We start from the raw sequence: 72,089 nt of genomic DNA, 5'->3' as shown, positions 1-72,089 counted from the left end.
AAACTGACCCCATTTAAACGTTCTACATCAAATGTTAGAAAGATGGTCCTAAATTTCAGCTAAAACTTGGTTTTGCATTTGTACTTTTTCAGGTTTTTATTCCTTCAGAAACAGTCTATGAATAAATATGGGCCCACAGGGTTTCAGGAAGAATTGTTTCCGACAGTACATTCAGTGCATGTTTGTATTTATTCTCCACTCGTGCAAAATTCTAAAAGACTTAAAACAGTCGAGAGATTTAAAGACCTTCACAACCCTGCTCCACCCACCAAACAGATGTTTTTACTTCTTGTTCCTGCTGCTTAGGACTAAACTGGCTGGGCGTAACTGACATCTTTCTCATTCTTTATTGCATTTGTTAAGGCAGGACCGCTTACACCTTATTCATCTTTAGGTAGGTTGAGTTTGTCGACTTTCGTCTAACCTCCTCGAGCTTCACACTGAGTGGACATCATATTAACCAAAATAGTATAAGATACCTGTGAGACTGTGCGGGAAATTAAAAGCTGAAGTGCATTCCAAATTGTCAGACTTACAATGGTCAGCTAAAAAGTATCAAAATCAAAGCAGCACATCCAGATTTATTCTTTAATCCACACATTTTCCCAATCAGAAATCTGGTGGCTGCATTACACGCAACTCAACCACCGACAGTTTGGTTTGAATTTTGGTTGTATTATTTTTCAGATGAACCGCCAGAAAACCAATAAGAAGGAGCAACGTCATTGAATGAGACCTTAATAACTTGTGGAAAAAAATGATTGAGATGCATTACATGAGAGACGTTGAATAAAAGTCTATAGAGCGAGAGCCTGTTTGGAGCCAACCTCTAGTGGTCCTCGGTGGTATTGCAGCTTACTTCTGCATTGGCTTCATTTTCCAGACCAGTGAACTATGTCCACTTTTAAATGCAGTCTATGGGAGCATTCTGACTAATGCTAACTCAAGTGACATCACATGAGGCAATTTATCAGACTTTGCAGCTGTCTGGAAAAACAAACTTAGCGCTGATTCTAATGGTTTTATTTTCATTTCATATTTGTGACAAACTCTGTGGTGCAGCTACAGCCAAGGAGGAGTTAGCTTCATTTAGCTTAAAATGTGGAGCCAGGGGAAACTTTCCACTTCATGATTAATAGACAGCCACGAGAATGGTGTTAATGTTTTTATCCATCACTCAGAAAGAACATGAATTCACTTTTTTCCCAAAAATGGCAAACTGCTCCTTGAATGAGGACTAAAAATACTAAACCAAAGATACTTTTTGGCCTTGTATTTCCAGGATTATTTGACATGTTATTCCTTCATGGTTTGAACTCTCTCGCTCTCTCTCTATATATATAGCTTGAATGTATTCCCTTTGTGCTTCTGACCTACCCCTGGGTGCAGTGTCATGGTCAATAAACTGCTCCTGTCAGAAGCACTTTGCTGAGTTGCTGCAGAGGTCCCGCTCTCTGAACCCCTCCCCGGCAGAAAACGACCTCTTTCTAAATGAGTGGCCTCACAGTGGAAGAGCAAACTCAGAGGGTAGCTGGAGGGGTCCCAATTTGTTGTGATGATGCACCCAGCCTCCCTCCATCAGCTCCCCTGCCTCAGGTCCAGTACAGTCATCCTTAGCCAGTAAAGGATCACAGGTTTGTTGCTATATTTATATAGACTGTGTATCCAGATGTCCATTTTAAATAAAACAACAAATGTCTCAGCTTGTAAAGAAAACACGGCTTCTGAAATGTGTAATTGGATCTTAAGAGCTTTTCTCAGAAGATGTGCACACATTGACAGATTTGACTGTGTGATCAGGCGGTGATGACCCTGGTCGGGTTCAGCAGCAACAGCAAGAAGTCAGACATCAGTGTCGGGAACGAGTCAAAAACTCCAAAACCCGTAAAAGCTGACGTTTTTTTTGCTTGATCATCATTGATTCTTGGGTAAATCGGACGTAAAAAACATTTTATTTACAAGTACAAACATGATGTTGCCCCTACAGAGGCACATCTGAAAATCCTGTTGTTATCCATGACTAAAATGGCTCTGACACTACCACTAAATGGATTTGTTTGAAATGATGCTTCTCCCCCTTTTGTTGTGTTGCCTGTAATTTTGTGCCATTAGTTCTTTTATTTCCTGCATTTTCTTTTGTTGCTGTTGTGAATTAAATATTTTCGCAACTAACAACAAAAGAACAGAGAAAACCTCAAACTCCTTTTTCTTTATTCCACAAACACTAAGAGCAGCTTTAGCATGGGAAGCTTCTGGATTAGGTTACTAGCTGTAAATGTGCATCAAATATTTTCTTAAATATCTGTTTATCTAGAATCGGGTCATTGAGGCAGCAAGCTATACTGGATTACTATCCCAAAAACAGCTGAACAAAGTCTGGACTTCAACGTTTCCCCGTCAATCATTGGATTTCTTTGGTAGCGCCGTGTTCTGTTGAAGCACAATGAACAAAAATGAAATAAACCTGTTTGCACTTGCAGGCTTTCAAACATACTTGCGTACTTGGCCGACGAGCAATGTTTAGCACTGCAAACCCTAAACTGAAAGATCCTAAACTGTCAGAACATCCAACTATTTTTCTTCTTTAAATTCTCTTTTTTGCCAGTTACTCCCCTCTTGCATGTTCTCAGTATTGTTCATCATACATTAATACAAAGTACTCTCCGAGCTAACTGAGTTGCTGTCAGTTTGTAACCAGGTCTATTACTAAGTGACTACTAAGTGGACTCCACAGCTCTCTATTCCCTCAAAGGTCAACACTGTTTCAGGCAGTTTGCTACAGGCCAACAGCACACGCTCTTGTTTTAAATCTCACTGAAGTTGAATTTGACAAAAAGATGAATGTGGACTTGCTACCTTTGTCAGTAAGTCTACGAATCTCTGCTGTTCCTTTGGAATGAATGGATTGATTTTGTTGGGAAACTTCAGCACTATACATAAAAAAAAGTGAGAGAAGTGTGAAGAATGGAAAATAAAGTTTGAGAGAGAAGTCTAAACTCTCTGTCTCCTGTATCATCTGTTTACACCTGGCTAATTGCTGCAGGAAGTGTCAATGAACGTTTGTCTCTGAGAGTTACAGAAGTTGTACCTTCTCCTCCAGGCAAGCTGTAATATGATTTAGATTGGTTGGATTTAGCCCTTCAATCTCCAAAAAGTGAGAAGTGCATAATGTAACTGAAACATTTATTTGTCTTTTCCTGAAGAGACGTGCCGTGTTGCTGAATGGGTGACGAGCTCCCAGTCACCTCACCTACCCTGTGAAGCCCGCTTCCCATCGCATCGTGCAGGACAGGGTCCCCCAGCAGAGTAGCAGGGATGTACCAGGAAGTGGCTTTTCTGGCCGGCGGCACCGACCACCAGTTCACCCCCTTCCACTTCAACCATGTGGAGAACCCGCAAGAGGTCACATCTGAGAAGGGTTTGTTCTACAAGCGAGCCCAGCTGCTGCTCCAGCCGCAGCCCCGCCAGCAGGATGGAGACCAGATCGGCCTGGCTGACGGAGCGGCCATTATCAACGTAGGGGGCCTCAAGTACCACATCCCCTGGTCCACGCTGGAGGAGTTCCCCCTGACGCGACTGGGCAAGCTGCGCAGCTGCAGCAACGAAGCCGAGATCATGGACGTGTGTGACGACTACGACGACAGCCGAAATGAGTATTTCTTCGACCGGAGTCCGTCTGCTTTCCGCATCATTGTGACTTTCTTAGCGGCGGGGAAGCTGAGGCTCCTGAGGGAGATGTGCGCCTTGTCCTTCCAGGAGGAGCTGCTGTACTGGGGCGTGGAGGAGAACAACCTGGAATGGTGCTGCCTCAGGAAGCTGCGACTCCGCCAGGAGGAGTACAAGGAGCAGCAGAGGCTGGACGAGGAGGATACCGAGCTCAACTCGCCACAGTCCTGCGAGGAGAGCCAGCAGCTTTCGGAAGTAGCAGAGGAGACTGTTAGTGGGGGCTGCATGCGGAAGCTGAGGGACATGGTGGAGAACCCTCACTCCGGCATCCCGGGGAAGATCTTCGCCTGCCTGTCAGTGATATTTGTAGCCATCACTACTGTGACGCTGTGTGTCAGCACCATGCCTGACCTCAGAGAGGAGGAAGAGAGGGTGAGTTGTCTCCAGTAATAACTTTATTCCCAGCCTTTCATAGTCACATATTTAAATTACCCAAAAAGTCCAAACTGATTTCCGGTTACCCGGATTTCTTCTCTGGAATGACGTCTTTTGAGTTATTGGATTTTTATTCGACAAAAGCATTTTGAAACCACGATTAAAGAAAAAGATGGCCTCTGAATTTTACCAGATAAAACAGGATCCAATTTCAACTTTCACAAGTAGTGAAGCAGACAGTAATCATGAATTGAGTCCCACAGAGTTACTTTTTTATGTATCATTGGCAAATATAAATGGCCTCAGTGGCATCTAACTGTTGAATCAAAATTAAAGCCATGATATGCTAAAACAGATTGTCATGAGGAGCACCATATTTATGGCTTTACACACCACCACACATAACTCTGAAGGAAAACCCGATCTCAGGATTTCTCTTTTGCTGTCAGTACAGCCTCAGGGTTGTGTGCCTTACAGCAGCTACAGTAGAATTCAGGTTATGTTGATGCAGCAGCCCACATACCGAGTCTTTCTGGGCTTTATTGTAAATCATCGTGACATAGACAGAGGCGAAGGCTCAGGGACAACCAGGCTTTCTCTCCCTTCACTTGAATACCAGATTATTGAGCGGCTCCACTCACTTGTTTCTGCATGCGTTCCTTCACAGCAATGAGACCCATGTTCTCCCATGTATGCGATAAGTGACGGCATATGCCGTTGATTCGACTTGACCTGCTTCCAAAAATGAATATGAAATAAGATTAAGTGAATATGAAATAAGATTAAATGAATATGAAATAAGATTAAGTGAATATGAAATAAGATTAAATGAATATGAAATAAGCTCATTATTATGTAACATCATGATTATGCAAATTGTAGCCATGAAGTCTTTATCCGTACAGTTAAAGCTTGTTTACCCGAACCTTATCGGGACCGGCTGACCAGTAAACACAGTGGGAGCTGGAAATGGAAATACTTTCTTTTATATCGTCTGTCGTGTTCGCTGTGAGGATTCATTTAAGGAGATTGATTTTAACTGCTATGTCGACTTTGCTTGGCATTTCTTTTGCACTTTGATGTCATAATCCAGATTCTGCGCATACGCTAAAATAAACACGAGGAAAAATATTAGCTCTGGAGGACAAACTGGAAATGGTAGTTCAGGAAATACGCACATTGCCGGTCTTTCTGAGAGCTACACAAAAAGATCAACGTATAGTTTGTGTGTTAATTGAGCTGGAGTCAGGCACGGTTAGCCGAGCTTAGCATATACATGTGGACTGCTTGTTGCGGGATGAACCTTGTTTTACCCAAAGTAAAGAAAAAAGACGCTAAATGTTGATGTGATGTAAATTTTAGATTTTCCATCATGTAAAAGTTTTGTTCTTGTGCAGTTTTTATGCTAACAAGACACAATGACTGTGAGCAGTCTGTTGTAACACAACAAACAACTACTTTCAGTAAAACTCAGCTATTACCTGGTCATAACATTTCTAGAAGCTATTTTGTTCTTCATGATATTGCTACTTTTAATAATATCAATACTCATTGAAATACTGTTTTTATGTAGGCTATAACGCAAATAAACTCACTCAAGCTCTTCTAAATTAAATAAAATAGACTTCTATTGGAAAAAGAATGATTGGTTGTTAGAAACGTGGATTTACAACTCATAATTCTGTGCTAAAGCTAGCTAATATGTCAATTCAATTCCATTTTATTTTTACACATTTATAGCTAAATTATAACATACCATACATTATTATAGAGAGAAACCTAGCCATCCTGCAGCACTTAACGATATTGTGGAGTAAAAATGGCCTTTTAACAGGAAGTATCTGAAGTCATGGCCTCCAATCTGGGCCAGCCTTATTTCCTGGCAAGCTTCAGTAACTCAATGCAGTCTCACATTTTGCAGTTCTGTCATCTGTCTTTTTGAAAAAAAAAAAAAAAAAAAATACAGCACAACTACAGCAAAACTAATACAGCACTTGCAATACATTTAATAAAATAAAATAAAACAAAGCTAAATGATTACTTTTCAAGCTCAGAAAAAATTGACAGCCCGTTTGAAGAAATTACATTCGCAGCACTTGCGTCAGTTTTTCTTGTTTTTTTCCATATTGATGAAGCTGCCTACATCTTCCACAGTATTCACTCCTCTCTGCTCTGCTGTTATTACAGACATGTTTGAACTAGTTGCAACTTTTTGACTCAATTATGGACTCACCTCTTCAAATTGGTTCACGTTGCAAATGTATGTGACTTATAAGAAAATGTGTTGGTATTTAAAAAAAAAAAGATGCAACTCTAAACATACTGTTGAGAAAGGCGCTAAGTATTCCAAGAGTTTATGTTTGGTTATCACTGCAGCTATAAATGTTAATGGTATTTTGAACGAGGTTCTCGTATGTAGGTACCTGAATCCAGAAGTTCTGGTTTCACTTTTACTTGCTATGGACCAAAACCAAGACTCCATGAACCGACGATTGGCTCTATGGTAACCCACAATGCAACAGTCAATGCTCTGTGCTGCCTTCCAGGCAAATACATAAACTATTGTTGATCCAGAAATAGTGCCGCTGAGTGATGTTCTGTTTGTGTATGTATTTGATTAAAGAAGGAACATCGTCCTAATTGGGGAGCTTCAGAAATGGGCATACACTTTGGAGAGAGTCTGTGTTTATGCTCTACTTAATGCACAGACATGAGATTGGCAGTGAACTCTTCATGTCGCTTTCAAAGAGAAAGGATGAAAATGTATTTCCCAAATTGTGGAACCTTTAATTGCAGTGAACCCTGAAGAATACGCCCAAACTTGAACCTGCAAGGTAGAAATTTCTTAACAACATGACGATCTTCATAACTTCCGTCTCTGGTCTCTGATTAGGTCTGAAAGTGAAAGCAGAGCACATCCACTTGTTACTGCATTTAGCTTTCATCTGGCAGGAAGAGAAATATTGCCCCCTCTGGCTTTTGTTCCCACGAACTACACATGTTGTCACAGTCCATGACACGTGGAGCAAAAAAGCATATTAAAGCTGACAATGTCTTCCTCCGGAGCCTTTTCATGTCCGCCTTTGCTTGGGAGGCTTCAGAAAGCCTGGGAGAACAGGCTGCGGGGCATCTTTGTATCGCTCTAATTCACCTCTCGAATGGCATCAACAAACCAGAATATGATTAGAGAGGAGCCTCGAAGTTTCTCCCCTTGTCAGAGATATGTCTTCATCAGTGAGGCTGTGGAGGAAGTATACAGACCCAAGTGTCCAAGCTTCAAAGAGAAAATCAGTCAGGAAAACAGCGCGGGTGAAAGCCGAACAAAGACTCGCTCAAACATATTCTTATCTTCAATTAAGTGTCGTCTATCATTAGGCCTACAATCAGCGGCTTTAATTAAATGAATCAGGATAGAAATGGGCACGATTAAGGACACGTTTTAGGCTCTGGACAGCTGAAAACTGTTATTGTGGCACCAATTAACTACCCAGAGATTCCTGAAACGTCTCGCTCCCTCGCTGTGAGAACTGTGGTGGTTCATTAGGAGTGAGAACCTAATTACCTAAAACACAAGGTTTTATGGTGGCCATATCCTTCAAGGAAAACCTACCTTATCAAAATGAAGGGAGGCAAACCACAGTGGACTACTTTACATATTCTCAACAGCCAGAAACACAACAGAGACAAAATTAAAAAAACAAGTGCCTAAAAGTTTGTTAATGTGAGGTGACATGCTGCAAATTCTTTGCCCGAGAAGTATTGTGAATGCACTTTTGTTTACAGCTTTTGGCAAGGATGTAATTGGGCAGTGTGCACATACTGTAAATTAAAAATGAGATGCAAAAAAAAAATCCTAACAAAGGTTCAGAAAGAAAAATGAAGCTGCGATCTACAAAAGGTATTTTTATGTTTTTATTATTCAAGCAATAAACCAATTTTGACAGCAAATCTCTTGCACTGCAATCGAAAATATAGTTTGTTAGTAAAAATATATGAACCAAGAATAAAATTATTTGGAGAACAAATTTGCTATTACAGTTTTGTTAGTTTTAGTTACAGAATTCAGAATTTTGCTGATGAAACTAGACTCTTTTTGGGTGACAAAAGGTTTTTGTTCCAAATCAATACTTTTTGGTTGCAAGTCATAAACTTTTATTTGCAACTCCAAAAAATTATGTTTGCGAAATGAAAACTTTTGTTTGCAAAGCAAAAACTTTAAGTTGTGTGTTGAGTTTGATGTAATAGGCGGGACCTACGCTCATAGAGGAGATTTGTATTGGTGCATTTGACCAAGTCTGGATTTGCAATCAAAACTTTTTTTTAACACAAAAAGAGTCTAGTTTCATCAGCAAAATTCTTCATTCTGTGACCAAAACTAACAAATTTGTTTGCAAACCATATCATTTTATTCCCAGTTCATATACATTGATTTATAAACTTGAGTTTTGATTGCTGTGTGAGAAGTTTACTTTCAAATCTGTTTTCCAGGCTCTGAAAACATATGCATGATTTCGGCTTCACCTCCCGCATTGTCTTCATTTATACTGATGTCAACCAAAGCACTTGTGCAGCTGATCACTTCATTGAAATCCAGCTCAACTTGGTGAATTGCTTTTTCTAATTTCCACATCTCTTTCAGTCGAGTCCACCCACTTATCCGCCTCCATCACTAAGTGTCCTAATATTCATTGGTGTTGATAGTTAGCCATTCACATCTGCACAGATCCTCCATATGCTAATTACACTAATTAAATGATGATTTCCTAAGATACCTATTTCCACATTGTAATATATTGTGTATTTGCTATATATAATGTTTTGAGACTTATGTTATTGCCCCAGGGTTGGCAGAATGAAGAAGGCAAACCACCAGATACACTGCTTTAATGCTGGGCCTGTCTAAACCTACACTAGCGTGTTAGCTGTTACTTGATACCACATTTATCATTCAAAAGCTTTTTATCTGATCAGCGCTATTGCTCTGGACACTGAATTATATTATATATAAATTTTATATAGAGATATATATATTAATGTTATCCTAATTTAAACTGCCAGTAAGTGATATTTTGGCCACTTGGGGCTCTAACACTAACCTTCAAGATACAAAGCAGCATTATCACTCAACTGGAGTGTTGTTCCAGGCCACCTATCATATATAAATCCATTATTCACTCTCCTTTTAGCTTTGTTTTGGTAACCATCAACCCCAAAAGGAAATAGCTTCAGCTGCTAAAAGCGCCACAAGCTCATTTTGGGCAGTTAAACAGTGAGCAACCTTGTCACACATCTAACAAACATAAATCAAAATTATCATTTATTTTGGAGTTGGCTTCCCTTCAGCTCGTTTTGGTCTTCACTAACTCTTAAAGCCAAGCTGTGAGCTGCTAAATGCTACAATGTGTTCCTCACTTTGTCTTTCATCTCTTTGGTGCAGGTTTTAGATAGTTGGCTCTTCGGCTGTTTAAAGCTTCATTACTTTCACTAGATACTTGTTCACTTTGATTATTGAGCATCATTTTGTGCTGGAGACACTAGAGTTGTTGTTGCTGAGCAGGTTTTAAGAGCTTTTTAACTGAAAACAGCGTCCTGCTGCAGGTGAAAACGATGGTGGGAGTGAACTAGAACACTAAATTTACAGGCTGTGAAGCCAAAACAACCTAAAAGATGTTAAGATGCTCACTAGAGTTCAGGCTAAAGCTCTTTACAAACAGGCAAAGGGAGGAATAAACAACATGAATTCCTACTCGCCAATAAATATTTCACATCAAAACTATTTATACCATTAACAATGCAATTTTACAACAATTACTTGTTCAAAAAAGGTTCAAATAGATTCGTGCCAGCTCATTCTTAAAGAAAAATTGTGGATTCAAAAAGCCAAAAATACTTTTTTAAAAGGTACTGCCATAAGTGGAAATCTTCAATATTACAAGAGACATACATTCGTTTTTCTTTTAAACTGACACTGACATGCTTTAATTCTGCTTTAATATGAATCATAGTGCACATCAGTCCATCGTCAACAGACGGATAGGCAGACGATCTGAGAAAGAAAGAGTTTTGTTTGGGAACATTTTAGGTTCAGACCTGATGACACAGGTGAGCTCTGCTCCATAAATGTTGTGGAGGTGGCCGCAAATTTTTCTTCATGTGTGCTTCAGGTGCAGCATCCGAATGAACATTCACAACAGCAGAAACTAGGAAAGACATCGGTTGTGGCTCTTTTCTTTGCGAAGAGAGCTCAGAAAAATTCACCCTCGCTCCTTTGCCTCACAATAGTAGCAGTCTGTCTGAAGGTACTCATGACAAAAACAACAGTTTAAATGAATATGGTAACAGCCTAGGTGACATGTCAGTTTTGACTTTTGTAAATGTCGTTGTGTTCATTCGAGTTGTCATTCTATTGTTGTATTGTTGTAGTTAATGAGATTTCCAAGCATCATTAAGCACGTCATGACTCCGAAAACTGCGCTGTGATTGGTGGAGGGAAGTGTTGTGGTTTTTCAGTGAGCTATTTGTAAGAGGGGAAGTAGTCCTTGTGTTGGCCCACAGTAGACGGTGTCATTCAAAATAAAATTCCTGCAAACCAGGCACTGTTTGGGAATTTTGTAAGGCGAAATGCTACAATATATCGAAATGCGAATTAGTCGCACAAAAAAAAAAAATCGAGCCAGTTGACAATTCTTTCCACGACTCCTTTCACATACAACTTGTCATGAAATCCATTGTTAACATAACAAGGTTTCATTTTGGCAGTTTTAACAACTCTCAGCTTGGATTGACTGGTGAAAATTCAATCGTAACCCAAAGCATTTCAGCATTTTCATTCGCAGTAAATTAAGTCATGTTCCACTGCTAAGCGGGAGGGTAATACAACCCAAACCCAGGAAGCTGCCTTGCACTCGGTCACTTGAGCCGGAGCAGAGAGTTTGGCAGAAACTAGAAGTTTTTAAGGAGCTGTCTGCAATGGAAAGCACTTAGCCCAGCTGTTTAATCTAATCTGGCTCTTAGAGAAACATTCAGTGGCTGAGAGACTTTTCTCTCCCTCCCTGTCTCTTTCTCACATACCAGCAAAAATACAAAAGAAGCCATATTGTATTTCAGATTTCATGGTCCCTCGTCCACGCTCTCTGAACGAATAGGGGATTAAACATCTCAAGTGCTTTGTCGATTTCTTCCCTCAGAATTGCTTACTCTGTTTGCATAAGCATCTTTTAAAACTGTGTTCTTGTCCCATTTATCTCCTGCGAGAGTCTCGGCTATGGCTCTAACCTCTCAGTGACTCTGCTCCTGCCTCACATCCCTACACACTCCATTGTGATGTAAATCCCAGCCACTTTAAAGTACACCCCTACCACAGTCATACATCATCACAGGAACGCAGGGCAAAGGCTGTAGGAAAACAGGGATAGTTTTGTCTTGAGTCTTTTGTCTTGTCTTTGCTGAAAATAGGAGCTGCGCATCACTCATTCCTGCTGACTGTGAGGTAGACGTACTGCTGTTCATGCTTGGATAAATGTACCATCCGTCATAGCATTGGCGAATTGTGTTTCTCACCCAGTGTTTGGTGAATAATTCCAGTTGAGTAGTGGAGTGATTTCGTTCCTACTTCTGTTACAGTGGGAATATTGTCATGTTTTATGCAAGAACTTCCTTCTCTACAATAGTTTCAGAGTGCACAGAAATAGGATAAGCACTAACATAGAGTATTTATATGGAAACATAATTTTGCCGTACAGTAAATATTAGCAGACTACCCATACGAACAACCAGGCAATTGATGTCAATTAAAATCTTTTCAGTGAAAGCACAGTAACATCAGCTTACCTTTATTTTTCAAATGTATTTAACAATTAAGCTTCTTAATGTTGAGTATAAAAATCTGTGTAGTGAAAAATCCAACATCCTGAAATCCCCCCAAAACTATTGGGCTCCTGTAAGAGGTGCAATCAAAACGTTGCGAGACTGTTCCTGTTTCCCTCCAAACGTAGAGCAGCACAGTAGTGCCCATGGAACAGGCCGAAGCAATAACTTAAGTGAGTTGAGATTTGTCATTTCACTGGCAAGTTGGCGGGTGGCGATCAACGATTGTGTCATTGTGGGTGAGAAATTTGAGAGTTGTCAACCCAATGATATTTGTGCCACAGTTCAGGTAGTTTGCGCTGAATGTTTTCCCTCAGATGCTGTTAGGTTGTACGTTACAGTAGAACTCTGTGTTGACAGTCTGACCCAGTGGGATAAATCCACAGAGCACAACCCCACGAGAAGAAAAACAGGTTGCGATCCTGACCTGAAGCGCCTTAAGTCTTGAACAGTGACGTTCTGCCCCTCTTGAAATGTGAATTCCCCTCGATACATCTTTCCAGTTGTATTGCCTCATCGCTGTAGGCTTTCAGAAGCTCTTTAATGGTCTTTGTAGCTAATTTACAAAGTTTGACACAAAATTGTATGTGTACTCTGCAGAACTTCCAGGTCCATGATAAAAAATGGTGACATTTAGTCCTCTCACCAAGACTCACTATCCAACTCTACAGCCTTTAACAGTTTTTAGCTCATAGTTTTGGTTCTCTGGGCCACTGTATGATTGAGTCCATTGGCTCTCATCAGATTTGAAGCTGTTGTTTTATTGTGTATATTAAAACAAATTACATTTTAATAACTTTTCAAGGAAAGTTGTGTTAGTGGAAAAGACAGGCTAGCAAGGTTATCGAAAAGTAGGCTTTTGACTTCTTTGGCTGTTTCTTTCTGGCCCTTGCCCTGCAAGTTATAACGGCTTTGGGAATCTCTCAGTTTCTTCACCTGCACCTTAAAAACTCTTTAATGCAGTATTAAGTAGCTTAATAATTAATAAAGGGTTTGGATAGCCAGGAATAACATGGGATTTGAGGTTCTCCTTTAGTTTTTAGCTATGCACCAATAATGTAATTTAAATGTGAGTTGATGTATAGCAACGACAAATGTCACAACAAAGACCGAGTTTGAGGCCTTGCAAGTTAAAAAAAATAAATAAGAAAGACCAGTAGCTCCCTTCACAAAAGCAACAGCAAGAGACATTCAAGTCTACTACTGCCACAGGTAGTTGCCTGCCCCACATCTTTATTCAAGTAGTGGCCTGTCAATGAGATTTAACATTTTTATTTAGAACCAACAAAAGCAGAGTGAAAGAAGATTAAATAATATATCTGTCCTGCCCTTTGGTTACTTACTGCAATAGAAAAGCTCCAGCTGTGCTCGCTCTAATTGTTCCTCCCTGCGGAGCTGCAAGTACACCCAGCTGAAAAGCCTCTCAAAACTTGAAGAGGGAACACCATTGACTAAGTATTCGGAAAATGCTTCTCTTGTTACCACAGAAGCATTTGCATTAGTAAACATTTTCAGCTAGAGTAGTCTTGTCTGCCATTGACTTATAAAGTGTGATTTTAACATATTATAAAGATTTTTTTTTCTGGTGTAACCACAAAGGAAGCACTGTGTGGAAAAGATGAAGGATATTGACTAATTGAATGATAATTTTCAGGTGATATGAGGGTACAGTGGTGCCAAAATCTAATCAAAACATTTAGAGGATTTCGAGTCCCAGGCGATTGAGCTTTTAACTCGTGTCCAAATGTTGCAAATAAACTCTGCCTGTGTGTGTTGAAACAATTGTATAAGAGTAATGTGGAACAATAAAATGGCTCAATCACAACAAAGTATAAACACTGTAAAGAACCAAAACCATCAGTCACAATGGTGTATTTTACCATGTAGGAGAAAGAGAGTGAGCAAACATGCGTTAGATAACATCCATCAATATTGTTAGTTAGGTTAGATTAGATAATGCTGCAATGGTAATTTGGCTCATCAAGGAGGCAGAGAACAGCATATAAATAAATAAATAAATAAATAGGAAGGCTGTCTTTACACTGTCAGCCTTTACAATGCCTATAAGAAGTATTCACCCCCCTTGGATGTTTCACCCTTTTGTTGCTTTTATACATGAAATCATGATCAATATAATTTGGCTTTTTTTGACAAGAATTTGCAAAAAAACCCCTCTTTAATATCAAAGTGAAAACAGATTTTTACAAAATAATGTCAATTAATTAAAATATATAAAGGTAAAGTAAATGATTGCATAAATATTCACCCCCTTCAAGTCAGTATTTAGTAGATGCACCTTTGGCTGCAATCACAGCACTGAGTCTGTGTGGATATGTCTCAATCAGGCTGGCACATCTGGACACTGCAATTTTTCTCCATTCTTCCTTGCAAAACAGCTAAAACTCTGTCAGGTTGCTCGGGGATCGGGCGTGAACAGCTCTTTTCAAGTCCAGCCACAAATTCTCAATTGGATTGAGATCTGGGCTTTGACTTGGCCGCTCCAGAACATTCATCTTGTTGTCTTTGAACCATTTCTGTGTAGCTTTTGCTGGGGGTCGTTGTCTTGCTGGAAAATAAATCTTCTCCCAAGTCGTAGTTCTCTTGCGGACTGAGTCAGATTATCCTCCAGGATTTGGTGATATTTTTCTGCATTCCTGTTCCCCTCTACCTTTACAAGCCTTCCAGGGCCTGCTGCTGAGAAGCATCCCCAGAGCATGATGCTGCCACCACCACGCTTCACGGTGGAGATGGTGTGTTTGTGGTGATGTGCAGTGTTTGATGTTTGCCAAACTTAGCATCTAGTCTGATGGCCAAAAAGCAAAATTTTTGTCTCATCAGACCAAAGAACCTTCTTCCAATTGACCTTGGAGTCTCCCACATGCCTTTGGGCAAATTCCAGGTGAGATTTCATATGAGCTTTTTTCAACAGTGGCTTTCTCTTTGCTACTCTCCCATACAGCTTCGACTGGTGAAGAACCCGGGCAACAGTTGTTGTATGTACAGTCTCTCCCATCTGAGCCACTGAAGCTTTCACCTCCTCCAGAGTGGTCGTAGGTGTCTTGGCGGCCTCCCTCACCAGTCTTCTCCTTGCCCGGTCACTCAGTTTGTGAGGATGGTCAGCTCTAGGCAGATTTAAACAAGTGCCATACTCCTTCCATTTCTTAATGATGGATTTAACTGAACTCTGTGGGATGTCCAGTGAGTTGGAAATCTTTCTGTAGCCATCTCCTGACTTATACTTTCAATGATCTTTTCTCTGAATTGTTTGGAGTGTTCTTTTGTCTTCATGTTGCAATTGTAGCAGGAATACTGATGAACCAGAGACTGGACCTCCCAGACAGGTGTTTTTATACTATAATCACTTGACACACATCAACTGCACTCAGGTGATCTCCATTTCACTAATTGTGACACTGCTGGCATCAACTAGCTGGACCTCTGTTGAATTAGGTCAGTCACTTTAAAGGGGGTGAATATTTATGCAAACACTTATTTTACACTATATATTTTTAATTAATTCACATTAGTTTGTAAAAATCTGTTTTCACTTTGACATGAAAGAAGCTTTTTTTGCAAATTCTTGTCAAAAAAAGCCAAATTATATTCACCATGATTTCATGTATAAAAGCAACAAAAGGGTGAAACATCCAAGGGGGTGAATACTTTTTATAGGCATTGTAAAGGCTGACAGTGTAAAGACAGCCTTCCTATTGGTCCAGGTTGAAGTGGACGGCCAGCTATTCAGCTACACCATTACCAGATGTACAAACAGAAAAATGCACTCATGTTCCGTCTGTGTAAATAAGCATTGCAGGCTATCAGCAGTAGTTACAGATAACATGGAAGTGTGCACTTAGTGGCTTTCACATGGGGAAAAACACCGACGTATTCTGAAAGCGGCTAAAATGTGTGTATTACAGGTCGAAAGGATTAAAATATTTTTGCCCAGCAAAAAACAGAAAGGGAAAGCACACGCCATATTGTTCGCCTGCCCTCCCTGAATAACCAGCTGTAATAAATACATATTGACGTGCAGCAAAATGGCTTGGGTCGAGGCCAATGCTCTGCGTGTGAGTTATTGCAGTGTTTTCAGACTATTGAAAAATAAATAAAATTGTGGCGTTGGTGGGTTGGACCTTGTCTTCTGGGCAAAGACGATGATTATTCAAATCTTTAAATAGTTCCAGGAAAAGTAATCAGGGTTCTGTTATTATTGGTTTGAGCTGAATAATGCGTACACTCTCAAACACATAAGCACTGAGGTAATTAACCAAGCCGTAAGCTACAACCACCTGGTGTGTAGGGACTCGGTGGAGAAATTACAGATAGGGTACATTATTTGGTCACAGTGAGAAATTATTGGACACAGCAGGTCACTAAACTATGACTTTTTATTGGAACATTGGTCTATTTGTAATCATTTGTGCAAAATGACTTATATGTGCTCCAATTTCTCCCTCAGGCTGGTTTCTCTGAACCACCACTCTGTCTCCACTTTCCCAAGCATCCTGGTTATTTGCAATCATCTCAAACCCAGCAATCAGTGTCACTGATTTGATACTAAATGAAAGAATTAAGACAAGAATCGAAAAATATACTTTACTGACAGTGTTTAGTTATGCAGAAGACAGGCGAGGCCTCATGTCACTGGTGAGATGCACCGGGTTAAATAAGCAACAGTGGTTATTGAATATATCGTTAACAGTGAATGTGGCAGGAGCCCTTCCCAGCATGCACTGGGAGAGTGGCTATATTATTGGTAGGTCGTTGTTCTGCCAGTTCTGAAAATAGACATATGAAAAAGTTCACTCCCATGACCTATTTAGTTTCTAATTCACCTGACCTACAACCAATCCATATATGACCATATATTTGCATGTGGTAAGACAATCCTTGCACCTATTGTAACCTTCCGCCAGGGAATATAGTTCCTGGTTTTGAGCTGGTCTGCCTCTTTGGTCCAAAGTAATTCATTTTTAAAAACATAGAATGGATTACCATGAAATATTACAGTCAGCCAGAAGATGACTTAAAGTAATATGGATGATTCCCTGACTTTTAATCAACTCCCATCATCTGATTAAATTTATTGTTTTACCAAATACTGTCCCTGCAAAAAGTCCTTCTTGTGATGACGTCCACATTCCCTTCAGCCTGAGCAAACACCTTAAATTAAATTAATGACCATGGTCAACTTTTTCTGCTAAATATAAGTACAGTATATGAGATAATTACTGTAATTATTTGAATTATAATATTTATGGTGTTCGCTGCCTCACAGGTACTTGGTTTGAACCAGATAATTGTCTGGAGACCTTCTGTGTGGAAGTTCAGCTGGGTTTTTTCTCCAGGTGCTCCAGCTTCCGCCCACAGTCCAAAGACATGCATGGTTGTAGTGTAGGTGTGAATGTTAATGTCTGCCTCTCTGCATTTGCCCTACAACTGACTGGCGATCTACCCAGAATGCACCACGCCTCTCGCCCAATGGATGACTGAGGTTTCTTTGTGCAGAGCATGTAAGAAACAGGACAAACACAAGGTGGACGAGAACAATTTCATTGGCACTGTTGGTAATAGAGACATTTTTATCCCATATCTTAACTGGTTTTAATACATTTGTAACTCTGTGATTGAACACAGGTTGGGAATGAATTGTTTTCCCAAGTGAAGGAGTTAAAAGTATCCTTGAGTCTGGCTTAAAATTGAGGGTGAAATTGAGTGTGACATGAACAGACAGATTGCTGGGTAGTCACACACGTATCTTACTCAACCATTGAAGTAAAGAGCGACCTGAACCAGAAGGCAAAGCTTTCGATTTTCTAGTTGATGGACATTCAAACCCTCACATGTTGTTAGATTGCAAATGTAAGTGGCAAAAAGTTTCCTCAGTTATGGTCCTGGCTCATCCTTAGAAACAGCAGCCCAGACCATCAAAATAAGTATAGGGTAGAACCGCTGCTCCTTCTTGTTGAAAGGAGCAGCTTGAGGTGGTTTGGGCATCAGATTAGAAAACATCCTGGGTGCCTTATATTTGAAAGTTCTCCACTGGCATCTAAATTGTATAAAATCTGGGCCTGAACCCAAAACATGCTGGAGTGGGGATATATTTCATCCGGCCTGGCGATGCCGCAAGATCCTGCAGGAGCTGGAAAACGTTGCTGGTAAAAAGGGGTGTTTGGACTACCTTGCTTACCAACTCTGGATAAGCAGCAAAATATGAATTTAATTTCAGACAAATGTCCATATTTGTGTTGCTCTTTACATTGTATTTAACATTTAAAACAGCTGGAATACCTTTAAAGAACACATTCTCCTATTTCTGCCAACTTGTCTAGAAATATGTTAAAAAAATTCCTCAACCTTAAAAATCCAAACATTCACATTCAGTCACATTTTTATTCTGTAGTGGTATTAAGATGGTTTCTGGAGGAGACCAATCTGGATGGCAGAACAAATACACACAGAAACACACTGTAAATCCCAGTGAGGTGAACAAATGAGGGTGGTAAATAGAGCCATTAAAAGCCTGGGTGTGCCGAACACAGAACCAGCTCATTATTTGAAGTTTGCCTGTTTGTTGAATCAGACCCTCTACAATATATCAGGGCTGATGAGAGGTGAGCCGTCGCTTCCTGCATTGTTTGGTTTACATGCTTGTCTCCAGCAATTGTGTGCTTTTGATTTGATCCTCAGCGGTGCATCAACGAACATCAGAGGCTGTTCAGCGTAGAAAAGGGGCAGGAGGGAGTGTAAAATGCACTCAGCCAGAAAGCCTCTGAATGAGAACAAAACAAATACGCTGGTCAAATTCAGAGGGAGGGATGGTACCAGCTGCAAATGTGTCACAAACAGACAGACTCCCTTGTGGAGACAGCGTAGGTGTGAAACACACTGGCTAGCATGTGAAAATGGGTGACTTCCTTAAGGATTTGGACGGTACTAGATTTACTTGTTTTGCCTTCAGACTCTTTCTACATTGGATGTGAAATGACAGCATGCAGTGAATGTGTCGGTACAACCAGCAAGGAGACTGACTATTTAGTTCATATATTTCAACATAGTATAGGCCTATTGTATTTTAGCCAAATAGCGTCCGTGTCGAGGCTACTAACAGATTACTGAGAGTCAGGGCAGAAGAGGACCTGAACCATCTGGTGTTAGTGTGTGTTTGGTAACTAGCCTTGATGGCCCAGAGCAACTCTGCAGTGATGACGAGAGGAAGAGAAGCTGTCGTAATGTTGCATGAACTGGGCCTTTATTTCCTTTTCTGGGGCAGTGAACACCGTGCAAAACTTGGAAAACTTTTACTCTAACTCTTTATGTCCGATTATAGAAACGTAATCACCGCTATCGGCATACACTTCACAGAAGCCGAGGCTACGTGATACTAATGTTACTTCTGACATGTGAGAGGACAAAAAAACAAATTTTCCTTGTGGTCTCGTTCACATATATCACCTGTATGTGTTTCGCACCGTATCAAAGAGGATGATTGCTTGTCCATATGTGTCAAAAAAACAACAGTTTCTTAATTTATCACATGTACCACAGTCCCAGGCAAAAGTCTGTTGTAAAGAATACATTATTCTATTATTATTATTATTATTATTATTATTCTAGCAATAGTTTGCTGGATATATGAACAAATATTAACAAACATGGCTTTTGTTTTAAATGTCTGGTCTAAATTGGCTGAAAATCCCCCCAAAATGAAGCAGACCATCTGCTTTAACCTGTCACTGTTTTATTCATTTCACATTTCAGAATAAAAGTATGGAGCCAAACCATGAGCTTGTTAGCAGCTGGCCAGGGAATATGGAGCTGAGTCCTTGTTGTTACTTTTAATTTTACTATGGACTTCGGCCAGTGGGGACTTTTTGATGTTACAATGACTAATTCATAATAAGATGTTGCGTGTTTTGGTGTCATGGTTGACAGATGTACCCAAGTCTGCAGTGGTCCTTCTGAAAAAAATGTCATAATGAATTAGATATCAGGCCTCAAAGAGGGGTATGTTTGAGGGCGTTCCTGGTTTGATTGACATGCGTGGGGTGCAGTCAGATTTCCAGTATAGTTTCCTCGGGTTCTCAGTCCGATCCACAGATCCCTCACCATTCCCTTGGTTTGTCCAATTATGGTCACTTCTGGCTCAAAAAAAACAAAACAAGATGGCGACGGACAGAATGTCAGACTCAAGGCTTCAAAACAGCTTTTCATAAACCACTTGTTAGTTGTGACCAACCCAACATCTGTGCTCTGACTGAAAATGTATTAATGCAGCATTTTTAGAGACCAGAACTTTGCAGATTAGCCTGTATCACTTTTTTTTTTATCATGACACCTCCTTTTTAAAGTCCCTAAACTCAACATGATTTCTATTTTCTCTCATTTTACTTGTAAACTTTCACTTTGGGGGCTTGTTGCTGCTGCTGTGTGAAAATCCGCAGACCCAGTTTTGCCGATCAGTCATTTATATGGTCCTTAATGGGTTTATCAAGTTTAATGTCTCCGGGGCAAAAAACATACTATGTGCAAAACTGGGTGTATACTCTAAACAAAAAAATGCATGAGGCTGTTTGAGCAAATGCTCAGGAAAATAGTTTGCTTACAAACTGCCAGGTTTGCGCATTCACAGTTAAAGAAAACCTTTACAACCTCGGTGCGTGTCGGTGTCTCCGTTAAGGCCAGCTGATGTCGTCGTACGTTATTGCACGACCTCAGAAGTCTTTCCACAAATATCTAAGCCATCTCAACAGGCTGAAAAGAAAAGAGAAATTCACAAGTTTTTAAGGAGTCCAAATAAAGTTTTCTTGTCTCCACGTGTTCTAATTAATCCACACATAATTAAACCACCAAAATGGAGCAAAGCACAGAATATTTTCCATCATTAATAACACAAAGTAATGGCAGCAAAATGACAAAATATACACACTTTTTTAGTCTCCTCAAGGGGTAATTTTGACTTAATAACCAAGTAATCTCATAATTATATTTTCAAATATTTATGAACGCTATTTCAGCAGTTTTGAAAAAATGTATTATCATCAAAAGAGAGAATTTTCAGCTTAAAATGTATGACACCGTCTGCACCTCTTCTTCCACCTCTTCCAGCTTTCACCTCTTGATCACTCAGGTTTGATGTGAACGTCTGTGAGGTTTGCTAGATCAGATCATCAAAGCCTTCGCTTTACACTTCATGAATCTTTTAGCACCTCCTCTGTCGTGTTTTGTTCTGTTAGAGAAACAGACTCATCTTTTTGTTTTTGAGATCTAACGCGGTAGCCACTTCTGTCAATGACGAACCCACAAATCGAAAAAGAGTCTTTGAAATACCTTCTTAATTACTAACTACGTGTTGCGTCGTCACTTCATTATCTGAAAGCGCTTTTGGAGTTCACGTCTCACTCGCTGAAGGCTGTTGTGTAATGTAACAAAAAACCCTTAATGTGTCTTTTTTTTCTCTGCAGGGCGAGTGCTCCCAGAGGTGCTATAACATCTTTGTTCTGGAGACGGTGTGCGTCGCCTGGTTCTCACTTGAGTTCCTCCTGCGCTTCATTCAGACTCAGAGCAAGTGCATGTTCCTGCGGACGCCTCTGAACGTCATCGACGTGGTGGCCATCCTTCCCTACTACATCACCCTCATCGTGGACTCTCTGTCGGTGGGAGAGAAACCTGTGGGCTCAGGGAACAACTACCTGGAGAAGGTGGGGTTAGTCCTCCGAGTTCTCCGAGCTCTACGGATCTTTTACGTCATGAGGTTGGCCCGACACTCCTTGGGCTTACAGACGCTCGGTCTGACGGTGAGGAGGTGTACACGAGAGTTCGGCCTGCTGCTGCTCTTCCTCTGCGTGGCCATGGCTCTTTTCTCGCCGCTGGTGTTCCTAGCTGAGAGCGAAATGGGCGCCAAGCAGGAGTTCACTAGCATCCCTGGGAGCTACTGGTGGGCGGTCATCTCCATGACCACCGTCGGCTACGGGGACATGGTGCCCAGAAGCATCCCCGGCCAGGTGGTGGCGCTCAGCAGCATCTTGAGCGGCATCCTCCTGATGGCCTTCCCCGTCACGTCCATCTTTCACACCTTCTCTCGCTCCTACTTGGAGCTGAAGGAGGAGCAGAGCCGGGCGCTGAGGCACAAGCCGGACTCACAGGACAGCACCAAGTCGCAGAACAGCGAGGACTCTCAGGAGACGGACAGCTACCACGGCATCACGGAGGCCGCGGTGTCGGCCGCGCAGCGGAGAAAGACCATGGCTGCTAAGAGGGCTGCTGAGATCAGAGCGTCCACGCAAACTTAGCCGCTCCTCTGAGGCCGTGACACCCGGCTCTGGGATTTCAAGGATGACAAGCTGGAGGACTGGAAACAGAGAGGATTTTCTTCCCGGGTCTCTGCTTTGATCGTGTGACGCACTTGTGCACCAGAGTGCATCTGAGTTTCACAAGTTTTACAGAGGGGCTGCAGAGGTCTTTTTATTTCAGCACATTTGACATTAGAATATGGCTACCAGTAAAATATTTATGACTAAACAAGTCAAGCTAAATGAGATTAAAAAAAAAAACCTGACTGAGGCAGTGTTCTCACTGACTGCGATTCAGATAAGTCTGTGAAAAGGAAATCTAAAACCAAAACATCACACTGTTTTTCAGACCTTTACACTAATAATTCATGTCCATCATGGAGCTGTATTTGAGTGGATTGTTTGAAATGAAGGTGTTTGCTGAGGTGTCAAACGTGCAGGAATATACTGTCCATTCACTCTCTGTTGTATTTCACCAAATCCAATAACTTATTGTCGGTGGCATCGTGTTATAGAAGTGTCATATATGTACATGATGATCTCAGAGCATTTGTTAGCAGTGAAGCGGAGCTATTTCATCTCAACATAATAACATACAACTAATGTGTCTGTCAAAGGGCTTTACGGCGTGCTGAGAGGTTTTGTTTATCGGCCAATGACGAGAGGTGTCTCCATTAGGTGGCTCTGTGTGATACAAAGGTGGTTTGACAGTTTGTTATTTTGCTGAAAGCCAAATGAGAAGATTGACACCAGTCTCCTGTTGTGCCAAAAAATGAAGCTGCAGCCAATATTAGCCGAGCTTATCTTAGCATAAACACTGGAAATGGGGGTAAACAGCTAGCTCTATGATGACATCTAAAACTCACTAATAAACCCTTTAAATCTTGTTAAATTTGTACATAAACCAGTCACACTGGCCTCAGGTGAGTTCAGGACTCCATAATTTGTAAATCTAAAGCTTTAGAAGTGCTAACAGGAGTATGTTTGACCTTTGCAGTGAGTCCAGCGAGCAGTTGCGTCTTGCTTTGTGTCGTTATGCTAAGATAAGAGAACTTTCTAGCATGTTAAATAATCACATCCAAAGCTACTTTTGAATTTTATTTCAGACTTATTTCAGACAGTGAAAAAAAAAAATCTTATCTCAAAGTCTTTTTTTTCTGCAGCTCTCATGGTCTTCATACATGAATGGAATTTACTCAAATGTCACTAATATGGCTCATTTGTCAGAACCCGCCCAAAGTTGAAAACACTTGCTGGTGTATTCAGGTTCCTTTGGGGATGTAACTGAAAGGTCTGTGCATGTTTTTAATGTGTCATTATATTAACCACCCGAGCTTCATTTTACGTCACTTTTTGGGTATGACTCCACTTACCAAACATCATTTTCCAAGCACCTTTGATGATAACATGAGAGACCCTAACAGAAAACCCACATGGATTCCACATGTGCAAAACCTCATGTGATCACATGACCATGTAGGCTTCACATGTGAGACATGTCTTTTGCACATGGGAAACATGGGTTTGGAACATTTTCATGGTGCAATGTGTGAAGCCCATGTAGATTCCCACGTGAAAACTTTTCCACATACTTTTCCCATGTTATCATATGTTGCAACATGTGTCATACATGTGATCACATGTGGAAAACATAGGAAACACATGTTTTTTTTTTCTCCAAAGCGAATGTGTGTTGGAGGATCGATGAATTTGAGAAATGGATAATACCGTAGGTTGTGTTGGTGCTAGTCCTCTTGTCACCAATTGGGTACATTTTTAATGTGAACGAAGTCTGTCAGAGAAGCAAACAATTACCAAAAGGTCTAATTACACTTTGCTTCTACTCAAAGAGGCTGACTGACTGTGGCAAGTATAATACATCCACCTACTGACCCCAAACGCTGTAGTCTAAAACTATTTCAAGTACTGCCAATAATTTCCGCAGTCTTACGTGATATAACACAGCATTTCATTTTCTCTGACTTTGAGTGCCTTGTACTTTGAAGTGAAACACTAAAAAAACATTTCCCCAAATTGTTGTCAAGTTAGAAATATCAAAGCGTGCTTGAGAGTGCAAATTAGGTTTAGATATTTTTAATATGCCATACAGGTTGTAAAGAAGTGTTTAGTCTGCTGACTCTGAATCACAGTCACTGGATGAACTGAATCATTAAAAAGCATGAAAATATTACACAAAACACTCTTGACACGATTATATCTAAAATATTTAGGTTGAATGAGAATATTGTTTTGATTAGGAGCAGATGGTGCGTTTGAATAGAAACCTAATTTAAATGGATTTGTGCTTTGCGTCATGAATCCATAGCCTGAGGGACAGTCTCTTTTGAAAAATGTAATAAAGATTATAATGAACACAGTCCCACATGGAAAGGCTTTGATTTAACAACTTATTAAACACAAGGATGCTCTCAAACTTGTGAAACAATATGTGCTGTTCTTTTCCTCTTAGAACATAGGAAATTGGTGGTGTGGTTCATGCTTTTTTTTTTTTAACGAATATTATGCATAATAAAGGGAAAACGCACCCTGAACTGAATTCACCTTGTAGCAGCAATTTATTTCCGCCTAAATAATATAATATTATGTTTTCCGAAGGCAAAAACACAAATAACGAGTCAGTGAGAGAATATTGTGAACATGGGTGCAACCGCTGTCTTTTGGGGGGGTTGTGTCTTCCCCAATACTGAGAAAATACCAATCTGTCCCCCCAATACAGAGTCGAAAATATGTTAACTATATTCTCCTTTTATGAACACCGTCAACAGTTCTGTCTCTTGTTATGTGCTGTTCAATTTTAATTTTTTTCCTGTTGTAAAGGAAACCCTAATTGTTTGACTCCCCCCTCCCAATTGTACACTTGGTTGCGCCCATGCTCCCTCCTAATCTAGGCAGCTGGCACCTCATGTCGGATGTTGGTCAGTCAGAAGGAGGACGGGCATGTCCCCTAATAAGCAGAGAAAGTATAAAATATGTCGCAATCAATGCAACAAAAGTGTTGCACAAGCAGCATTTTCAGTATGTCAAATTAAAATGATCAATTCAAGGTCAGTCATTTTATATATATATATATATATATATATATATACACACACACACACACACACACATTCATATATATATACACACACACACACATTCATATATATATATATATCTACACACACACACACACACACACACACACACACACACACACACACACATTCATATATATAGCATTATCCTGGTGACAAAATACTCTGGGTATGTAGCTTAACATCCATAACACAGACACATTGCTGTCTATCAGTGATATTTATCAGTGATCCTTTGGGTTTGTAGGTTTCCCAAGTGGATACAATAAAGTATGCAAAGTTCATTCTGGTGAGCATGTTCAATAGGAGACCATATTGGTATATTTTCATGACATTTTATGAATTTTTTTGACGACATACTTTAGTATGACATTTTTATGACTTTTTGGACATAATATGACAATTTAATGATATTTTTGACGACATACTGTATTATGACATTTTTATTACTTTTTGGATGACATCCTATAGAATGACTTTTTATGACATTTTTTTAAGAGGTTTAAGAGTATGACGTTTTATGACATTTTAGTCGACATACTATAGTATGACTTTTTTATGAATTTTTTGACGACATACTACACTTTGATATTTTCATGACATTTTGGGCAACATACTATATAATTACTTTTTTATGACTTTTCAGGTGACATACTATAGAATGAAATTTGCACATGATACAACGGTCATCAGCCTCCTCAGGGACGGTGATGAGTCTGCATACAGACGGGAGGTTGAACAGCTGGTTCTCTGGTGCAGTCAGAACAACCTGGAGCTGAACCCGCTCAAGACTGTGGAGATGACAGTGGACTTCAGGAGGAGCCCCTCAACGCTGCCCCCCCGTCACCATCCTCAACAACACTGTGTCTGCTGTGGAAACCTTCAGGTTTCTGGGATCCACAATCTCCAAGGACCTGAAGTGGGAGTCCAACATCACTCCATCATCGAGAATGTACTTTAACAACACTGGACCATTTGCATTATACTCAATTGCACCATCACTATTTGCATGAGGTGTTTTGCACCATTTAAGTGTATATATGTTTTTTTTTTTAGCTGTAGATATGTCTATTTATGTTGTATGTGTCTATTTATATCTGGTTCTGTTTTTGTACCTTGAGAGAAAAAAATATTTGTATGTGTAAACATACCTGGACAATAAAGCTGATTCTGATTCTGATTTTGGACAACACACTACAGTTTGACATTTTTATGATATTTCGGGTACATGACGTGTTCATAACATTTTGGACAAAAGACTATAGTATGACATTTTTTTGACATTTTAGATGGTATATATATATAAATGAAATGAAATAAAAAATGTTTGAATATTTTGGACAACATATGTTAGTATGACATGTTTTTGGATATGTCGGACAACATATTTTAGTATGAATTCTTTTTGATATTTTGGACGACATACTATAGTTTAAATTTTTTGGGATATTTTGGACAACATACTATATATACATATACATATGTATATATATACATATTATGTCATTCGGTTTAACATATTCAATTCTTGTAAGTAAATTTGAAGTTAGAGGAGCACATTGCTAAGAATCTTCTCCATCACGTCGTGTTTGATGCACATGGAAAGAGATTTGAAGTGACACCATCAATACACGCAAAACACAAGGCACTGGAGGATTTGCAGAAGTTGGTACTAGACATTTGTCTGTATTCATCGCACAGGGAAGCTCTGTCACACCCACTCAAATTCCCTAAGGCCCTGAAAACAATAACAAATATTTTTGAGGGGATTGTGTAAGAGTTCCCAACTTTGAGTTTAAATTAGAGATAACATTTAAACGCATTTCTGTCAGTGAGGTCCCATGTGGTGTAAGTAGCTTCACTTCATATGCATCATAGAAAAGATATTCTTAAGAGTATTTTTGTGCTGCAGCTTTTCTTCTTAGATCATGATTTTGTTAAGCAGGTTGATTCAAACAAATTACATCAACAAAAATGAAAAACCAATGTGCAAATGAAGCCTAATCTATAGGGTGCATATATGTCCTGGTTAATGGTGCAGTAGAAGGCTCAAAAAGAGAGCATTATGAATCTGGTTCTGCATTTGAAAGCTGTCTTTTCTTTTTTCTTTTCACCCTTTCTTGTCTGGTGCATCTGTGTACCGTCTCCTCTCTGTACCAGTGGAGAGCTTCATGTGAAAGCCGAGCACAATTTATGTTCTGGTTATAGCTTCACAGGGCATATGCCGAAAGCCCAAAGAAGGACTGGCGGGCTAATTGTTTATTTGACAATTGATGTCTGCCAGAGCTGCACCGCTGATGGGAGCTACTTCGGATGTCGGCACAACTGACACAAGCGTCTCCATCAATAGAAGAAAAAAAAAAAAAGAAAAGACACAAGTCTCTCCATGTCCTCTTTATTATGCAACAATGCCATTTTAGATTCTTGACAATACCAGGTGTTTTATCAGCCTCAAGTGTTGATGGGTGGCAGAGGTGGTCTGTCGGTTTAATAGAAAAATGAAACAAAATCCAAGAGATTTAACATAATAAAAAATACAAAAGCATACTTATGGAAGGATATTTTTTGTACAAACTATGGTTTCACAGGTAAGATAATGTAAATATTGGCAGTTTCTACGGGAAAATACCTTCACAGGATAAAATAAATGATACAAAACATGAAGTAAAAAAACTGAATCGGGTACGAGGACTGAAACAGTAAAAAACAAAGGTGGAACTCCGAGGTCTTTTTGATCCAGTCTGGTATCACACATAATCCACACAACACAGTCACGCTCACCACCGTCTGGGTAAAGAAAAGATGTAACACTGGCAAGATGATAGAATAAAAAAGGTAACAAAATAAATAGGTTGGGTAAGTATAGATGTAAACACAAGAAGTGCACCCAAACTACAAGGATACCAAAGAGTCACCCACCATGTCTTTTAAAAAAAAAATATTTAAGACAGACAAAAAATAACCCATGAAAAAACTATCTGCCATGTCCCAGCGGAACAAAAGAGAAGTTTCAGTTTCTTGAGGCATCGAAAAGGAGGACAGAATCAGGTCTGCTCTGGTACACAGTTCACTGAAGGGCTGACAGTCACTCACCTCCCGGTTTGGCATTCCTCCTCTCCCCAGACAAAAAAATTACAAAAACAAAAATAACAGAGGAAACTCTACATCATGTTATGTGGCTGCTTCTCCTTCCGAGCAGGAAATTAATTCCTTATGGCAAAAGGATGATAAGTACAATCTGACCCGAACACCACTCAGTGACGGCGAGTCATGAGTTTGGATATTAAAGGATGTTATTGAATTTTCTATGAATAATAAAACTGGTCAGTCAGTGCGGTCCACTGTCAATATGATGGAGGTAAATGTATGATTTTGACTGAGCAGTGTCAGTCAGTGAAGTTTGTCTCTTTTGGGGAGACTTCCACTTCATTACAATTTGAGCTTTGGTCATCATTTCTATTAATTATACCAGCTAACAAAAATATTACTGTGGTCCTGGATCACAGCCATTAACTTGCATATAATGTTATTATTGCTGAAAGGAATGATAACATTAAATTACAAAAATAATGCCGCATTCATGTTTTATTGTTAAACCTATAATACGTAAATGTAAAGATGAACCACATAACAGCTGCCCTGAAGTAAAGCCAAAATGTATTGATCGCCCCCTGGTGGCTGAGTGTAATTCAGGTTATAAGCCCCGCCCCCTCCACATTAGCAGATGGAACACAAATAAAAGTTTACCGTAAATAATGATTTACCAAAATATGATGTCTCCCATGTTCGGTACTTCTCATTACACTGATGTTTATTCAAGTTTTCATTTTTCAGATGTTTTTGCTATTGATGAGAAACTTGCTATCAAAAGATTGTATGTCTTTACGATTGACAGCTGTGATTGACAGCACCTGGGAACCTGCGTTCAGGAACGGTATATAATGTGTAAGGAGTGTTCATTTCCTAACCGTGTCATTTATCGTCATCCGTTTCAAACTACAAAACGAGTTGTTCTACAGTAAAACTGCACAAACTCCTATTCTGAGGGATCTGAACTCTCTGAAGCTGAACTACAAACCTAAAGATTAATTTCATGTTTTAGCCGGCAAGTACGGGAAAAAGTACTTCATATGTCGCTGGCTAGCTCGACAACTAGCAGTTACCACATAACATGAAGATCAATTGTTTTAATCGGCAGCGTGAGCGTCCAACAACAGTCTAACAACAGTCTAACAACAGTCCAACAACAGTCATGGTCAAAGGGTGTGTGCTCTTATTTGGGGCGGGGCCGGAGGCGGGGCCTTGGTACGACTTCTCCACCCCCCAGTCACACCTGCATGGACTCTGGCTGCAAAACGACGTCGCCTACGCAAACTTGCATTTCGGGGGTATTTTGGCTTCACTGTTCTTTCTCACTTTGTAAACAGTCTAAAATATGAGCAGTCAAGTTGGAATAGGAGGAATTTTGGTAAATTACAAACTCCACAATGAAGTGCTGTCAAAATACAACAGAGCCAACAACACTGGAAGTTAAGTCTGATTCAAATTCAGTATTATCTTGATTACACCTGATTTAAGAAAAAGCTGTACAGTGTACTTGTATCTGACTTCACTTGTACGTGAAGTGCATCAAATAAGCAGCACAAAAAACATGGTATATTGTGGGGACTAGAAGGACATTATAAGGTAAGGACTAAGAATTAGAGCCCGACTTATTTATTAATTCAATTATTTTCTAACAGAGATATCGGTACTGGCCTATAAAAGATCTGACATCAAAAGTTTTTTTTACATAACATAATGCACCGAAAGATTCTTGGAGTAATTTAGATTACTAATAATTTAAAATGATTACACTGCAGTTTTAATGCATTGATGTCATTTTAGACAATAAACTATAGTTAAACTGTAAAATATCCTGCCTCCATTAAATATATTTGACCCAAGTGTTTGATGATGACATTTCTGTCGATGTATTCATTTTGGAATCAGGATCATTCGGGCTCTAATTAGAATAAAGCACGACGCCTCCCAGGTCTGTATAACAGGAGTTCGTCTGACAATATTGCATGAATTCAACAAAACGAGAAGCTGCTAACCTCACTGAATCAACTCCGCCATGAAACCGTGGTTTAAACATCCTAAAGATGTTTTCAGCTTGAATGGAGCAAAAGCAAACTTTTGCCCGGGGTACCAAACCACATTGGATTGTTAGCCCCTGGCAGATAATACAACTAATTATACAGACAATAGATGTAACCAACTAGCAAGCTACACAACAAGCATGTGCCCGTGTTGCGTTCGTGTGCCACCTCATAACTCAGAAGAAACCACTGCTGCACCTTTGTGGACAGGATTCATAAACCCTCAGGGTTAACAAGGTTGTGCTGAAATCAACTCAAGCCGACTTGTCCTCGTTTCACTTTGTGCTGCACGGAGCATATATTTCAGGATTTGTGGCATGAAAAATGATGAAAATTATGCACAAAATGTCATCAACAGCTTTCAGTGCGAAAATCTTGGCATTGTTTGACAAAGCTTGAATTTCTCTGCCTCTCTGCTCGTCTCAAGGCCTCTGACGGCTTTGAGAAGTCGGTGCATTGCATCTCCAAACCTCGGGGACTCTTCCTTCTTTTGGTGAAGTCTGATTGCCTTCTGGTTTGTTAGTTTTATCCGAAAATAATGAGTGTGGCAGCACATGGCGACCATCTGTCCAACAAGTGGTAGACTGACCAGCATTTCTCCACTCTGTTGGGGAAAACAAGGAAAGAACAACTGCCATTTTGTACATTCAGCAACGTTTCGTTCATGGATTCATGACATTTATATTGCTGGTAGTGCAGCAAGCCATGTTTGAACATGTGCGTGTGTCTTAAGGCAGAGGGTCCATGCAACATTCAACAGCGCAAGTGGACGACAGAAGCCGGTCCACGTTTCCTTGAGCTCTGATTTCAGTTCATCTTTACTGCGTGTTGATGAACTTGGATGTGCATAATATTCCCCACATGCACAGGTTGATTCAAGAGTATATTCTTTCAGAGGTTTGCATTCCTAGGCGCATGCATTCTGCCGCATCGAGAGGACGTCAGCAGGATAATAAATTCAACCAAAAGAAAGTCGAGTTTGAGTGTAACAAGTGTCCTTCAGGTCCGTCCGTTGTGCATGTTCATGCCTGATTTGTGAGCGTGTCTTCGTGTATACTCTGAGGTGAGGGGGAGCAGTCTGCATCATCTCAAGGTGCTTCGGCACTAGTGTGTGTTTACATGTCCGCAGCGCCTCTCGAAGTGCCTCCTCGCTGCTGCTGTTTTCTAGAAGAGTCCTCAGAGAGCTTTGCGGAGGTTTATCAGAGGGCTTTGGCACTAGTGGTGTGGGAGACGGTGTGGGACACGGGTTTCTGCGGGAAGTGGCTGTAATAGTAGACCTGGAACAGGATGGTGAAGTCCACGAAGACCTGCAGCAGGCCGCATGTCCAGAACTGCACGGGAGCCTGGGTGAGCAGGAAGTAGCCTGTTTTAAAGGTGTCGCCGCTGGTCCACATCAACACCATCTTGATACTGGAAGGAAGGAATAAAAATAAATGGATATTATTTCATTTGACAGAAATTATTAATAAGACACTTTTACCATTCAGTCCCAGTCAAATACAGGCCCCAGGCCTTCTTGACCAAACAAGCTCAACAACTGTTATTACATTTAGCCAGCTAAGTCTTCTTAAATAGAACAGGATAAAAAAAAAAAAATCATGCTTTGGGCAGGTTGTGATAATTTGACCTGCTAACGACGGGAAAAAAAATGCTTCGAATAAATTGGACACTCTTTCCTAAATTAACGTTCTAAGATTGAAATGACTGCTGCGCAATGGTCGTCAAAATCAAATGTCACTTCAACTTATTACAAGTCATTAAAAATGATTCCATCATATCTCTTTTGACATTAAACTGACGTTATTTTTTTTCTAGCAGACAGGAGCTACTAGCAGTTGCGACATAAAATGAAGTTGAATTTATGTCTGGCATTCAGGCTGAAAGATGTGCCGAGTCTGACTGCAAAGTTAAGCAGCAGAATTAGACGGCAGTCCTTGAACTTGTATCTTAAGAACATTAGGTGTTATATGCTGGAAGCTGAGAGGAGGAAAGATGTTGCAACATCATTAAAAATATTAGCATTATGAAGTATAAAGTAACATTATGAAAACAAAAGGGGAGGAGGGCAAATGGAAGGTTGCAATGTCAAAAATATTATTATGAAATAAATAATAAACATTTAAAGACAGGTATTCAAAATGAAAATTTGTATTATGAAAAGAAATCTGAAAACTTGCTAGAATTCTTCAGAAATATATACAAGGGCCAAATAATGAATGTGATTATTTATTTCATTGCTATATATGCATTTTATATTGGACACTTTGGTACTCCATAGATCCACCTCTGATTTAAATGAGCCTTTTAAAACAAATGTGGGGAGGGCAAATTTGCTTTAATTTGTTAGAGACAGAGACAGACATAATAAATAATGTGGAAAAAGTTGTGAAATATGGTGCAGTGGAGGTTCAGAACCAGTGACTCACTGCTCAGCCAACGAACCCTCACCACTCCGCTGTCGAGCAAAACTTGATCAGAATTGTGATGCATCTTGGATACATTTCCATCTGATTTTGATGTTTTCTCTCTAAATTTAATTTGTTCGCTGATGGTGCGTGTTAATGGCAGCAGGGAAGGCAGTCGGAGAAATGCAATATCAGTTCAGACAAGACGGGAAGTAGCAGATTTGCCAAAATGCCGACCATGGGAAATTGAAATAATGATTCTTCTCCAACTCCACATCCTGTGGCACATTTCTAAGTATAAAACTCATGAGAGCGCTTCTGGTACAGTGAGCTGCTCAGCGTGCTCGTGAGACGATCCAGGACAGTAAAATAACACAGTTATTGTTTTAGTGACCGGCAGAAAAAGCCTCCCGTGTGATTTGAGCTGGCAGAGTTCGAAGCATAATCTTCCTCGTCTCCTGGCACTGGAAAGCACCGCGAACTCAGCTAATGAGATGGAAAAGGAACTCTAACAAGAGAAAAAGAAACGTAGGAAAAGACCTAAGCCCTCGGGTCCAAACGCACAACTTTATGTACATGTCATACTCTCCAAAAATAGAACAAGACACACTGCACAACTGCTTTCAGGTAAAGTGAGGACATCGCTGCTAAAATGTCCTTTAAAAGGTCCATTAAACACGTTGCTGACGGTGGTTCTGGCTGTTTTCTACACCAGTTTCTGAGAGCATTAACACACCTATCTATTTCTGCAGAGCTCTATTTGTGTTTCACTCTTTTTTTTGTAGTTAAAAAAAACTTGCTTGAGGCACGGATACATGCAGGTAATGCTGACAAAGAAAGGACTGAGGCAGCACTGTTTCTAACAATGCAACCACACTCACACAGGACTTCGATGTTCCTACCTGCCTGCCTGAGACATTTGAAATCCTTTCACTGAGGCGTGCTGGTTTGGTTGATCAGCACTATTTGAATAAGCTTTGCAGGATATTTTATTCCCTTAGCCAAGTGCTACTCTGAATTTAAAGGCTTGGTTTATCCCCACTGGTGGATACACATCCATCAAAGATAGTTGGGTTGTATTTACACAGGTCTCCGAGACTCCTGATTTTACCTTAATACAAAGCAGGGGTTCGTCGAGGGAAATGGAATACAAGTAGGAAAAAGGGCTTCAACTTGAGGCTGACAATGTCGAGTAACACGTGTCCAAATGGTGATTATGAAACTAACCTGAAGTGCAGTCGTCTTTTCTTTTTTACCCTCAGCACCTGATTGTGACTGATTAAGCTACTTGTCTCTTGCTGTAAACGTTCATCAGGTTTTCTTCTTTTCTGACATTGCACAATGTGACTCTTCAATCAATGTCCCCCGCTGAGCTGATTGAGACCGAACCCGACACGTCTCGTCTCGCTATCAGCGAAAAAACTGGATGGAGGTTTAAAGATTCGCCGATCTCCTGAAACACCGGGCCTGTGCTGTACAATACAGTGACACAGTTTTTTCCCCTGTAATCAATGTAAGCCTAATATTCAATACAACAATTTCTTCTGATGTTAGTAGTGTATTTCAGGTGAGGTAGAACACATCCTCTATGATATACCTGCAAGGGAGGTGAATTCAATTTCAGTAGTAATGAAGTAATGAAAACAGCCTCTTGCTCACAGTTTCAGTCTTTGCTGTGATTACAGTCTGGAAACTCTATTCGCACACTGGTTGGCTCAGCCACTCCGAAGGGTGGACCAATCAGCAACCAGTGTCGGTGTCGTGGTGTGACGAAAAAAAACAACCCACTCTGCCCACAGAGGGTCTCTGTGGTTTACAGCTTGGCAAGTTTTGGCGCATAACATACGTCATATGGCCGTCCATGCTATTGCTTAAAGGCTGCTCCAATTGTTTCAAAATTAACTCAAGCATGCATCAACTGGAAACAATCCCCACTTGAGCAAAGCCATCTGTGAATTTGGGTCTGGTACCAGAAAAATGGAAACTTACTGCGAAAAAAATTCATCGGTGACATTACTTTAAAGAATCTGGCATCACATTACTGTGGAACTGATCACCAACAGACTTCTTGATCAAGAGTTTTCACTAGTGTCCTTGAAATACATTGTTTGTTTGACAGTTTGTTATCTTTTAAAGCTTGGGAACTAAAATCTATTTATATTATCTATATATATATATTATGAAACTGGTTTAATCTAGGGTGCAGGTAGAAATCATCCATCAATCGCAGTCACACTTTGTACTTTATGTGTAGTGTTACTTTTCATATTTTGGGGGTCATATTAAGGTGCCATTACGGTATTTGTTTAGTTTTTTTATTTTTATTTTCCCATGTTAACGCTACAATCATATTACACTGTCCTCATAATCAGGTCTATAAAAAAATGCTTTTCTTAAATTGGTGTGGAAGAACTTGACTAACCTGGCAACCCCATCCAACATGTCAACTGTGACAATTTAATTTCACGATAAGGTTACAACCATCAACCCATGGAGTCGAGTACGTCCGGTGAAAGCATTACTGAATTTTGCTACTTGTCTCGACCCTTGTGGATTCTCCGATAGAGTATCCTGAAACAAACACGTCAGAGCATGAAGATGGGATCCCGGCAGAAGGTGTCATGGCGGTGTGACGATGAAGAATGCAGGATGAGTCCCTTTTTTCTAGAAAGCTCTTTATAAATATAAAGGGGGGATGAGAGTCTCTGTCCCGGCTGGACTGACTCTAACCCCAACTGTCCATCTCAGTTTTAGCCCCGCTGGGGTAAAAGCATCGCCACTAAATCCCCTCTGGCATTATTTATGCCCCCAGCTTCACCTTCGACCTCTTCATTTGCGAGGCCAATTTGTGAAAATAGTGTCATTTTCGTTACACTTCCTTCTCACTTCTCTTCAGCTCTTCATCTTTTTCCAAATGTCCCTTGTGGCCTCCTTTTCCACTTCTTTTTTTCTGTCTTTTATCATAAGCCCACTCTCTCCAGCATGCCTCCCTCTCTCCTCAACCTCCTACCAACTTCTTCCACTATCTCCTCACCTCCCTCAATCTGTTTGCATTTGCCTTCCCCCTACCTATTGTCCTCCTCACACTCTTCTCTCTCAGAAAGGAGCTTGTTAGCTCTGTGGAAAGCGAACCCCCCCTCCCCCCCTCACTCTCCTCCTCCTCCTCCTATATGACGATGTGTACCTGCAGGTAATGATGAGAGAGGCAGGAATTGTGTTTGATCGATTCCTCTGCTGGTTCCCTAACAAGAGGTAAAACAGGGAGGGTGGGGGGGTGTGTGTGTGTGTGTGTGGGGGGGGGGGGGGACATGTCTGGCTACTTCCCTGACACATACAGGAGGAGGCAGAGAGAAAGCACAATGAGCTCGGGGTTGAAATGATGGTGGCGGAAAAGTAGAGCTGCTCCGGACTAGAACATTTCTACCATGGGCTGCAGATGCATTGTGCAGAAACACTGGCTTTGTGCTTTGCACGAAAAGTGGCACAGTGAAGGTTAAAGCAAGACTGTCTGATTTATTTATAGGCTTTTTAAGCCAAGATGAATGGATTGGCACAGAGCTGCAACCATTTTGGAAGTGCTTTAGGATAAAAAATTACTTTGACAAAGTAATGTCCACAAGGGAGGACAAGTAAAGCTGTATAACTTCTAAAAGACACAGGATTAGGTCGACCCAGCTACTCCTTAATTCATTACTAAGCCTGTGCATAAAGCAAGTTTCAGGGTTTCATTAATTTTGAAATATATACTTAGGTAGTAGAGAATGTAAACACTGGAGCATCGTAAGCTGCAGCAAACTAATAGTTTCAGGGGTAAACCAAGTGGTATTCCATCATAACATCACCCACTGGTTTGTGAAGGGCCTTGGGTTTGACATATTAGTGGTCACAGTCGTTTTTAGAAATGACCATATTAAACCGAGCTGAGGAGGACCAAAGGGTGGATATGACTGAGACCCTGAGGACACAACGCATGCCCATCTATACAGAAAACATGAATGCATCCCGGACCTGTCAATCAAACCACAGCAGCCCCGATCATACCTTTCATTTTGGCCTTAATATATATGGTAAATGGTCTTCACTTAAACAGCGCTTCATCTTTGCTTCTCCTCACCTTGGAGCTGTCAAAGCACTTTACACTTTTCACCCATTCACACACATACTTGCTGACCTGCCATCCGGAGCAATACAGTCACACATGCAAGAGCTCTGCATCAAGAGCAATTCGGGGTTCAGTGTCTTGCCCAAAGGCATGGGATTGAACCGGCAACCTTTCAATTAGTGGGCAACCCGCTCTACCATCTGAGCCACAGCCGCCCCCATTAATATCGAATTATTAAGGACTCATTATCACAAGGACCACCAGAAGGAGGGATTTTACTGAATAACATCATACTGACTTCTGTAAAAAAGTGTATTGACTTTTTATTTTATGAGAGAAGTTGATACTTTCTGAATGGAGGGTCTATTGGAGCCAGAGGTTTGTTTGGAGTCAATAGAGCCTTCAGAGGTATTATAGTTTAAGACACTTCTCCACTGGCTTCACTTTTCAGACTCATAAATTGCAATGTTTTTTGTGTGAAATATAACTTAAATTCTTCCTATTAGTTTACAAAAACAGCATTTTAACATTTGTTTATTTTTCACTCTAAACGGGTGCTAAATTTAACATGCTAACATTGCCAGTTGGTTGATTAAGCTGGACAGCAGCTACACTGAACAGCTAAACAGAATAAATTATTCTAGTTACATATATTACTGCATATGTTTTACTGTAAACACTATAGCTAGTAATACAGCTATAGTTTGGTTAAGATTGCACCAGTGGCTCCAGCTGTTGCCAATCTGAACAAAAATTGTATTAACAGCTTCAGAGTTAAAGCATATTATGGAAAAAAAACAAACATTTGAGGAAGCCAGATGTATTTAGTGTGTAAATATTTTGTTTAAAAAGACTTACTTTTTCTTTTGTTGTCATATCATCTAATTAAACAGACTTAGTGGAGTCTACAGTCGTATTCATTTTCTGAATCTTATCGTCTTTCTCCAGCTGTTATACATGTTAGTGTACGTATCTCTTAGAATTCAGCAGTTAGCACATGGTGCTCCGACACACACACACACACACACACACACACACACACACACACACACACACACAGTGGTAAAAGAGTACCAGCTACAGACCGTCTCGAACGCTCCTTTTGCAGAGCTATTTACCGTGCAGGACATCAGCCGCTCAACTAAACTGTCACTTGGCTGCCTGTTGGCGGCTGTGAGGTTAATTAAACCCCTGGACTCTGTCAGGAGCAGAAGGCCCGACTTCACTGACCATGTAAAGAGGTTGATGGTGGTAGAAAGTGAATAGTCTCGTGAAGACGTTTCATTTTCTTTAAATGATTAAGCATCGGATAGGTTTACAAAACCTTTGAGTTTTCTGTAATGTTTGATCTTTAAGTACATTTAATAGCAACAACTTCAGTAGAATTTTGAGATCAAGACTTCTTGAGTTGTATTCAGGCTTAAATCAATTTAATGTTGATCAATTTTTTTAAATAATTTTGCTTCAAATTTTACTCGGGCCTATTCTTTAAGTTTGTATTTAAACTGTATACCGTATTATCTCAATGAAATGTACTGAAACAAATTTATGTGACACAAAAAGGCAATTCCTTAATTTGGCCAGTAAAAAGTATGCTTGGCCGGTGAACGTATTATCTACGAGTCCTCTTGGCCGGTGACTCAGAAGTTAATTTTGGACAGTGGTCCAGCAGTGAATTATCATCCGTGTTAAATAAATGTTAAAGAGAATTGAAAAGTACCTTAAAATAAAAGTATTCCATGTCTTTAAACTCCATTTTTTTGTGGTTTGAGCCGGTGGTATGAACTCACTCTTGGCAGGCATGTTGAAAAACATAGCAGGACAAAACAAGACTTCAATTCCATCCCTGAAGCACAAGAGGATTTACCCCCGAAGAAACAGGAAACAAATTGATTCATTTTCATGTATCACAAGAAGGAGAGCAGGCGCCTCGAGCAGATGGAGGGGCGGCGGTTTGGCCAGATCGTATGAAGGTTCTGCAGCTGCAGTGATCCAGAGCAGCGCCGTGCACCGGGCCACAGGGGTGACGGCCCGGCGGCATCAGTCGCCAATACAGATCAATCCCAGCACGTGAGTGTGAGAGTGTGTGTGTGTGTGTGTGTGTGTGGAAAGCAGCCTGCAGGCTAAATAAGGCTCTGGCACTGTTATCTAGCATACTGGGATGCAGCTCAAAACCACAAGCCTTATAAGGCTGCAGTTGGCTGTCTGCATGTCCCATCTCTCTGTTTTGTGTTGGTGTGTGTAAGAGTCTGTGTGTGTGTGTGTGTGTGTGTGTGTGTGTGTGTGTGTGTGTGTGCGTGTTGTTTTGTCTTCTGGCGGGCTGGTCAGTATCACTATGTACCTCTGACTCTCCAGTGTCGAGACCGTCTAATAATAGCAGCAGCCTGAAAACTGTTAACACAAAAAATACCCTCTCATTCCTCTCATTCCCCACACACACACACACACACACACACACACACACACACTTCAGTTTCAACTTGTTGAAAAGATTTAAGAAAAATGTTCAGCAGTTTTAGTGAAAAAAGCGCAGTCAGCATTAAGGCACTTAAATGAGTGTCATTTTTGTTTCATTAAAAACTAGGGAAATTATTAAAAAGGAAAATTAATTTCAGAATTGCTAATTATGTTAAGTAAATACAACACAAGCAGCACCTTGGCGACTCTACACTGTATTTTATATCATTACTTAATTTATGATGATTGAATATCTGTTTTTCAGCTCAGTGGATCATGGCCCTTTGCCCTTTTTTTAAAGGTTCCACTGTGACATTTCCTCTATTTCTTGAGGGCTGGATGAGCTGCAGAATGAAGAGGATGTTTTACTGTGAAAATATTGGTGAAAATTTGGCGAATTATAACTCATGCAAAGAGTGGAAAAAAAACATAAAACAAAAAGTGGTGGGTTTTACTAAACTGGAGAGATGGTTTACACAAGCTGGATGGCGAGCATTCACCACATCCTTTTGTAAATATCATTACCAATGAAGGCTGCCAGTTGATTTGACAATGACAGTTACATCAGCACTTCTACAACAGAATTATATTTAAGTCTGCAAGGATTTATTATTGTTGAACAGTCAAACAGCTCGTAACTGTCAGCCAAACAGAGACTGGCTGGTCAGATTTAGGATTCCTCATCACACTAAAGTATTCACGGGTCTGTAACATAGATCGGGGCTTTCCCTGGTTTCTGGAGGGTTTGGGTGATGTGGTAAATGTCAGGGTCGGCTGTGGCTCGGATGGTAGAGCAGGTTGCCCGTTATTCATAAGGTTGGTGGTTTAGCCCCCCCAAGTCCTCCTGTTCACATGCTGAAGTGTCCTTGGGCAAGACACTGAACCCCAAGTTGCAAGCACCTTGCATTGGCAACTCAGGATTGGGAATGTGTCTGGTTTAAATGACATACATGGGGTGCAGTCAGCTTGTCCAAATATGGTCACTTCTGGTTACACAAACCCCCAAATGGCGACGGCCGAAATGCCAGACTCGGGCCTTGAAATGTGTCAGTTAAGAAACAGTGATGTCTCGGTGAGGAAAAAACTCTTTTTGAAAGACGTTACACAGTTTGTTATTCCTGTGTATCAGTAACACAAGTTTCTTTATACCGAGTTCCCTTTTTCTAAACTGTTCAGTTCACGTTACTGACATGCAGCTCAGCATAACGATTAATCTCACATCTAAAATTCAGCCAAAGCACTTCACATACTGTACATCTCGGGATCGACTCAATCTGCCATCATTATCACTGTAAACTGTCAAGTTTGGAGAGGAAGCGCAGTGACATGAGACAGCAGGTAAAAAAATTTGAGAACCCGACGGGAGCAGCGCTATTCTCACATTCACAATGTCTGAGCAGCATTAATGAAAACCTCCGAGGACTCGTTATGGGAAGAGAGTCGTTACTGGTGTCAAAAATTATCGGGGAGGATAACAGAGACCCTGGAGGTGAATTAGATAAATACGAAATGACTTCAGCTCTGTCCTCATGGGACAAACGTTGGACTCCTCCCCCCTCCTTCTGACCTCTATCCATATTTCATGATTAAAAATGGCCATGCTACTGCCTGTTTGACAAGGTGTCAAGGTGCAGTGTACACACACTCAGGACGTCCAATATGATTCATATGTTCTCTTAGCTGCTTGGACTCCATCCCTTTCCTACAGAAGTGTCCTCCTGTGAGCCTGAATACGCAGAGAGGTAGTCTAACACTCAATGTTCGAGGGCACGCTGGCTCGGCCACTAATAAGGAGGAAGCCAGCATGATGTTGGTGTGTAATTTTTATTTCCTTTGTTTCCTTCTTTGCTTTTTTCTTTTTGTTCCCGGTATTTACAGGAAAGGCCACTCTGCTTTACCTCTCCTGTCTGTCTGTTGTCGCCTCTGTAAATTCTTAGATTCATTCCCACTTTCATTCACTGCCTAAACTTTCATCTCTCACTTCTGCATAACTAAACACAGACTCAGCTCAACACAAAGCTCATCTTAAGCTTGCGTCCGAGCTCGAACCTTTAAAATGTTCATTTGAGAGTGCGACGTCCTCGCCGTACAGCTTCATATCACCGCACGCACACAGAGGCATGGAGCGCTGCGGTGAAGTAACCTAGCAACAGCCCGACAGACTCAACAGGTTGTGCGCATGGGGAGGAGAGGACACAAACAATAAACCGAAGTGGAGATGACGATGTCCTCTGCAGTCGGTCAGCTCGGTGTGCACCGGCTGATGCTGATGTTAAACTCTGAGTTTCACACTCGAGCCGGTTTTGGCTCCATTTCAACTCATCTTCATTTAGCACACAAACAATATAATTTTTTATAAAAATCAGATGTGTTTATCAAAGCTGTTATCTATGATTAATGCAGATAGAAGTATTTAAAATCATGAAGAGTAAGATTGACTTTTTATTAATTATCCTGTATTTATATGATGTATTCTACTAGTTTGAATTTACACTACAGTGACTGCTACATTAGTACTTATGATTATGACTGCACCTCACTGGATATGTGGGCACCAAAAACAAAAACTGTAACGTTTTTTGCGATCAACTCGTGCGTCAATACATTTTTTCAAACTGTTGGTTTTTTTGTCGTGAGTACTTCCACGTAGAAAACTGGCCTCTATCTCCTGCTGTGCTCTCAGACTGAAGGCGTCCTTGTGGTTCAGAGAGTTTCCAGGCTCAAACCAGCTCCTCGTCTGAGTTCAGGAGGTAGCCATCGTCTCTATCTTCAAGTCTTAGCTTCGAACATATTCGTTTGACAAAACTTACATTTAGACAAAGGCTCTAAGTGTTTCTTTGCACTTTTCTGTTTTAATTTTTCTTGACATTAATATTTAATGGTGTTTTTTTTTTTTTTCCTTTTTTGTGCTTGGAAAGTGTCACCATACTCATGATGCTTTTGCACTCAAAATCAAATTGAATTGAAAATGCTGCCGCCTATACACTCAGTTCACCACTCAGCCCTCAGATGTATTACTGCTGGCAGCTACAATACTCACCACTCCCATCTCTGACTGAGAGACGTAATAATTACTGGTATCTGTATATCTATGAAGCCCTGACCGGAAAATTACCAGCATACATCGCATCTCTGTTGCAGTGGATCTGTGGGCCACCTCTTACTGGCTCTTCAGGTGCCTAACGCGAGGACTGAACTTGGAAAGACTGCTTTTAGTTTCAGTGCAGCAAATGAATGGAATCTCCTGCAATCTGACCTAAAACTGAAGACTCTCATACCTCTTGGATATTTCAGGAATATAAGCAATAATCGTCTAATGCTTGTTACTGTTTTAACTGATGGGAAATGCTCCACACTTGCTTTTTCACCTTAACGACAACCCATTCACTCACAATCACACATCAATGGTGACAGAGCTTCCATGCAAGGTGCTCACCTGCCATCGCAAGCAACTTGTGGTTTAGTGCATAGAGTGTATAGAAAAATGGAATTAGCTTCCGGGTCTAAAAAAAAATTAGGTGCCTTAAGCTGCACTACAACCGAGTGCCACTGGAGGTTGGCTCCAAAAAAGCATTCAGCTCCATAGACTGCCATTCAACTTCTCTCGTGAAATACAAAGACAATAAATCTTTTCCACTCATCATTTTGGTGTTTTTAGCAAAAGTCCCTCCTTCTTATTAGTATTGCAGTGGTCCATCTAAAAATAATCCCTTCATTAATTATAAAATAAGCCTCAAAAAGCTGTGTTTTGGGGGGGGGGGTGTCTGTTTGATTGACAGGCCGGTAGTACAGTCAGGTTACGGCTATCGGTGGGCGGGACGTAGTATCACCATATTTCCAATCAGATTGAGTCAGATCCACCGCTCGCTCTCCCCCAGCTCGCCCAAATATGGTCACTACCGGCTCCAAACCGCTCTGAACTGGAAACGCGACGACCAATATACAAACTTGAGGCTTTAAAACAGCCGTTTTGGGTGAAGTCACTGTTGGTTGCCCCTTGAGACATTCTCAAGTGCTCCTGGCTGTTTATTTAGATACACCCATACGTCCACCTGGTGAGGTTTACAACCTCTGCCTGAAGGATTGTTGAAACCCCTTTCTGGAAAACTGTAGTACACAGCTGACTGGAGATGTCATGGGACGTGGGGCTAAACAAAAACACTTAATAATCACAAAATAACTCAAAACACACCAGATTTATCAACGCAAGAGTGAGTGAAGGTGGGCTCCTCCGGCAGCCACGTACTGCAGACGGCCTGGTGGACAATAGGCTGGTAGACAAAGTGTTGGGTGAGAAGGAAGTACAAGGAAATCAAACATAAATAAGGCAAGGGGGCAGAGAGGGTATGGAAAAGCCCAGCATGGGAGCTGTCATGGCCGGTTAAGTGGACAGGCAACCCTGCTGGAGCTCTGTTATCAGCCTGCTACAGAAGGCCAACCAGCAGCCAGCGAGAGGGAGAGAGAGAGGAGAGAGAGAGAGAGAGAGAGAGAGAGAGAGAGAGAGAGAGAGAGAGAGACACACAAGGGGAGGTGGGCACACTGCTCAAAGGCAGGACACACACTGCGAGCAAGCTTTTTATCAGGCCTGTGTTCTGTGGACAATCTCAAACTCGTCAAAGTCTTTTAATATAGATATTATCAGTTCAATCTTTCCAACTATTTCCAACAACTTAAACTTCTTCATCTTTATCTTTTCCAATCATAATGCTGTGATGTGGCATTTAAAATCCTCTGCTGTCTACTTGCCATGCAATTAAAGTTGCGTACATTCAGAAAAGCTCGGCCACGGCTCACAGAGCTACTGGAATTGATTTTGGAAACTGTATACGCTTTCAAAAATCAATTAGAGTCTCAATAAAAAAAACTTCACGAATGAGCCAAAATGATACATTGGCCATAGAAGCAAGACAGAGTGCCTCATTACCATATTGGTTTTCAGGCCAAACATGAGGGCCAATTTTCATGTTGGCTTAATTGATAATTGTCAGAAGCCCCGCCCTCATTTCCTGCTCGACAGGTGCCAGAAATACATAATAAGCATGTGTCAGTGTTAATGATCACATGACATATTATAATGTGGAGTCATTATTCAGCGCTACAGCGCAACACCCTCCGATCTGCCCGGGATGGAAGTGGCACTCATCAATAAAACATTACTCATCAGGATAAAGATATTATCATTAATTAAGGATACGGCAAACTCTGTCTTTATTTCCATCAAACTGACTCTGGGTCATTTATACTTTAGGCCTGAACAGTTAAGCACAGAGAGACAGTGATGGTCAATAACCAGTCTGGACTCCGAGTGTGTTTGCGTTGGGCAATTTATCCGAGGCTTGGAAAGAGATGAATCCATTACTTCAGATCAGAGTCCTGCACAGGTCCAATTTTGCAAACCCACATTTGCCCACAGCCGCTACGCTCAGTACTGTCTTGAACCAACCTGTTATCTGCAGTTAGCCTGCAGGTTAGGTTTAAAGGTGCCACTTGTACAAACTGAGACTGGAGAAAGGAGTCTTTTTTTTTTATAATGCCCAGATGGTAGAACCAAAGAACGGGTTGTCCACTAATCAAAAGGTTAGAGGTTCAATTCCCAGTTCCTTCTGTCCACGTGCCGTAGAGTTTTTGGAAAGGACACTAAACCCTAAGTTGGTCCTGATTGCAGGCGAGCACTTTGGTGTGTGAATGTAAACAGTGTAAAGTGCATTGAGACTGCAAAGCTGATCAGGCAGTGTATACGTACAGCCCATTACCATTTACCTTCTGGCTAGACTCAATCATTGTCATATCCAAATTCCAAGCTTTGGCTTTAGCTTTGACAGAGTCAACTGCAACTACAACCAATCAGAAAACGACATGAAATGACACAGAATGTGCACGGTGACAAATTTTAAAATATCTGACATGCTTTACAGTCTGGGGCAATTTGTGACCACGAGTTAATTTGACCTTCTGTGTGTCAGTGTGACATGCATTAAAACTAGCACAGCCATTGTTTCTAAAGGCATCTTAAGGGAGGCCTGACTAAGAAATTACCAACAAAAGTTAATCTGTCAGCGATGAGCTAGAGATTCTTTAACCTTTGAAATGATGGGGAATTTGAAACTTTTTGTAGTCATGAATCAGATCATATGAAAGCAAAACCAGAACAGTGAGAATGACAACGTTTGATCAGGTGATTTGAGCTTCCAGGAGACATCCAACAGAAGTTAGATCTGATGAGTGAATCTACCTCAATCTCTGCTGCTATAGAAGTTGTTGTACTGGTCAGATTTCAAAGATAAGAAGTCAGAAGATCTGATATGCGAGTAGTTTATGTGGAAATCCTTAACCTTCACCTGCCGTGGCTATGACTGGTAAAAAAGGGAAAGAAGGAAGCCGACAAAAACACTCGAGACACCTCATCTGTCAATGTACAGTCTACTACAAGAATTTGTGTTTGGTAGGATTTGGCCTGAGAGACGGCAGCCTGTGTAAAATAAGACAGTGGGAATGTTTAATAAATTCTGTGGACTATACAAAAAATTTGACCGAGCTTTGGCAGGCCACTGCTGATATGAGGGCAACAAAGATCTGAGAGTTAGGTACTGATTTTTTCTGCCTTTTCTAAAGTCCAAATATTTCCACAGTGCTGCATTTGAGTCTGCGTTTGAATAGACAATTAAAAACCAGAAGAGAAAATATTCCAATGCCTTTGTAACTATTTTAAATGTTAGTAAAAATAGAGTGTATTGGAAGTTCATAGAGTGTACCATGTACCTGTAAAACTAATGTCACTCTTAAAGCTCTTAAAAGACTTCTCTTTGTCAATGGCGTTCATGAATCTTTACCTCATGCCCTCTGTGGACTTGTTCTGATAGTTGCAGTAGAGCTGCGGTGTGCCCAGCATTGCCTCTGTGAAGACAGCCAGGAAGCCCAGGCTCTCCACGAACAGCGCAGAGTCCAGGAGGAGGTAGGTGATGTAGGCCGCCACCATCGTGAAGGCCAGCACGCACTGCATGTAGTCCACGAAGCGACTCCATGACCAGAAGTAGGTCCAGTCTAAGTCTAAAAGGTGCACCACACAGGGAAACCACAAATGAGTCCAAAGAAATGTATTTGTTTAAACAACTGCTAAGTGAGTAACAGAAATTTTGCTAAATGTGCACCGTTCCTGCACAAATAAAGACAGTAAAGCAAAGGCTGTCTAAACAAAGAGACACACAATAGTAATGTTGTTACTGAGTCAAAAATTTAGTTTTTCAGAAATCACAGTGGAAGAGTTTCAATCCCAAAAGCATTTGGGGAAAAAAGCCAAACTAAAAGTCAAAAGTCTGACTTGTGCCACCCTCAGGATGTAACATTAATTACATCAGAAAATACCGGTTTTTTTTTTTTTTGTACAAAAAACCCCCCCAAAACCACTAGCCTGGCTCTTCCAGACTGTTACTCACAGCTTAAATTTCCAGCTATGATTATAGTCTGGATTACCTGTTTGCATTAAAGTTCTCTAAACCAATCTGAGCGGTGGACCAATTAGTGACCAGTTTCTATGGTTAAGTGCGATGATGAAGTGTTTTTTTTTCCCCCCAAATTGCAGTTGCAGCAGTGGGAGAGTTTCGGCACATACCAATTGGTTAAAGCCAGTCCAATAGTTTCAAAATGAACTCGCGGTCTTTTCCCAGTAGGATGCATCGACTGCAAATGACTGCCTGTGGCGCATGCCCAGACCCTCATATTCATGTAGTGAATTTAGGTCTGGGAACACCAAGCTAAAACAATACTGCAATCATTTAGCTTTTTAAAAGCTGCACTCCACCAAATAACTGATAAAAGTCAGTAAAACTGAAAGGTTAGTTGTATAATCTCAAACTGTGGGTATGGAATTTGAAAGATGAAGGTATTTAACAGGCATAGAGGATCAAAATGATACTACTGGTTGCACCATGGGAAATGTAGGATCAAAGTTTGACTTGACTCATAGTAGTGACTGCCAATCTTGATATTTTGGTCTAAATGTTAACGATTGTGCTGTTTATAAGGTTTGGGGATACTTGCAGTCAGCTGACACTAATGAAGCCGCACCCACTGGTCTCTGATTGGTCCAGCCTTCAGAGTGGCTGTGCAAACCTTACCAGGCGAAGCCAGGGTACTAAATCATTGCAGTTGAAGTACATTTTTGTGTAAGTGATAACTCATTCAATAAAAAAAAGGTTCATCCTCTGTCAAGCATGAATGTGCACTGTAAAAGTATTAGAAATTACCACACAGGTTTCTAATATTTCTTGTGTGCAAGTGGACATTTAGGCTCATTAAACAGGGAAAAAAAAAAATCATAGTCAGGATTAAAATTGCAAATATTGAATCCAAGCCATTCAGCAGCAACTTTAAATGTTGGAGTTACCTGATAAGAGTTTTAGTTTAATAGTGAAACACACCAACTGTTGCTGCAGTTTCAGGGTAGTTAGTCAGCTGCGAGACATTTGTGAACTAAATTTCCCACTTGCTGTTATAAATAATATCCTACTAATATTTTCTTTCCTTTTTTAAGCCTTATCTTGTTGATAAAAGAAGGCAAAAACTATTATGATGAAAGTTTTAAAATAACTTCACACGTGAGCTGCGAATTTTCACACCACTCCCACAATCCCTGTCTCGTACTCAGAAAAAACCCCCACTGCTACGAATATCTGAACTTTGCTCCATTTAGAATTCTTCTTATAAAGATTGTTGAGCAGAGACATTTCTCTTCAAGGTCTTGGAGGGAGGAGGAACAAGACGGTCAAACAAAGTTGTGTTATTTTCCACAATGAAGTTAACGGGCTGGGTGGGAGTCTGGACACTGATAAATGATTTAAACCATGTTATTATCCCCAACACCTCTTGTGTGCATTTGTTGTCCATGGCAATAATGAGATAAAGATTCCAAGCACAACAACACTGGCTTCCTGTCATAAGCAACAGAGCCAATACTAATCGTACTGTGATAATATCTCATGGCTGAAATGTGCTGATTGCCTCAAGCTCCACTTTAACTGCAGGAAAACAGCTACAATAAGATGTTAGATGCATTTACTTATAATTTCTTTGGTGCCCAAACACATGCGATATATCTATATGGAATGAGGGCAGAGGAGATTGAAAGAGTTAACCATGAAAATCTAATCATGACTGAGAGCAAATGTGTTGCTGCTCTGCCGTATCGTAAGTGGATTTTCTACAAGCAGCATACGGTATAGTGCCGATTCACTTAATCATGTTTCAATTAGGCGTTCCTTACCTAAGAGGCACATCTAAGGAGGCCCACTGTACAAGGCTCCAGAGAAGAGCCTGTACAGTAGATAAGAAAAACACAAACGTAAAAACATAAAATACAGCGCCAACCGTGGTTTGGCTTAAAATCTCCTCTAAAACACCATGTCTAAATGAAACAAACCTATTTTTTAAGGTTTGATGAAATCCGAAGTGAAATAACAGAAAAGTTTATGACATTTGAGTTCATGATCGAATGATATATTGCTTCATTATTGAATTAACGGTGACCGATTCTGACATTTAGATGGCATTTCGAAATGAATACACATGGCAGGCACGTATGCGTGAAAAGTAAGCTGGCTTTCCAACACCGAGCCCAATTGTTTCTTTTTCAAAGACAAGTTAAACAAATCCCATAAATGTACAGAATAAATCTCAAAGAATCGTTGAAACTAGGTCACAGCCTTTTGTCAACCTAACACACTATTTTACCACAGAAAAACCAAGTATCTGAGATGGTAACACAATGCACTGTTGAACAAAAGACGAGCAAACAGAGCTTTTTAAAGGTGAACTGGGGCATGTATTTCTATTCTGAGCATGATGAGCACTAAGAATATCCACTGAGAGATGTTATATGTAGTATAAAGCCTTGTATATCCTGCAGCTGGAGGTGCCTGGTGTGGATGTGGAGCTCGGCTTGCATCAGAGCCAGAGGACTGGGGATCTGGGCCAGCTAGCACCAGGCCGGCCGCTGCCTGATAACGGCTGCGCAATAGGGCTGCATTCAACACCAACCTGGCTGATTACGGCATGCACAGCATCACACTGATACATGTAATATATGGCTCCAAGTCATGATACTACTAGGTGGGAAAACAGACATACAGTGGTAGCAGAATACGGACCAAGGGTGTGTTCATTAGCAACTGGGAAGTGGCAAATTCTGATGTCCGAGCGGTAAAATCCACCTGAACGCTTGTCGTAATGTGAATATTCCACTAGGATTATAGGACATTTTTAAGAGCTCCAGGAAGTAAGTGTGACGTCCATTAACATGGCAGCGTTAATGGTGTAGGGAAATAATTTGCTAGCTTTGAATATAAGGTGAAATAGCTGGACTTGGTTAGCTTAGCCTATAACTAGTTTATTCGCCATGTTCAATGTTAAAAATACACAAAAAACACTTAGAAATGTAGTGTACATATAAAATGGACCTCCCAAACTCCATTGCATCTCTGTGTTGGTTTACATAGGTGATGGTGAGGTTGTTATTCTTACAGCAGAAAGAGAGCATATTGCCTGTTAGTTGTCCTTTTGTGAACGCTCTCAACTGGGAAGTGGGTCATTCCCAAATGGGAACTTTATCAATTCACGGCTACCTTAACACACGATGAGGCTACACCAAGTGGCAAGATCTGGGACTGAAAAATGAAGCTAATGTAGAAGTGCTAAAAACTGCAGTTTCTAAAAATGCCACTTGAGGCGGGATCCAAAAGCGAGTTAATCCCCATTGACCTCCATGTTAAATTGCCCAATTTAACAGAGTAAACAAGTTTAAAACCTGGTCTGCATAGCGAATTTTCATGACAACCGTACAGGGAGTAAATTTGTTACATAACTCACTCATTTAAATACACATAATTAGGTCAGGCTGCTTTGAGTGACAGGTGGGTATCATCACAGTTGGCTACAGGCCAGGAGGTTTAATGCGTAGACATATAAATCCACTCACACACTACCTCTTTGCCCATTTGGGGATTAGCTGGGAGTGGGGCAGAGTCTGCAAAGATGGCAACAGCCAGAGACAAAAAACACTGAGCTTAAAATGTTTTTTTTTCTGAAAATGTATGTACGGCATCACGGAGGCTACGTCCTTTTTTTTTTTGTAGTCTATGGGCTACACACAAAACAGTGTCAAGTGTATCAAAGAATTAGCTTTAACACATTAATTCACTGTAGATGTTGTATATGTTGTAGTTGCCTCACAGCGGTGTTCTCAACTTAACCACTTAAACAGCAGACATATTGTGCACACAACTTCCCATGTCTTCATGAGTGGAGACATAACAGCAACGACTGGACATGCATGAGTGGGACTTTATCTACAAGGTTTCTTTTTCTTAACTTCTCTCCTATTTCTCACTGATCTGACGAAGTGGATGTGCTAGTGCATGAAATTAAAGATAGTTTTTCCAACTTAATTTTGGTAGTGAGATTCTGCAACATCTTTCGTCCGACACATCATTGCCTTTAAGAAAAAAGACAAAAAAAAAACTTTGATTGTGACATGCTTTCAATTATTGGTTCCATCTCGGCTTCCTGTTTCAGTAATTACACTCCTTCATGCCAGTGCAGTCTTGTCATCGTCTCTTAATCCTGTATGTGCACACTTCGGTGCGCTAAAGTGACACATCTGCCTCCAGCACTGGGCAGCAGGGAATAAAAAAATAATAATTGTAGGCAGAGAATTGTGCCACTTCATTTCACACTGACCACTAACGGATGTTTATCGTGTACTTCAGCCTTTCCCCGCCACACAGCTTCTCTCGCTGAGCTACTTGTGTGCCTCCGGAGAATTCTCATCTTCCTCTTTAATCCCCATGCTGTGTGGCAGCCGTGGTGGGACTGTGTGGAAACAGACTGGAGCTGCATACAATAGACTCCCTGTGGTGTCCAAACATCTCGATACGAAGTCCCGTGGGGTCGCAGTACACATGGAGGAAGACACAGGTCAGAGTTGGATATTTCAATCATTTGTTCACCTGCCAGATTAATTTAAGCACCGGAAAAGTCTATGACGTTAGTTTATATAATGGTTAGCTGTCAGTCCAAAGCACCAGTGGGAATATATAGAACAATTATAACAGCAGTAGGTTGAAACCTCGGATTTCAATGGGCTGTATTTTCTGAAATTTGGACAGGTGGCTTTTTCATGGTGACTAATACGCTTTCACTGCCAAGTGTTAGCAACTTTCTCAGGACTCAAGCTAAAAGTTAGGCCCCTACCTGCCTCAAGGGAGGGGATAACTGCACCTACAAGATGAGGTGATTTATTCTAAGCTGCCAAACCCGATGAAGCTACAGGTGCAGACCCCCGTGGGGCCAAAATGAGCAATGAGCAAAAACCAGACAATAGAAAGAAATGGAAATCTGTGTATTGCCCTGTACCTCTGTAACATCATTAGGCCAACACCTGTGACCAACACTGCAGCACGGGATCACTGAATCATTGGGACATAGTCAAAATAACTGTAATTTATCACATTCTGCCCGATTCATTTCTGAGCACACACCAGCAGCAAAGGGATGGTTTAGTTGGGGTTACTTTCTGTGAGAAAGGCCACAAGAGGTATTGCTTTTTAATTTTTAAATTGTCAAAAAAAAGAACACAAAAAAACCAGCAACAACATAACAAAATGTTCATATTTAGCTAGAGTTGAGTGTTATTAATTTGAAACTGTGAAGTATTATGGCCACTATAGCTTTCAATATTGGTACTGATACCTAGACTTTGATATCTGCTCCTGAACAATTCTCTTTGAAACCAATTTTTTTTTTTTTAAAGTATAAAAGAAAATAACATTCAAAATTATGGTACAAATCTTTAGTTTCCATGCAGTTTAGTGGGTGAGGGTGTTTTCTGTAGCTACAATTCACACATGTCCCCTAAGCGCCTTATATGCACGTTATTGCTGCACACTACAATTTACCAAGGTTCCCTAAATGCCTCACATGCTATCAGTGGGTGCTAGCTAGCTGTGCACAGGGAAGCCTCCAGTTACTGCAGCGCACGTCGGCCAAAAATGTGTTGAAAAAAGGTAGAATAAGGCCTCGTAATGTAAGATCTACGAACCAAAAGTTAACCAAAGTTAACCAAAACCCAGTGATTCTATCTACGGTGGTTGGCTACCCAAGTAGGAGGCAATCTACGACAAATGCTGTGGCTCACCAGCGCTGAGTGGAATTTTAACTTCCATAAATATAGCAAAAGTTATGTATATTAAAATGAAATGAAAACGTGTTCATGTAAATTTGGTAGCGGAAGTACATTTTTCATTGGATGATGTTAATATTGTAATTTTAGTCCAACAAAGTTTTTCTTTGTAATTGAATATGTAATCATATGAGGAAAATGTTTATGTTCCCAACTGCTTTATCTTTTTCTAATCTGTCATTATGCCACATTATTGCATATATTTTTAACCGGCCTGCTAGCTTGCTTGTTAGCTTCTGTGGCTAACAGCGGTGTTCTCAGGACTTGATGTGTCCACTCCTTCACCACTATTTCTTTGGTGATGTTTTGAGCTTGGTGTCTATCTTCAGGCACTGTTTTAATGACAAATGCAAAGCTAAAGTTTATCCATAAAAGTTAAACAGATGTGTCATTGAAGCAAATGTTTAGTTCTCGAGACTGAGAGGTGTCCCAGAAGAGAAGATATCATTGACAAGCAAAACGACACCATGGTGTAAAAATAATTCAGTAACAGAAGCTTGGTGACTTAACTTGTTCGAAACTGGACTCCGCAATGGAAAACAAAACATTAGTGTAGTTATGGCTAAATTTTAGTATTCATCAATTTCTTGCTTGGAGCCCAATAGAACGTACAGATGAGTAAAAGTAAGAACTACAGAGTAGAATTATATAAAACAGGCAAGTGACCCCAAAGTATATAACTTTTGCAAGATCTGGTAAAACTTTTGTGTTTCCATTGCAATTTCCTTCAAAAAAACTTCCCTCACTAAAGAAGATTGTTTTGCGGCCTCTCGCTGCCAGACCTAAATTCTCCTCATGAATAGAAAGGGTCTGGACGCGCTCTATTGGGGACGGTTTCCAGTCGATGCATCGTAATGATCGTAGAAATTAATGAGTTAATTTTGAAAGTCCTGGAGCGATCGGTATTGACAACAATCGGACGCATGTTGTGTGAGTAAAGTGACCGAGCTGTAAACAATAGCGATCCTCCCCCAAAGCGAGTTCAACATCAGGTTGGAAAATGGCTGTTGCAGACGTTTTCTTTTTAATGTTATGCGATGTTCTTGCTGCAGATTCGAATGCCTCGATTTTCACATGTTTGTATCGCTTCATTGAGCTCTACCACCTGCTGTAGTTGGAACTACATTTTTAAACAAACATCATCCCGATAAGCCACCGTCACTTGTTGCCAATTTGTCCGCCCTTCAGAGGCGCTGACCAAACCATGCAAGCAGGTTTTCTGAACAATCACAACAAAAGACTGAAGCTGTGGGCAGTGGGGAGACGGAGCCAGGCTAAAACAAATGTTATACCTCTAATCAGAAGCATTTTCCCCTGATCCCCTCCTGGAGCTATGCAGATGTGCTGACTGGAACAAATGCTAAAATTTCTGAGATTTTCAGAGAGGATTTACAGCTATAATATTAAAAGAAATGTATGAAGACTGAACAGTGCTGGAAAAGAATGAGAATGTGGTTATGACAGAGCTGCAGCTTCTTGGGAATACACAGCTGAGCCACCTTGAAAGTCTGAAAAAACAGAAGTCATAAAGTTTCCATCCTGGCTTTTCTATCATGGAGCAGAGCCTCAGTGACAAAAACTCATTTGTATGCTGCTCGAGATCCAATCGTTGTCGCCTCTTTCAAATCCTCTAACTACAAGTTTCTCAAAAACACATTAGGCAAAGTAAAACCTTACCCGCTGTCACTGTCAGATATTTTTCGACAAATATTTCATCTTACTTTTTCCTTTACATACCCGTTCACCTCCACCTGAGTGATCACCAGCATTTCTGATTCCGACACAGCCAAATGATCTGATCTTTTAATCGCCTTAAAGGATTTCGGCAGGCGATCTTCCATATAAATCACACTGAGCTGCTATAACACCAGGATTTATCCCCCGTCTGAAAACTACACTTGTACAACAAAAGACATATTGTACGGCACAGATGTGGCGATTCGTGTGATTGAGATTGAGGCACCGCAGGGCTTCTTGGGACCTCTCCGTTACAAGCTGTTATCTCAGCTACCAAATTATATAAATTCAATGTCTCGACATAAAATGTTTACAGCTAAGTCATATCCAGTGACATTATGTTTTTCTTTCTGGGTACAAATTTGTTGTGATAATGACGCGGTGCTTCCGAGAACAAACACGTGCTGTGATTAAGGCTCAGAGAACATAAAGGGAACAATCAGACAAATGTATTGGTTGAGGATTTGTCCTGCTGACTAAACAACACTACGGTGAGTCACTGCAGACCTCAACAATATGAAGCTCATCTACCCGACGGCTGCACGCTGACACCAGTTTGGTGCTTTAAGTCAAACTGTGAGCTCTCTATAACTTGCTTTTCCTCATTTTACAGTCCGTCCCTCCTCCATCTACCTGCGTGCTTTCACACAATCTATCAATGACAGACTACAACATGCTTACACTTGATATTTCCATCGGCAGATCAATAAGAGGGTGCAGACGGGCAAAGTTGCGATCAAATGAACGTGGCTTCCTGTCAGCCCTAATGACGCTTGGCAGAGTTCACTGATCGATGGCCATTCATAGAGGCTCCAGCCACCGGCTTGCCATCGCCAGCTTTCATACAAGGGCAAACCGAGCCAGCAGCACCACATCCGGAAAGGAAGGCGAGGAAATATCCAAATATAAGAGACACAATGATGGCACAAAACATTTTCTGATTCTTTTCAGCCCTTTTTTTTTTAAGCGACTGAAAACATCCAACAAAATGTCTAAAATAGCACTTCAGTACCAAACCATGGAGTGGCCTTGACACAAGTCCCAACAGGGGAATCTCTGCTACTGAGCCAAGTGGATTCTCTACTGGTCACATCCTGCATACACTGTTTCCTACTGCCATCTAGTGTCTGTACCAGGAAGTACAGCCCCTTCTTTACTAATGCTGTGTTTAAACTCCACAATGTGTTTTATATACTCAACCTTTTAATATTCCAACGTGTTTATAGAGCCATCTTCAGACATAAATGAAGCCACTTTCAATTCAACTTTAACCACCAGTGATGGCACCAATATGTTCTTTAAGCACTGCAACAGCCCAAATAAAACATGAGCTTTTTTTGTTTGTTTTGTTTGCAAATTGACTTTATCGAGCACACCTAATTTTGATTACTATGCCGATATGAACTCAATACATAATCAAAGCCTGCTTAGAGTAGTAAGTAATAAAATAGTGTGGAAACAAACAAGTCAGATGTCTGCATTTGTGTTCATCCAGGTCCCGTCTTTCTATAGGAACAAACATTACAATGAGCTTCCCTACAAGCCACAGCTCAGTAAAACAGACATTATTGTGATGTGTCACTGACAGTAGAAAAGTACAGTATTGAATAACAAAATAAACAATGTTTGCATTCCATTTAGCTGCTTCTGTTTTAAGGTCTCAGTGATGTGTATCCCGGCCTGCTGAGGTACTTGACCAGATGTTGTGTTGTATCTGGCTGTGGCCACTAAAGAACAGTTTGAACCCACAGTGAGCAGCACAGCAGCAGACGTCCTCTCTATGAGAGTGTTTGTTTGTTTTTTAGCCGCATGGCTGGACATCTACATGTGAAGATGCTGCTGCATGAAAAGATAAGGCTGGATTTTGTCTTTATGTTTCTCACTGTAAAAAAATCCATTAAAACCACCATCTTCACCATATGGATTAGTCTCACTGAAACTACTATTCACTACTTCCTTTCTTCTACTTTACTTAAAGTAAACCTTTAAAAACAGGCAACAAATCTACATTTTAAACTTAAACATCCTGAATGAATTTCCTAAAACATATGGGCACTTTTTTAGCAACTATTATTCAAAAAGGAGTAAGTGCTGTTTTTTTAATAGGACTATTTGCAGCTGCAGATTAATACACATGGTACTCTTATTAATATTTTCAACCGTAGGAGAGAAATAATAAACTATGTGTAACTGTGTTAATGTGTAAAAATGAGCTTCGTCTAAAGTGGCTGCAGCAGTAAAACACGTGAATAATAAAGTATTAATCATCAAATAATGTAGTAGTACATCAGGTACAGCCAGTCTGTGTAAAGATTGTCATAGACTGTGGGTCTGAGAAGTGAGGCCAATGTTGAAGTCCCTTAAAGTGCGATACCACTAAAGGCCACTAGAGGCTGGCTCCAAAAATACTCTGGCACCAATAACCTCCAATTCAAAAAGTGTCAACTTCTCTCAAAATACAAAATCAAAAATGTGTTTTTCCTCAGAGAGGTATGTTTGTGGGCGTGTCTGTTTTGATTGACATGTCTAGGGTGCAGTCTTGTTGCCAATATAGGTGGGCGGGGCATAGCGTCCTCAGGTTCTCAGTCAGACCCAGCTCGTCCAGATATGGACACTTCTGACTCCAAAAACTAAGATGGCTTGGTCACAGCGAGGCTTTTCTTCCATGGAGTACTCTTACTTTCACTAATTTACTTAAAGAAACATTTCCTGATTACTAACATACTTCTTCTTAATGCAGGACTTTCACTTTTAATCAAGTCTCTTTACAGGGTGGTGTTCTTACTTTCCTACATAAACACAAACTATTCTTAACACTTCTTCAACCAATGGATTTAAATAATTTTTGTGACACGATGGGCTTCGTTTACACAATCAATACTTGTTAATGGAATCAGGTCATCGTTGATTTTGTGTTTTCTATTTGATTTGTTGATTAAACAATTTTTTAAATATGAAGTATTACCAGTCTTATCTTTGAATCAGACACCACCAGCCATTAGTCTCGAAGTTCATTATCCTTGTATGAAAGATGTCTATAGAGTCAAAAATGATTATGAATACCCCTTAAAGCAAGCTGAAACTACTGATGGAAATAAAACCATGCCTTTACTCATAGCAGACATAAACACACAGAAAGCCTGGCTGTGTTAAGGCTGTTTTACAGTTGCAACTGCTGTGTCAACTTTGCTGATCGTACCGATCTCATTGATAAATGCATCAAAGAAGTATTATTGTGAATCTTAGTGTAGTTCAAAAGAATTTCTAAAAGCCAGTTAGAAGACAAGATTAATAAAAAAGTCATTTGCATTTGACTTTGATTAGTTCAGCCATTAGAAAAAGGTGCTTTACATTCACGTATCGATGCAGGATAAAATAAGCATGCAGCAATTTAAGGCTCATTATTCACACACAAAAACACAGTTGGTTTGAGATCAATTCTTACAATTCAAACTGCACAAACATGAGCACCACGTTAGAAAAAGCTGACAGTAGAAAGACTAGAAACTGTATTAACAACAGGCTGTGAATGGCTGCGATCTGCCGGTTTCTCTATGAACTTTCAATTCATTCCTATATTATCATTTAATATAAATGCATCGAAAATAAAACATGCAAAAAAAAAAAAATCACACTGGATTTTCAAGCTCATCCTTCATGTGCACTGAGGGTGTGCAGAGTAACATGCATGTGTGAGAGCGACACAGCTGTGAGTGACTACGATGGACAGACAGTAAATATGTATCCGTGACTTGAAATCATGGCGGCGACAGCAGGAAGTACATGCGGGGGAATGAGACTCATGCTTCAGATGAGGTGTTAGTGATCATCAGGCTGCGGGGAGGAGCCAAGCCGGGTCATCATCATGCACGAGACACACGGGTGGAGGGGAGGTGGGGGGGGGAGGGAGGGAGGGGTGGAGAGGGAAAGGCAGATGAACTACGACTGATGTTTCATGGCAGACACAGTTAAGTTCTGTACATACCCAGAAAGAGCCTCTTAGGGATTCTGACCTCCTCGTCCTTACTGTCTGTGGCTACAGACGGAAAATAAAAACAGTAAAGAAAAGGGAAAGGAAAAAAAAAAAAAAAAAAAAGAGCTTGGTTTTCTTCTTTATTTTATTCCAGCAAAGCTACAGCTGAGCAGTGACGCGTTACTGAACCGGACTTTTTCAGGTCACGGCGAGTAATCGGTGACACTGTGTCACCGCTCACCGTCTGATTTTGTGATTAGCTGCGGCGCTGATTACAGCATTCGGTGCGAAAGACTTCAACCAGGCAGCGGCGTTTCCACCGAATTCAGGAAGATGTTGTACAGAAAACCCGATTAAATTACAGTTTGCTTTTTCACCACAAAATGTCTCTTTAGCGTTGCTTTCAGTCTTGAAGTTGAGCTGAGCTAACTGGCTGTTTGCCTCAGCTGTATATTTCTGGACAGATTAAAGAGCAGTAAGAGTCGGCGAACTCATTAGCGAGACCGTGGTTGACCTGCGCTCGACTGTTGCTGTACTTTGAGTAGAACACTCGGTTTACTGACAGGTTTGTTTGTGGAAAACACAAACAAACAAACAAGTGTATACAGTATTATTTATGCAATTAGGATATGGCTGTGATCGTGACGATTCTGCCTCCGAAATGCCTGTTTCCTATAAATTTAAGAGCTGTATTTGTTCTACTACATAAATAAGACTATAGATGAATGCTAAATTACAACCGAGATCAAATGAACACTGGATAAGCAGTCCTGCTAAAAGCTAACTAGCTTAGCAGCCGTAACTTTAGTCTCTGCAGATGTTGACAATACTGAAATTCACGTGATTTTTTTTTTTTGTGGTGTCTGTGAAACTAATTTGTAACGATCAAGAGCACATTTTGTTTGTCGGGCTATTTGAGTGTCTAAAATTATTATTATTATTATTATTATCTATGTTAGATCTTTGAATGATTAATAATCTGCTGTAAAAAAGGCACCTTTCACACGTGCTACATTTGGTTTGGACCAAACGAGGCGGGTGTGAAAGCAGTCTTAGTAGCATTTGACAATCTGGAAACAATATGTCTGCTTTTTATTTCCTAACTTGCTGGTTGTCAAGATGACCAAATATGGCTCCACGTCTTCCTCTTTCTGTATTTGTACTACTGTCCACACTACTTTAGTTCACAGTTTCCCAGTAAGTTTCCATCCACATGGAGTGCTGTCACCTGACAGTGATTCTGTAATCAGTAACCCCAATTATTCAGTTTTACACGCCTCCTCTCTCTTCCCCCTCCGTCAAGACTGCCAGAGAGGAAAGGAAGCCGAGCTTGAACATCCAATCCAGCAGCAGGAATATACAGCACGCCTCACACTGCAAACAGCAGGCGGTGCAGCCTTCAACCACATGACTTATCAGACAACAGCGGGCTGTGCCTTGTCCCTGTGTAAATATAATAGGATCTGTTGTTTTAACATGTCGGTTACAGAATAAATTTGAGACTCGTGAGAAAGACGTTCTGTTGCAGTTCACTAAAGTCGAGCGGGATTGTTTCCCTGCATCGTCAAAGCTCCTTAAAGGCACCGAACAAGCAGATAGTTTTGGATCCTTTATCGGTTTCTGACAGAAGATGCAACGCTTGCAACAACCGAAGCGCATTATGGGTAAAAATTGCAATTTCAGAGGTAATCCGTTCTTAAGGCTGCACTGGTGTCAACTCCTTCCTTGCGTTCGCGACCTTTAAATGGTGAAAACTGCAATAAAAAGTCCTGCAGTTAGAAAACGTAACCACGATGCTAAATGTTTTAGGTTTCCCACCGGGAAGACGGCAACGGAGCGCTGGTACAGGAGACAGAAAAAGAGGCATTGAATGGCCTGGGTTTCAGCAGCAAGTGGCAAAACTAGGGCTTCAAAATGAAATATCTGAATATTTTTGACCAAATACCTCAATATTTCTCAGCCACCAATTTCAGCGCTTACAAAAGAAGTTGGTGGTGCCTCTATTTCTGCTACGTAGCCATGGTGACGACAGTTGTGGGTGGATAACCGATCCATATTTTTGGAGCGCTTTGAGAACATCCTCCAGGTTCACTGCATGTTGCCATACTTGTCTGTGTGAGTGGACTTATGCACTTAAAATAGCAAGCGTAAGTATGCGAATTGAGTCACAGCCACAGAATCATATTTATATTTTCTGACGGCCTTATGAACAACTAGGAGTTAGTTTAAACAGAAGAGGAGTAAAGTGCCCATCTAAAACTCTGAATCTAGACTTTCCCCAAGTTGCCTCATTACAGGATATTTATTCTATCGGTATTCAGACTTTCTAGAAAGTTACCCGACGACTAACTGAGCTTTTTTTTTTTTTTTGTGGGATGGAAAGGGAAGGATGCTTTCAGGATATGATCATTTTAAACAGTTCATTTCCAAGTTATGTACATTAAAAAGCAGCAGTGAAACATATGGTCTGAGCTATGCACCGAGATGCAAAGTAAAACGAGTTTTTTTCATTGTTCTGAATGCTCCATCATCCACAGTCTTATCTCTACCACACACTCATGATGTGCAGTGTAAAGGGACGCTGCGCGGGTGTCTGACCTATGAAGGAGCGCCTCTTGGTGTTGAGTTCAGTGGCCGTGCGGACGTCGGTGCACAGGTTCAGCATGATGAGCATCGTGCCGATCATGATGATGCTCTGCCACAGCAGCAGCGTCTCGAAGTAGCGGCCAAATCTGAAGGCAAATGACAAAACAGTGAGCTTTAACGATGCATGTATCCATCAGCTGAAGAGGAGAGCAGCTCGGCGTTAAGATCGATACGCCTTTGCACACTTGATCGGTGCTTCACTTTCATTTGAAAAGCTTTCACGAATAATCAGCAACCACTATTCAACCCGTCATAAATCCAGTCCACCGAGCAGCTTGTCCTCGGTGAGCTTGTGTCTGCGGTCCATCTCTTGGTGCATGTGGTCCACATCAGCAGGTGGCAGCAACAAATGAGAACCACATTTTAAAGTTACAACGCAACAGAAGCACCAAAGAGGATCTTATGTGAGCCGAACTTCAACGAATAGCCCATTAATTCTGGAAACACCCTAAGCCTCGTTTCATAAGTTACACACTGGCTGAAAAGCAAAAATAAATAAACAAATTTGCAGGTTTTTTTTTTTTTTTTAAATGTAGTTTTGCCGCGTGTTTAAGACGCTGGTCTGATGTGAAAGGTGTCGTCGGTACCTGAAGAGTATCCGCAGGATGTTTGCCACCAGCAGGACCAGGCACACGTAGGTGGAGAAGCCCTCTGCGTTCTGGGTCCGGCGGATGTCTCGGTACTGGGGGATGTAGGGCACCACCCCGCCGAACACCATGGCTCCGGCTGCGACCCACGACACCAGCGTGTTGAACACGGACACCACCTGCTCCAGCACCTCGTCGTCCATGTTCGGCTGCGGCTCGCCGGGGGTCCGACGCCCGGGCGGGAGGTTTTTCAGGCGGCTCCTGGAAGTCCAATTGCAGGTGTTTCTCCTCTCCTGGCTCGTTGTGAGGAGTTTGACGGTGCATGGGGGAGTTACATCCGGACCTGAGCGACCATAACCGCACAAAGAAGAAGAAGCTACTGCCACGACATCACAAGCGGAACCGGGAGACGACGAGTCGGGGGAGCGAACGCTTGCAGCAGCAGCCGAAAGCATTAAACGGTGTTATCTACGAAGGCAGCGGCAGAGTTTACAGAGTTTACAGAGTTGACAGAGTTTACAGAGTTTACTGTTTCTTCGCTGACCAGCCCCGCCGTCAGTCCACTGGATTTCTATTCTGCTGTCTTTCCCACACTTCCGGAAACGTCACGAGTTCTAACAAAGATGTTCTATTTCCTCGAGATGGTTCACACGCGACCTAATGTTGGTGACCGGCAACAGACGAAGATTTAAAACATGCTGTTTGACTGTCGCAACACTTCAGTCGAGAATTATGTAGCATAAGCATGGCTGTTTTTCATCTTTTAAATGTGATTTTAATGTAACGATATCACTAAATATGTGCTTACAATTGTGTTCTCTCTTAATTTCCTCGCTAATCTACCTGCATCTCTGAGTACAGCAGCTTTACTTGGAGACTCTTTCTTTGATTTGTCTGATAGTTGTTTTCTTTTTATATAAAAGACACTATTAAGGAAGAAAATGTTGTAAATAAAGTGAATAATGGCTGGATTCAATTCGGCTGCTCCAGTTTAAGGGTCCTTGAAATGTGCATGCTGGCTAACTGTCACACTGTCCTGGACACTTGGACACATCCACTCGCGTATATTTTTATGCTTGCATAGAGCAATGGATGCATTTGAGAAACTCTAATAATGATGATAAATACAAATCCCCTGCTGCATGAGACAACAATATTTAGTAGCCTATGTGGCTGGACAGTGTATGAAATGCTTAAAGGCTTTGAATTTCAAAGAAGTGCAAAAAGTTACAACCAATGGTTACCTCATCAGTCACTCAAGCGACATTCAACTGATCAATGGTGTAACTCTGATGACTCACTGACTCAGTGACAGATATTTATGTTTATTGTAAGGTTGGCTGTGTTGTTGTGGTACAGCTGTTCTCTGCAAATGTGCTTTAATGTTTCCCTCACTGGACCCGCCCACGCACTCCTAATCGGATCATAGGCTTTACACTATGATTATGTCACAAATATGAAAAAAAAATGTCTCGGTGCTGGAAGTTTTATAAATATGAAACCGTAAGGGATTAAACATTTCATAAAGGATAGAGTAAAAAAAAAAACATTTTTGTTGAAGTACAAGTCATTCCAGGTCCACTATATCTGGTACCTGAGTCATCCCGGGTCCAAATTCTACTCGGTGTAATTAAGTTGGGCAGGTTCTCACTTTGTGGGTCAATATTTTCTTAAACATACTCAGATCAGCCTCGGATCGGGCCTGTTTTTCAAAAATGAATGTATGCACGTTGAGTTCTCATCACTGGAAAAACTAGTGTTTTCCCAACAACTGAAACTTGTTGGGATAAAAAAAAAAAAAAAAAACACAAAAAAACCCCACAAAAAACCCCACAAGTATCCCAGTATTTCACAATCAAAATAAAAGGTAACACAAACAGTCCACCTGCAGACCCAAGACAGATTTCCAAACCGGTAATGTAAGTAACTGAAGGGGGCCCCAGGGGCACAAATGGAGGACGTAGCTCATTTCTGCCCCTGTCTACCCTGATTTGTAAATCCAGCCCTGCTGTAGACTATAAATATTGTACTGAGCAGTAACTTCCGTTACAGCGGAAGCCTTAGAGAGACGGGCACATGTTGTACTGACTGTTTTCGGCTCCAAGTATAAAGCTTCATCTTTTTAAATATTTATTGTAACGTGGTTTATTCTAGTTGACGTGTTTTCTTACTGCGCTCGATAACAGGCCTTTCTAACGATGTATTATTCAGGGAGAGAAAATACTGACTTTCAATGACACAAAATCTAGATTATAAAGATTTATAAAGGCTTAATGCACGTTATGTAACCCTCGGGGCAGACAGCTCGTCATCTGTCATCGGTCACAGTAAGTCCGGATAATGTGTTATGTAAAAGGCAAAGCCTCCGTGTGGGGAGCTTTTCCTACCACACCACACAAAACACACAGTGACCTGCTTGACAGGATAAACCAGTTTACAAAGAGTTAATAAAACGCGCTTCCCATGTGCTACCGTGCATACAAATCATTGCGGATGTCAAAGTCAGGGCAGACAAAGTCAAATAACATGAAACCGGAAATGAAACAAGACACACCTTCATAACAAAAGCACAATGACTCTATTTATGGGAAATTAGTTTTTAGGTGTTGTATACAAGTAACAACAGGCTGACATTTTACACCGAAATGGCAATTGTTTGGCATCTTTACAACAGACTTTTGTCGTTGCAAATTTTGAAGGAAAAGGCAATATTTCCTGTAAAACATAAATAATGTATCACTTCTTGCTGTGACACTTAACAGCATACTACAAAAAAAAAAAAAAAAAAAAAATTTGATGGTATGATGTGATACAGCTTTGACTCATGGATGAATTATGTGTTGTAAATGAATGAATTACAAGTAAATGACCATCAATATATTTCCATAACACACATCTTGTAATTATAACGGTTTCTAGGCTTGGCAAGTTAGGTCATTATCTCAGCACATCATAGTCATTAAAAAAAAAAAAATACAGCCTATTTGTATTCTCTCTTTGCTACTTCACACAAGAGAAAATATAACAACGCTTCCGTCAAACGCCCCTTTTATTTTGAAATGACGGGCACGACGAGCGGAAGTCACTTTCTGCACAATGTGTCAACTCAGCATTCCGCAAAGTTATGAGAGTCACAGCTTTACGTGGAAGGAAACTCGATCTGGATCTTTAACGTCGGTGTCACTGCCCGGTTTAGCGAAGCAAATATTCACCTTTATGTCGCGCGGTGTCCGTTTAAATTAAGGTGGAATTTGCCGGAACAAAACGATGTCAAACCCAGACTGTAAAGCATCTAAAGACATGACCGAGGTGGTAAGTTTGTTTTGATGAACGCACCACCGGGACGGCAAACATCTGCATGAAGACTTTTTTTTTGTCTGACGGTTTCCTGTCCCTGCAGATGGAGACAACGATGCAGCGGCTTCAAGGCAGGTTCCAGACGATGTCTGAACAGCTGGAGTCCAAACATATCCTTGTGTTTTCTTCTACAGTTCCTTCTCTTTCAGGCGGAGCTCCGAAATGACGCAGCGAACCAGTTTGTTGAAACACACCTGAGAGCGCATGTCAATCAGAAACGCGTCCTCCCTGTCAAAATAAAACACCTGGTCGATCGGGCGCGTTCAAAATACATCCTCACTTTAGGAAGCTTTCACAAAATGTGTCATTCAGGGTTTTTATTTATCAGTTGACCTGATACAAAGTCCAGTAAACAATCAAACCAAACTACAATCAAACCAATTTTGGGTGTGAGCACACTTTGTCTTTGCGTGAACACCTGGTTTGATCCCAGGTGAAAGGAAGCAGTGCTGTTATCTCGGCTCTCCTTTTTAACTGGTGCTAGATTGGATCAGCAGGAGGGACGCTCTGTCTGTGATTGCTTGGGACATTGTAGGAAAGTTAAGTTTAGTTTTACAGACCAGTTGCCTGAATGTGAAACAACCAATTACAGCAGCAGAGAGTTAAGAGCATTTGCACCTTTGGCTGATTGGATGTTGCACCAACCCTTGTTTTTAATTTCCAATGCTAACATCTTCCTGCTTTCTACTTGATGAGCAGATTTTTTTCCGTCAAAGGTTGGTCACATCGTGCAGACTGCAGTTACGTCCCATCATGGCGTCAACCCGACCACTTCTACATGAGGTCTGGTTGATCTGACCGGACTCTGATCTCAGTTTGTTTTGCCCTCATTTACACCTCACATGAACATGTTTTTCTCCTTATCCAGATTGGTCATCCTGATCCAGATCATAAGTTAATACTGAAACGGGGTAACACTAGCAAAAGCACAGGTTCTGTCACACGTATTTTATTTAAACCTACAATAACATGTCAAAATGTCTTCCAGGAAACAGGCATGTAGTGTCACGCAGGTCATGTATGTTTTGAGCCGTGTAGGACAGTCCAGTCACTCCAGTGTCCTTCTGGTTTTCTGGTTTAGATGCTATTAACATTGCCGTGGTAAGTGGGGACCATTACAACAACCACTGATAGGCTTCAAGAAGCATTTTGTCTTTACCTTTGGAGCCAGTGTTGGATGTGGTATCGTAAACGTGGCTGTGACACATGAAGGGAATGTAGATGTGATGTAAAAGGATTTCTTAACTTCCACACTCGATCAGATGGGAAACCGCATCGATGACCTGGAGAAGAACGTGACCGAGCTCATGACACAAGCTGGCATGGAGGAGCAGGACATGTCAAAGTGACAGCAGGCCGGCGCTTCGTCCGTCCCACCAGCTCTTTCCAAACGTAGGGCGTTCTGTTGCGCCAGTGTTGACGGCAGAGATCCACGCTGTGTGGTCATCGCGCATCCTAAAATGGGACTTCTGCGTTGACGCCTCTGAAGATACTGTCACTTTAAATGCTGCTATTTCTTTTATTTTCAAGGCATATCCAATCAGATCGCAGCTGACCAAGACACGTAAAGATACCCTGTATAGATTTATTCATACTTGTACTTTACACTTACTGTTTTATCACCAAAAAAAAAAATGTTATTTTTACCCTTAAGATGCAACAACCAATTGTAAGCACTTCCTACCTCATGAAATACACTGCATGGCCACTATATTAGGTACACCCACAATATCCAACTTAATGCAATCCAGCACAACAGCTCTGCCTCATATTCCACCTTCACAAAGCTCATAATGGCCAGTCCTTGTTAACACTCTCCAACAGAATTCAACTTCCTCCTCTTATCTGGTGGTAAACATTATCGGTAAATGAATACCTCTCTGTCATAGCTGAGATTTATTATTATTATTATTGTTAAAGATAGAATTCATGGCTGAGCTTCACTTTTGGATTGTGTTACATTTTACAGGTGAGCTTCATAAAGTGACCACAGAGTGTATTTCCGAATCCTTTTTTTTGTGTGTGTGTGTCTTGAAACCTGCGTTGTTTACATGTTGACATGTTGTGACCTTTATCTTCTTCTTCTCCTCTTTTACTGGCCCCAGCAGCACCAACAACTGTGGACACATATGAGTGCACTGTGTGGAAGTGGGTCTTCACAGGGATGCAGATGTCAGAACCTTTAATGCTCTGCAGTGCCTCCAGTGGTCAAACACTCAACAGGCTCACTGGAAAACACAGAGGTAGCAAAACTCACACACGAGCAGTTACATGCACTCTCACAGTCCTGTAGTGGACGAGTGGTGTCATGTGGGAAAAATGACAACACACAGGACACTAATATTCCTGATGAGATGTCCTCTGGTAGACCTCCATGCATCTGGCGTCCCAGTATCACGCCAAAGCATGTGATATGCCCGTCAGTCCACTAGAGGATGCCGTGACTGTGTCACATTTTGTCCGCACCCTCGGCGTGAAAACACACGCATGTATGACCGGGGTCAAAGAGGGAGGTCATGTGACAAAGAAGTCTGTTCTGACTTTCACAATCTTTGAGTTCGGGAGAAAGCAGAAGTCGATTTGGATTTCTTTTTAGTAGCATGAGCAACTGAAACCATGACCTTTTCTTGACCCTAACTAAGTAGTGTGTGTGTGTGTGTGGGTCACGGTTTTCTTGGGCACTCGGTCACTGTGACAGTTAGTGGATCTACTTCACACAAGTCGACGCTCGACTACTTAAATCCTGCCAGTGTGCTTTTTGGGACGAACCCATTCAAGTCTTACCACCAAAGAAACAGTGCGGCGTCATGCCAGCAGTCAGTCAGCTGAGACACATCACTCTTCATCTGTGTTCTTAAACCAAAACATATATTTAACTGTGTTTCTAAATCCTGAGAGGCAATTCTTCACTTAGGAACTTTGCATCCAGAAAATCCAGTTTAAGAAGTGTCTTTAAACAGACGACATTTCGTCCTCTCTCTCGGTGTCCTGTTGAGACCTGCTGCCAAATGTTCCCTGTTTGTTGGCAGAAATGCGGCTCACCGATCTGCTGTTCTGTCGTTTACACTCTGTAAGTTTTAGACAGGAGTTCACGTGTGATATTTCATGGAGAATCTACGTTTGATAACATCTATGCAGTTCATTTCTGAGTTTGATATGATGTGTCATGTCACGTCCACATATCGTACACTCTTTGTATGTTTGTTTTTTTCCTCTTGCGTGTGTGAACACTGTTTAAGGCACGTGGTGTTTCCCTCAGACAGCCATCAGATAGACTCTATACTATACCAATGTGCACATGTTAACATGCAATAAACTAAATAAAGGTTTTTTTTTCTAACAATTTTAGTCATCTCTTGTTGAAATTTCCAACTTCATACGTATTAGCCAAAACTATTTTCTCTCAGTGGTGCATTGTAAAAAAAATTTTGGTTGGTGTTATATTTTTTACACTTATTTAAAAAAAAGATTAGCTGGAGAGAAAGTCTTATAATAGCAGATCTCAAAATCCTATGAAGGCATTCATCAAAGATCATTATAGTCTGTCGACCAAAAGCTTTTCTCACTCAATGCTGTTTTTTCTGGTCTACTTGTCCAGAGCTCCGTGTCAGCATCCATCTTGACCTTAGTTGGAAGTGCAGGATATTTCTCCCTCCATCATAAAGCACATTTTATTAATTAAAACTGAATCTGCATTTTTTTTCCAGATATACACCTGCTGCACGTGTCTCTCTGGCAAGGGAGCCCAAATTCTTTCACATGAAGGGCCAAAAATAAATGTGGATGAAGGGTCAGGGGCCAAAAATACATGTTTATATTACGTGAAATTACATTTCATTAAAACATAATATATAACAGAAAATTAACATTGTCACACTTGGCCCCTGGACTGCAGTTTGGACTGTTCTGCTCTGGGCTCCGTTGTGTTGTGCTGGGAGTCAAGAGTTTGGAGTTATTGACTGAAACATTTGTTAAGTTCTCAAAGTGTATTTTACTGTTTATCGTTTCATTTAGAGAAATCTTGCAGCATGTTTCTGACTTCAGTGTCAGAGTTTGCTTCATGAAGCATCATCATGTTTAAGATAAATGCTTGTGAGGCTGTTGTAAAGGTAACATTAATGGCTACAGGCAGATTTTATACCAGTCTTATCTTGCTGTTAATTAAAAGCATACAGAAACATGCACATTAGCATGTTATTGTAATGCGTCTCAGGAGAGAAAAAAAGCTTTCTAGCCATCTTTTCTAATCTCGTCCTGGCAGAAAGAAAGACGCGGGATGCAAAACAAAGAGAAGAATCTTTTACATCATTTTGATAACGTTGAATTCAATGAAACTAACTTCAACCATGAGCCAAGAAGCTCAGGGAAGCTTTCCAATTTGAACTCTTTATCAGGTTCCTTCATGTAGAGGATCATTTCTCTTCCAGTTATTCATTTGGATGTTGAACTTTAGGATTGTAGATCCTGTTATCAAGGTTAGAGAGAAACAAAAGACAAAACAGGCCACAAACAATGAGTGGGAGAGACAAAAGTGACATCATAACTAGAGGCAAACATACATACATCTACATACATCCATAAACAATAGGAGGAAAATAAAGTTCAATCTATGTTTGGTTTCTGAAGATTTCAATGACACTTTATTTGAAGCCTCTTTGTAGGATTCTGCATCACAAGTAAGCCTGAGGTCAGAGGTCAGAAACAGAAGTCTGCTGAAGACCTCTCAGTTGTTAGAATGCTGCTAAAATGAAGCTGTGTCTCCCTCTGGTGGTCACATGTGCTCATTACTGGGATTTTACTCTGTGCTGTCCATGGTGCTGAAATTATATTTCCTCTTCTCACAGTATATTTGTGTATTTGAGAGTGTTAATTGATAAAACAAATTATAATATAGTGATACAGTATGTGGCCAAAACTATTTGGACTACCCTCATAGCATATAATGATATTTGAGAAATGATTGTCCTTTTAACTTCCTGTTTGGTCCTTTACTGTTCCATCATGATGATGTCCCTGAGCACAAACACAGGTGTCGTCACCGAACATCAGTGCTCGACCTTCCTGATCCTCCAACATCTGGTGAAAAACCTCCGCTAATGAGAGGAGGCTGCAGATTAATGACCAGTGTTTCACACCAACATGCCCAACAATCCCTTATGGGTTTATACTCAGATGTCCTCACACTTATCCTTTACATAATGTGCATGTCATGGGCTGATAGCTCAGGTCTCTGGACCAGCAGGTGTCTTCACAATCCAGATGGGAATTTATCGGGCAGACCTGTCGGTCTCAGGGGCAGCTACTAAACTTTGGAGCAACTTCCCCTTCGAGAACACGTCATTCACTACCAGTCTTCAAATCTCCAAAGTTAGTTTTGCGAAGGCACCAGGTTAAAGCAACAATACTATGGAAATGGTGACAAATTTCAGAGTTTGGGCTATTCTGATCACAGACACCCTCTCCTGCTCTCTGAACACTAACTGCAATAATTCATTATCTGTGATGCCTGAAAATTATGGAATGTCAGGAAAAGCTCTAGTCAATTTCTGCAGACAGTTTCTACTCCCAGACATCTAGACTAATGAACATAAAGCACCTCAATGACTATTTATTGATTATCGATGTACGATCAATTTTTTTAGAGTATTTTACTCGTGATATTTTAGCCTCACTATTTTACCATTGCTGATTATTTATTCATTTATTATTTGCTATATTGTCATACTTGCAGTTTTCTAGAAGGTTAAGACAGGTAGCTGTGGCAACTGAATTCAAATGTACATCTATACTTTCAATGTATTTGACCATAAACTTGAACTTTAAAACGTATTCATTTACTCATTATGCTCAGTTTAATTTTGTATTATGTTTTGTAGTGTTCATGTAATTTCTGTGTGTATTCTCCTGGCTTCATATTGCATTTAATTTCTTTCTCTTGGTTTTGTTGCTTATTTTATTTTTATTGACTCTTATCGTATTTAAATGCGCTATATAAATAAAATGACTCGATTTGATTGTGGTTGTCGATGCATTTTCTGTGTTTGCGCTGCAGATAGTAGAAATACGATTTTTTTTTTTGATTGTTTGTGCACTTCTGTTCTCTTCACGTTGAGGCAGCTGACAGACACCAAATCACCTCCGGAAATGTTCCAAATAAATAAAATGTAACTCTGTCACACTAGTCACATGTGCAAGAGAAAACCCTTCATGCGTGTTTTATGATGTGTCTGGACGCGAATGCATGTGTGTACTGTGTGTGTGCGTGTGCACAGAGATGCGTGCGTGTGCATGAGTGTACTTCAAATACCAACTGGCCTCACTGTGATGCTCGGCGAAGCCAAAGAGCAAGAACGCTGCTGACCGTGTTGCTATAGCAACCGGTGCTGAAGCAGACACTTGTCGGCTTGTGTAAGTGTATTTATGTGTGTGTGTGTGTGTGTGTGTGTGTGTGTTTACCCATGTGCGTCGCTATGTGGACTTGGAAGACAGCCAAAACAAGGGGAGCAGAGGAGGGGTGTTAAGCTGATAGATTCTGCTTCTTGCTCGGCGTGAGCGTGAGCAGAGAGAGACACTTTTTAGGCATCGCACAATCCTACTTTAGCAGTCGGGGCGGTAAACGGAGTTCACACACACTCTTCTCCTCGCCGGTGGAGTGGTGAGTGGGTGTGTGGAGAGCTGTGGCCGGCAGCGAGGGGAGAGCTGAGAGGTTCAGTCCTGTGGCCCACGCTGGGTGGGGGGTGGGGGGCTACCTATCTGCACAGGACGGGGGGGGGGGGACACTTCAGAGAGTGTGCGTGTGTGTGTGTGTGTGTGTGTGTGTGTGTGTGTGTGTGTGTGTGTGTGTGTTCAATAGTTCCCCCTATTTCTCCCTCTCTGTAATGCTACTTGAGTTACAAGGTGAAACACAAGGTAAATGTCAACAGTCTAAAGTGGCTTCCTCTATCTGTCTATCTGTGGTAAACACCTTCATACGTCTGTGTGATTGGCTGTCAGAGGTTTTCCTTCCTTGGTGTGAAAACACAAATCTCAGTAGAAGATGTGTCACCTGTCAGGAGTGAGAAAAAAAAATAGATTCGAAATGCATGCTGTTCAA

General features: G+C 40.9%; 3 protein-coding genes across 4 annotated transcripts in view; 2 read left to right on the top strand and 1 right to left on the bottom strand.

Annotated features, from left to right (window-relative positions):
- The window catches only part of kcng2 (potassium voltage-gated channel, subfamily G, member 2), a 30,344-nt gene extending 5,525 nt beyond the window's left edge, over nt 1-24,819 (top strand). The window contains exons 2-3 of the mRNA XM_069176634.1: nt 3,204-4,098; nt 21,435-24,819. Of these exons, the coding sequence (XP_069032735.1) occupies nt 3,316-4,098; nt 21,435-22,262 (1,611 nt within the window). The 5' untranslated portion in view covers nt 3,204-3,315 and the 3' untranslated portion in view covers nt 22,263-24,819. The remainder of the gene's footprint in view (nt 1-3,203; nt 4,099-21,434) is intronic.
- A 2,917-nt stretch (nt 24,820-27,736) lies between these two features.
- Nucleotides 27,737-62,236, bottom strand: LOC138214634 (solute carrier family 66 member 2). 2 transcript variants are annotated; one of them, XM_069176390.1, is made up of 5 exons: nt 61,640-62,236; nt 61,005-61,138; nt 58,419-58,469; nt 46,296-46,512; nt 27,737-31,911 (listed from the first exon to the last, which is right to left on the bottom strand). In XM_069176390.1, the coding sequence occupies exons 1-5, from the start codon at nt 62,092-62,094 to the stop codon at nt 31,701-31,703; spliced, it is 1,068 nt and encodes a 355-aa protein (XP_069032491.1). In that variant the 5' UTR covers nt 62,095-62,236; the 3' UTR covers nt 27,737-31,700. The 2 variants fall into 2 exon arrangements, with proteins under 2 accessions (XP_069032491.1, XP_069032492.1); XM_069176391.1 differs by lacking the exon at nt 58,419-58,469.
- A 2,509-nt stretch (nt 62,237-64,745) lies between these two features.
- LOC138214537 (heat shock factor-binding protein 1-like protein 1) lies at nt 64,746-68,333 on the top strand. The gene is made up of 3 exons (XM_069176243.1): nt 64,746-64,951; nt 65,040-65,106; nt 66,251-68,333. The coding sequence occupies exons 1-3, from the start codon at nt 64,907-64,909 to the stop codon at nt 66,343-66,345; spliced, it is 207 nt and encodes a 68-aa protein (XP_069032344.1). The 5' UTR covers nt 64,746-64,906; the 3' UTR covers nt 66,346-68,333.
- The last annotated feature ends 3,756 nt before the right edge of the window (nt 68,334-72,089 follow it).

This window comes from Embiotoca jacksoni, unplaced genomic scaffold, assembly GCF_022577435.1.
Source record: "Embiotoca jacksoni isolate LCO1_2020_lvr unplaced genomic scaffold, fEmbJac1.0.p SCAF_7, whole genome shotgun sequence".
NCBI classification, from domain to species: Eukaryota; Metazoa; Chordata; class Actinopteri; family Embiotocidae; genus Embiotoca; species Embiotoca jacksoni.
This window is presented reverse-complemented; position numbering and strand designations above follow the sequence as displayed.

What these genes read in the sequence shown, in the direction of transcription:
- LOC138214634 (XM_069176390.1), bottom strand. Translation starts at nt 62,094, where the DNA reads ATGCTTTCGGCTGCTGCTGCAAGCGTTCGCTCCCCCGACTCGTCGTCT. An exon ending in ATCCTGCGGATACTCTTCAG is followed by an intron (nt 61,139 to 61,639) that starts GTACCGACGACA and finishes ATTTGCCTTCAG; the next exon opens with ATTTGGCCGCTACTTCGAGA. An exon ending in CAAGAGGCGCTCCTTCATAG is followed by an intron (nt 58,470 to 61,004) that starts GTCAGACACCCG and finishes TTCCGTCTGTAG; the next exon opens with CCACAGACAGTAAGGACGAG.
- LOC138214537 (XM_069176243.1), top strand. Translation starts at nt 64,907, where the DNA reads ATGTCAAACCCAGACTGTAAAGCATCTAAAGACATGACCGAGGTG. An exon ending in CTAAAGACATGACCGAGGTG is followed by an intron (nt 64,952 to 65,039) that starts GTAAGTTTGTTT and finishes CTGTCCCTGCAG; the next exon opens with ATGGAGACAACGATGCAGCG. An exon ending in TGAACAGCTGGAGTCCAAAC is followed by an intron (nt 65,107 to 66,250) that starts ATATCCTTGTGT and finishes TAACTTCCACAC; the next exon opens with TCGATCAGATGGGAAACCGC.